The sequence below is a fragment of the Nicotiana tabacum genome, chromosome 6 (assembly GCF_000715075.1).
Source record: "Nicotiana tabacum cultivar K326 chromosome 6, ASM71507v2, whole genome shotgun sequence".
NCBI classification, from domain to species: domain Eukaryota; kingdom Viridiplantae; phylum Streptophyta; class Magnoliopsida; order Solanales; family Solanaceae; genus Nicotiana; species Nicotiana tabacum.
Window position 1 is genome coordinate 199597407 of NC_134085.1, and position 72089 is coordinate 199669495.

The following is a 72089-nucleotide window of genomic DNA, read 5'->3' on the forward strand; positions in this document are numbered from 1 at the left end:
GTGTGTCCTTGTGTTAAACTAACCAGGACACCATTTCCTATCAGTAGCATCAAAAGTACTAATGCATTTGATCTCATTCATGTAGATGTTTGGGGACCTTATAAAACTGCAACCTTTGATGGTTATAGATATTTTCTCAAAGTGGTTGATGACTTCACTAGAATGACTTGGGGTTTCTTAATGAAACTGAAATCTGATGTGTGTTTTGTATTACCACAGTTCATTGACTTTGTTCAAACACAGTTCAATAAAACAATAAAAATGGTGAGATCTGACAATGGTACTGAATTTCTAAATTCAGTATGTAAAATTGTGTTCAATAACCTTGGAATCCTTCATCAAACCACATGTGCCTACACTCCTCAGCAGAATAGGGTAGTTGAGAGAAAGCACAGACATCTCCTAGAAATCACCAGAGCTCTGAGGTTTCAAGCTAATATTCCAATCAAGTTCTGGGGTCATTGTGTTATTACTGCAGCATACTTGATCAACAGACTGTCATCATCAGCATTGAAGGGGTGTTCACCTTATGAGCTGTTGTACAATAGGAAGCCTCAGCTAGGACATCTTAGAACTCTGGGCTACTTGTGTTTTGCAAAGCAAGTACAGGAGACAGATAAGCTCATGCCTAGGGCCAAGCCTGCTGTGCTCATGGGATTCTCAAGCACTCAAAAAGGTTATATTCTCTTAGATATTGCTACACAACACTTCTTTGTCAATAGAGATGTTATTTTCAGAGAGGATGTATTTCCATTAAAGGACTCTCTGTCTGTCTCTCCTCTTATATTCAAGCCACGTCCTTCACCTTCTAACTGTGAAGAACTGCCCACAGATATATGTCCCTCTCCTCACATTAATTCATCTACCTCATCATATGATGATCACTTGTCCCCAACCTTATCAAAAGGTAGGCATAGCTCTTTGTCTACTGCTCCTGAGCCTTGTCCTACACTGAGGAGATCTCTCAGAACTAAACATCCCCCCACTATGGCTCAAGGACTTTGTCACTCAGCCTTCTAACATTATTACTCCATATTCCATGGCCAACTATGTCTACTATGACAGTCTTTCTCCCTCTTACCTGTCTTATATTGCAGCCTTATCCACTGTTGTGGAGACCTCCTCTTATGAAGAGGTCGTTTAATACCCAAGGTAGATGAAGGCTATGAAATCAGAAATAGTAGCCTTGGAGGTTAATCACACTTGGGAAGTTATCTCACTTCCTCCAAGAAAGGTGCATGTTGGTTGCAAGTGGATGTTTAAAGTGAAATATAAAGCTACATGGGAGGTTGAAAGATTAAAGCTAGGATGGTGGCCAAAGGGTTCAGTCAGCAGGAAGGGATTGATTATCAAGAAACTTTCAGTCCAGTTGTTAAGATGGATACTGTTAGAACCATCCTTTCTATTGCAGCTTCAGAACATTGGCATATCCATCAAATGGATGTGTACAATGTTTTCCAATAGGATGATTTGCCTAATGAAATCTATATGACTCCTCCTCATGGTTTTCAGAGTCAAGGGGAGAGTAAGCCAGCTTGCAGCTTCCATGTATAGTCTCAAACAAGCACCCAGGCAGTGGAATGCAAAGTTATCAGAGGCATTGATTAGTTTTGGCTTCATACAAAGTCAACATGATCACTCTTTGCATGTACAAGGGACTGGGAGCTACATTGTGGTTATACTATTCTATGTGGATGATATACTCTTCACTGGACCAGACTTGAGGCTAGTAGAAAAGACCAAAGCAACACTACAGAAGACCTTTAAGAAGAAGGACCTAGGAGAGTTAAAATACCTCCTTGGGATAGAGCTTGCAGGATCATCACAGGGTATTCTAATGCATCAAAGAAAGTATGCATTAGAACTTGTTTCTGAACTTGGCTTAGGTGCTGCAAAGTTTGCTACTACACCCCTTGACGTAAATGTGAAACTCACTACGCATGAGTATGATGAATACACATGCACAATCAACAACTTGGATGATGCATTATTACCAGATGTTACTAGCTATCAAAGGCTACTGGGAAAACTCCTATATATGACAGTAACAAAACCAGACATTGCATTTATTGTTCAAACTCTCAGCCAGTTCATGCAAAAGCATAAGAAATCTCATATGGAGGCAACACTCAGGGTGATCAAGTATGTTAAGAATCACCCTGGGCAAGGTATGGTTCTGTCTAGTCAAAAGAGAGGTGTAATCTCAGCCTTCTATGATACTAATTACGCAGCATGTCCCTTGACTAGGAAGTCTGTGTCTGGTTTCTTCATAAAGTATGGGAATTCACTGATATCATGGAAGTCAAAGAAGTAAAGTGCTATTTCTAGAAGCTCTGCAGAATCAGAGTATAGAAGTATTCCAATAACAGTAGCTGAACTAGTTTAGATATTTGGATTACTTAAGGACATTAAACTGGTGTTTGAATTGCCAGCTACCATCTACACTGACAATAAAACGGCCATACAAATAGCTACCAACCCTGTCTTTCATGAAAGGACCAAACACATGGAGATTGATTGCTATTTTATAAGACAAAAAATTCAGCAGGGGCTAATCAAGATAGAGTATGTGGGAACCAAAGAATAGTTGGCAGATGTGCTAACTAAAGGACTGCATGGAGCTCAATATGAGTACTTAGTGTCCAAGCTAGGTTTATTTGATATTTTCATACACCTAGCTTGATGGGGAGTTGATAATAGGCTATATAGTTGACATTTACACCTTAAGATGACCATACTTTGTTGTTGTTTTATAGATAAATTGTCATCTAAATAGTGTTCTTTTGTACCACAGGGAATATTATATGAGAGGAAGCAACATGGAGTGTTTTGGAGGCGATAATATGAAGAAAACACCCACTCGAGAAGTACCCGAGCACAAAGAAGCAAAAAATATCCTGGGAAAGAAGGCCACCGCGACCGCGGTGGACCGCGGCAGGTTAATGAAGTGAGGCAGAAAGGTCAGCTTTCACCGCGGTTGGCCGCGACCGCGGTGCACTGTTCACGTAGCTGGAAGTTTGAGGACCAAAGTGTAATTTCGGGAAAACTTTTGTAAAACCCTTATAAGCTTTAGAAACTCGCCCAACTTGATTCTAAGCTAATTTTAGACTACTTTTGGAGGCAAGAACAAGAGTGAGAAGATCAACCAAACATTAGAGTTTTTCTTTCTCCTTTTAATTCTTGCAATTTTACATTATGAACAATTTAGTAGTTTCTCTTATTTTGTTATGAGTAGCTAAACACTTATCTAGGGTTGGTGGAACCAATTGTTGGTTGAAGTTTTGACTCAAGTTGTTATAATCGAACCGAATTTATGATATGATTGTTCAACTACGTTTTGTATGGTGATTAATTGAATGGGCCCTTGATTAATCATGTCTAATTACCTTATATTGCTTGAGAAAGAATATTAGATTAGATAGCTGTTGAACAACACGACTTTTGGCTAATTAAAGAGATTCATTACTTGAACTTAAAAGTGGGTTTAGAGATAATAAAACTTTGGTGGGATAATTTAGAGTTGCATAACTATTGTCAGCTAGAGTAGTTCGAGAGAATGATCTAGTAAATTATTGTAGTTGATCGAGAGATAATTACGATAACCCATAACTCTTAATCCTCATAAAGTATTACAGCGAGATTATAGCGGAAGAGTCAAGACCTAAACTAGCAATTGGGGAAATCACTGCTCTAGACCTTTTTACCATTAAATTATCTTTGTTTTAGCTTACTGTTGTTTTTAGTAGTAGTTTAAGTAGTTAAACAAAAACCCAATCTTTATTGATCAAATATTTTGCATCTAGAGATTGATTGAGTTGATAATAACATTGTCGAAGAGTGTAATAGATAGGTTAGTTCCCTGAGGATTCGATTCCGGACTTAAAATCGGATTATATTTGCAGCGACCGTTTTGTCCTTTAAAAGGCATAGTTGGGCATTATCAGGAGTGTAGAAGCAGAAAGAGTAACGTAATAGAGAGTAAGGGAATCAGTTAGTTAGTTAGTTAAGGTACAGATACTACAAAAGGTTATTAGGAGTACTGTAGAGACCACTAATCTGTTAGGGAGTTGATAATTAAGTGTACATGTATAAATACTTTGTACTGTTACATTAAAGAATATAGAAGATATATTTCTCTCATTTTATTCTTCCTCAATTCATTCTCTATCTGCACATCTTCTTCCATTTCTAGGGTTCTTCAGCTCAAGGATTCTCTGAAATCTAACACCAACATATTTGTGTTGGTTCAATTAAGGTTCTGATTTATGTTTCGTTATTTACTTTCAAGTACTTTAGTCAGAGGCGGATCCAGAATTTTAGTAGGAGGGGGGCGCACTGTCTTTAAATATGCCAATTACTAGTGAAATTTTTTGGCAAACTTAACGATTATGATAATTTATCAACAAAGTACAAGTTCTCAATCGTCGTTGCCGGAATCGATAGATGCTGCTACTTTGTCAAAATGATTGTTGACGAGAGAGAAGGGTTTGTAATTTTTTTTTATTTGCAAAGATAGGTGTTTGGAGCTTTTGATTTTGAGGGAGAGACTTGAAAAAAAATAACATTAATTAAGTTGTATATTATGTACAAGTGTTAAATGATAATTGAATTTTAAAAAAATAAATTAAAAAAAGAATCAATTGACTACTAAGTAAAGTAATCTTTGAAATCATTAAAGGGAAAGGAAAACCTAAGAAGTGGAAGTTGGGGCTCAATCCTAAGACAACAAGCAGGGGCAGGCGGCTTCAGCACTACACTCAACCAACTCTACCACGGGGCCTTCTGAGATTTTGGGGGCACCAGTAAAATATTTAACGGGTTCTTGATGTGTGTGTATATATATTGTGTATATACATTTATATATATATATATATATATATATATATATATATATATATATATATATATATATATATATATATATATATAGTGATTTCATCAACTATTTTCTAACCCTCTACCAGTGGAGGATCGAGGATTTTAAACTAATGAATGTTCGCCAATTAAAATTCCAAAAGAAGAGGGGAAAAAAGTTTAGTTATAGATGCTTACTCAATATTTATCTAAATATTTTTATTATAGCCAATGCAAATTTATTAAATATGATCAAAGGTAATGGGTACTTAAGCATCCACAAGTGCCTATCTAGATCCGTCACTGCCCTACCCACGACTTAGGTCCGCCCCTGACTTTAGTATTTGGCATTAGTATTTCTCGTCACTTTGGCTAATTCCGTTGCTTTTATTGTTGTTCGTTTTCCTTTTACATGAATGCTCTTTTATGTGGCGCAATTTATTTCCCGAATTTGAACTTTGGTGTTTAATTGTGGCATTTTTGGTTTGGCTGAATTAAGCAAAATATATACAGTATCTTGTTCTCATTTAGAATTTTGTAATAAACACAAAATGTGGCAGTGCGGCTATAACTTTTCCATATGATTTTGATATTACTTCCCTATTTAAAAAACAATTAATAATATATGGAAAAATTAATATATGGAAAGTAGATGCAGTTTTAGCCAAAAAAAAAAAGAAAAAGAAAAAGGAAAGTATGAAAATTAAGCTTGGACAATGGGTTACTTTTACTTGGGCCCTAATTTTCAATTTTCCGAATTACTTTTGGTAGAATTATTAGTTATTGCTTTCTCAAAAAAAATTTAGAATAAATTACTCTCTCTATCACTTGGGCCTTAGTGGTAAATCTCTCTCTATTTATATATTTACACATAAGTTCTTGGAAAAATATCACTAAATTAATTTGACTAGATTTACGGTTTGCCTTGTTTCAGCTTCCACGCCATGGCTGAACTCTGCATGTCTCAAAAAGTTGAAGATATTCTTAATGTACCTACAATGTCTTGTACTGATCCAACGTTGCAATTACCGGATCATCTTCTCCGATCTGTTCAATCTTTTGCTACCTTAATTTTCTAGACCTAGTTCATGTCCGCCTTGTTTCCAAGAGATGGCATCGTAACACACCATCATATTGTGCTTTCAACTTTGACGAGTCCCTTTTCTTTGAAAATACCCGCTTGGTTGGACCACTTCCCACCCAAGAAGCAGATAACAAGTTCTCGGACTGGATCTTTGACTCTCTCGAGACCTCGAAAAGTAGGTTAATTAAGGCTGAGAAACGGATTGTACATGTTAAATTTGATTATATTATTTACGGTAAGAATATTGTTAATAACAATCTGATGCCATTGATAAACAGAAACGATTTTCATGAGGTGTATTTGAGATTTGAGAATGGTTTGTACTACTCATTGCCATGTATTTTTCAGTCAACATGCCTTACCGTTTTTCATCTAACTTAGGAGTGACAAACGGGCGGGTCGGGTCGGATATGGTTCGGGTTGAAAACGGGTAATGAAAAGGCGGATCGATTATCCGATCCGACCCATATTTAATACGGATAAAAAACGGGTTAATCGGCGGATAATATGGGTTACCCATATTATCCAAAACTTCTTGTATATGATCACTTTTGGGAGAATTCTTAGTCTCCCTAACTTGATGAATCCCCAATTTGAAGCTTTACAAATGTAAAAATTAGACCCATGGTTATCCATTGGTTACCCATTGATTATCCATTTTCTAAGTGGATAATATGGTTCTTATCCATATTTGACCCGTTTTTATAAAGTTCATTATCCAACCTATTTTTTAGCGGATAATATGGATGGTTAATATATTTTTGGCTCTCGAATGAGATGGACCCATAATAATTAATACTCCTCGTACAATAAATTTAATTTTGTTTTCGTCGATACTGCATGTAGTATTTGTAAGGCTGAAATTTCGGTTGCCTTAATATTAGAGAATTGAGTTTCGTGAACTGCGAGAGAGAATGGGGATACTACGGGAAATTCAATGTTTATTGTATTGCCTAAATCAGACAGTTTGAAGAAGCTTTATGTGAAGCATACCTCTGGTAATAATTCTATTAGCAAAGTAGAAGTTATTGCCCCAAGTTTACAAGTTTTTCATTTTCTTTACTCTGGCTTTTGCAAAAATGCAGCTTACATGGATATATTCGTGCTTGTAGAATGTTACGAGAATTTCACTTGAATCGTGTGAGATTTCCTGTTGGTCTTGATAAAGACTTATGTTCCAATTTACCTCATCTTGAAACTTTGTTTCTTAGTTGTGAGATACGAAAGCATGTCAAAATTCGAGTCAATCACTCAAAACCTTGATCTTATCCGTTACACATCCAAAACCTCGTCCAATTTCCACTCCGAATTTATGTTCTTTCAAATACATAGGTACAACATGTATGCCATATATAGCTCCAAGTGATACTTCAAAGCTCTTAAGGATTGAACTATCTATTGATATGCCAAATATCAATAGAGCTTGGTTCCTGAAATTAACAAGTCATCTACAAAATTTTAGCAACAGCATGGTACTGTCCTTGTGCATTTATGATGAGGTACGTACATGTGCATGAAAAATTAAGTGTTATTATTAATCAGCTTTATTTCTCTTTATATATTTTCATCATACATAGTTACATACTAACGAGTCATCTTCTTACTATGCATGAATGAGGAAGACAAGGTTTTGGATGTGTAACAGAGCCGCTACATCATATTGAACACTTAGAGCTAGACATCAGGCCCACATTCCCAGAGGAATACGATGAATATTTGATGAAATATATTATTGACATCTTACTCTGGATGTCTCGTCCAAAGACATTTACTCTATCAATATCGTCTAGTTTTAGTGCACAGGCACATGTAATGTTCTCAAGCATTTATATTTATGGCCTGATTGGCCAAGCTTCAAAAATCAGTTTATTAAGAAGTGTTTTTTTTCAAAAGTATTTTTGGTGAAAAGCAGTTGTGTTTGGTTAATTAATTTAAAAAACACTTTTGAACATCAATTAGTGTTTGCCCGAGCTTTTAAAAAGTGTTTCTAAATGTATTTTTCTTAAAAGTGTTTTCAAAAAAGTGCTTTTGAAGAGAATTAAGTTACTTTTTTACTTCTCCAAAACTAATTCTGCTTCTATTCAAAATCACTTTTTTTCCTTCTAAAGTTTGACTAAACGCTTCAACTTTGAAAAAATATATTTTTTTATAGAAAAAAATATTTTTGGCTTTAGAGAAACTTGGCCAAACATGCTATTAATTTCTTTTTTCTTATATTTTCTCTTCGAGAATTTAATTTAATATTCCTCTTACCATTTGCATAGGGAGTCTGCAAAGAATTGGAAGGCAGAAGAGAAGGCAATTGTTGCTCAGGTTCTCGGAATAAGTGTTGGCGCCATTTCCTTAATGATGTCAAGGTTAATGAGCAAATTATTAAAGAAAAAGACCAGCTGAAGCTTGTTTTCATATTTACTTGGTAGTGATTATTTACTTGCGCCACTCCCTTTTCTTTTTGTCAATGAATTGTATTTTCTTGTTTTTATTTTGTTTTACTATTTTAAGATGAACCTAGGGAAGGTAAGTAAGAATAGGGAGATATTTTAGGTGTTCTATTTCCAATTCGTCTCAGGTTACATATTTTATAATCATAGATAGTGGAGTATAACTTTTTTGAGTTTGTTTGTTATCACTAATTTTGTCCTCTTTTCTGTAATTGTCTCTTATAATAAACTTCTATTGCAAGTACGAAGATATGATTCTTCTTTCTTCTAAAAGGGGAAAAGGAAATTGATCAAAATAGTGGTTTATTTATTAGACAAAAAGATTGACATACACACATGCACATATTTATTTAGCATACAACTGCCATAGATTTATTTCTGTTTAGTTTTCGAATGGTATGTGAATTTGTACTACTGTATCATTTAAGCCAAAGAGAAGTGACGAAGATAATTGTAAGGCAGTACAATAATTTTCGATGATTATGTGTATTATGTATATTTCCTCCATTGTGGGGTTCATTGTTGGAAAGGCAAAAAGTTTGCAAGTCCTCAATAGAATTAGAACTAACGCCAATTCCAATCATCAATTCCAGCAAATAAAGCTATTAAGCTTCTTTTTGAAGAAAAAAAAAATTATGGACGTGAAAGCTATTATTAAGCATTTCTTTTTACAGCGAATTCAGCGCTCAACTGTTTGATTTTGGACTTGAAAAGAGCTATTAATGACACATTTTAGGTACATAATATAAGCTCTTCCTTTCATTAATTTCCTCAATTAATAACCTATTCATAAACTAAAAGTAAACAAAATAAAATAAAAAATGTTAAGCAACCTTCAAATGGGATAACTCCGAAATCCAAAATTTGTTAATGTGGACATGCTTAATTAAGAGGTACTATCGCTTTTTCTATGAGAAAGAAAACACTCGCAAACGACGTAGGTTTAGAGTTAATTCACATCATTATAATTATTTTTTGCGCCACATACACACCAATATATTGGCTTGATATTATATATATATAGACCTGCTTAAGAGTACATTTTATGGACTACTTCGACCCTACCTCTAACATAAGGACCCGTTTTGTTATTTTCTCTCAAATCAAATGGACAATACCCAGTTCCTTCCACCTTAAAGCCTCCGGCAAAAGAAGTCATCTGAAACTCACGGATTAATCCTCGATGCCGGTGAGTACTGTTTAAACTCGCGCTTCACACACACACAGAGAGAGTACATATTTGGACAGTGGAAAAAAGAGAAGAAATGGCTGAAGAATCAGAGAAGCGATTTCAAGATGCCATGGACAAGCTCTTTCGGGTTCCCCCTAAATCCAAGCCCAATTCCACCAGGTTCTCTTCTTTCCCTATCTTCTTAATTTCTTAAATTTTTTTGTTCGGCGACTGAATTTGTACACTTCTAATGGCTATGATGTTTAATTGTGTCATTTTTGGTTTGGCTGCACTAGTGCATCTGGAGTTCAATTGTCAAGAGGCAAGAAGCGCCCGGATATGTCATCTGCGTTTTCGTCACTGGATCCAAAATTAAGAGGCAAAGCAGTTAACAAGCACAATTTACTAGCTACTAACAGTTTAGGGGAAGCTCCGCCGTGTAGACCATGGGACCGAGATGATTTATTTACAAGAATAGCCACTTTTAAGGCTATGACCTGGTTTGCTAAACCAAAGGTTTGATTTTTAGTGCCTCTTCTTTATAGTGCCCCTCTTATATTTAATCCTTACAGTAAATAGTACTTGGGCAACCCGTTATGCCTAACTAGTAACATATAATGCTAACAAATTTTCTTTCTATGCTTCTAAACCATATGCTTTTTCTCAGTTGTTCTAGTAATAGAGAAGTATAATTATTTATGACTCCAAAGTTAACTGTTCTAGCTGATTGCTTGAGCTTATACAGGCTTTTACCCTTATCCTAGAAGATTCTTTCAGAAATAGTCTTAGAATTTCTAAATGTTTAATTTGTTTCTAAGTTCTTAATTCTTCCTTTAGAAAGTATCTATCTTTTCTAAATTCCTATTGTCCACTTTTTTCGTCTTTATGTTCTTGCAAAGGTTAGCTCTACATCTTTTCTTAGAAAAAAGAATCTTTCCTTCTGTATTATCTGTTTGTACAGAAACTGTTTCCACTCTGGCATATTCTAAATCTTAGAACACAATGCATTTGTTCCTTGGCAGGCAATCAGTGCTGTTAACTGTGCTAGAAGAGGTTGGATTAATGTAGATATGGATACCATTGCATGTGAAGCATGTGGATCACGTATGCTTTTCTCTACTCCGCCATCTTGGTCACAACAGCAAAGTATGTTGCACATCTTTTCCATGTTTGTGGCATCTGATGTATTACTATTATTCTTAAAACAGAAGCAATTGGTCATAGTTACCTCGTTCTCATTCATACTGAATTTGTGCTTCTGGTTTCATGGTTCTCCCATTTGCGGGCATCAGTTGAAAAAGCGGCCTTGGTATTCAGCTTGAAGCTGGATAGTGGACACAAGCTACTTTGCCCTTGGATTGACAATGTTTGTGATGAAAAACTAGCAGATTTTCCACCTACAGCTACTGCTATGCTAGTTGATCAGTATAAAATACGGCATTCTATTCTATCACAGCTTGCTGCTCTTCCTGTGATTTCACCTAAGGCTGTCGCTAGCTTGAGAAGGTCTCAGTTGGAACAATTTCTACGAGAATCTTTAACTGTGGAACGTGATGAGCCCGAGTTCGCACGAACTCCCCAAAATGAAGACACCAGAAATGAACGCACTTCAATTTCTTCTCTCACATATTATCAGGTATGAAAAGAAAATGTGAACATGAGCCAGCAAATATTGCTCTTAGTTACTCATTGCAGGAGAATGTTGACGAGTACAAAACTGCTGCTATCCCTTACTCAACTTGATTTCTCTGATTTAATTAGTACGATGGCAAGAGCTAGTGCCTAACTGCATATCTGCTATCAAACAAAACGTGTCTCATCCATTGCCCAGTTGATCACTATGCTGTTTATTTTTGGACTGCATATCTATATGTCTTCACTGTTTGAGGAGGGGTTGGGCGGGAGCAATCTTAGAATTGTCACGAAATTTTATCGTTCTTCTTTTTTGGGAGGGAGGGACTGGTGGGGGAGGTGATCAGGGCTTTATTTCGAGCTATAAATTTAATTTTCTTAGGTTAGACTTACTCTAAAAAATTGTATGGGCTAATTTTTAATGTAATTTCTTTTGTTAGATGAAGTAATTGTGTTTGTCAATTTGTGGGGTTTTGGTATTGATATATTGAATCATGTTTAGGCACAAAAGCTCATTAGTTTATGCGGCTGGGAACTTCGAAGACTGCCATATTTAGTTGACTCCAAGGATCAGCTGCATCAATCTAGTAAGGATGCCAATCTCTCGGATAAGTCTCTTTTGAGCGGGAAGAATCAGACTATTACTGTCTACAGTTCATGTACCGATAAGACTTCTGAGAGCAAGACAGATGATGAAAGTCAAGCTTCTGACGACGCAATAATCAATCCAAATACTGTTGTTCTCGACTGTAGGCTTTGTGGGGCTTGTATTGGTCTATGGGATTTTTCCATGGTTCCTCGACCTTTGGAATTTCTACGAGTAAGTGGATACACACAGGTGAGTGATGACCATGTCAGTCTCAACGATGGCGGTAAAAACCTTCTTTCCAGCAATAGTGATCGTGATGAGAGTAGAGAGCACATAGGACAGGTTGCAACTTCTGGTAACACCATGTTAGATAGAAGACCGCCAAGTTTAAACTTAACGATTGCAGGTGGTCCTCCTCCAGCAACGCATAATTTCAGGGCAAAAATATCTCTGCCAATCATTGGGCGGAATTTGAGAGCATGGTTTATTGCTGAATCTGAGCTTAAGGATGATTTAGTAACCAAGAATGCATCTAGGAATTGCAAAACCCAAGAGTTGCCTGCAGGAGAAAATACAACGTCCACATCAGAAGTGATTGCAGAAGCTCAACTGGAAAACAACAAGGCTGCTCCACAAGGTTCTGGCAACACCAATGAAATGGCTGATAATGCAGAAAGTTTGGACAAGGTTGATCCAACAGTCACAGATCATTGTATGGACAAGGTTGGAAATGATTTTCGGTCAAGTAGCAAGGATACAACTCATGTAGGGGAAAGTGACGAGAGCAGAGTGATGGTTGAAGGCAACAATGTTACACAAGGAAGGGAACAAGGCAATAGGCATGATGTTATAATGGCTGGAGTGCGTCCTCTTATCCATGACATTTCACCTAGTCGAGGTAATTCAGTTTGTTTAGGAATGCTTTCTTTGATCAAGCTTGCCCATTTGCATTAGCATGGTTGCAAACTTTTCCATGAAATTGATTTATATTGGCTATAGGAGGTTGAACCAATTTTGTTAGCAACATAGATCCAGTTTCATAAAATAGTCCAAGTTTGGTATACTTGCGTTGAATTGCAGTTTTGACCTGCATTACTGTCCAAGTACTGTTCAGTCTCTTCTTATTTTGCATATCTTTCAGAATGACCATATGAATTGCTCGGCTTCTTCCTCCTTTTGGCATTCTGCTGTCTATCCAAAGACCTCACCTCATTGACCCAAGGTTTTCATTCTTCTCTACCTTCAAGTCTAGGAAGGCCCCTTCCCTTTTCTGTGATACTCATTTTGAATTGCACCGCATTGCCTCTTTAGTATTTCTGTCTGCTTTGCTGATATCTCAGACATATACGCTTGGAAAACAGATTCTTTTCAACCAATTTATAATTTCACAAAAGTATCATTTTCATGCAGAAATTCTTATGATGAACAATAGAAAAGAAAAAGGAAGGTACTTTTTTTATGTGCATTCTATGCTCTATTTATGTTGCGTGTACAAGTGTAACTGACAGATTATGTCATCCTTTCAGGAAAAGCTATGGAGTTTGATCCATTCAGGCTGCACAGATATTTTTGCCCCTGGATTGCATCTAATAGTGGCTCTCCACCAGGGTGGGAACAAACACTATCTGCTTTAGAGCGTCATGAAGAATCTTCTTCTTCTTTGTCCAGATATCCTCCATCTTCCTTGATTAAGGTAAGGAAGAAGTAAACTGATAAATAAAATAGCAAGTTAGTTTGACTAACAAGGATAAAGACATTGTTAGCTGTAGTAGTAATTTTCTTGATTGATGCTGTTAGCTGTAGTAGTAATTAGGCTAGCTTATTACGAAACAGATAACATCAGTAGCTAATTAGAGCAGCCTAATTAACATGTAAACTCACATTTTGTTTGGTGTTTAGCAGATCTATTGATGAAATGATGCTCCTTTCATTCGTTTAACAACAATCTATTTCTTCATGGCCTTGACTTGGAGAAATACAGTTTGGGCTTACTGTTCGGATATGATAACTTGAGAACTTAAGGCAAGATTGTTCACATTAAACTAATGATGTTAATAATTCCATTTGGACAAAAAAGAAAAAAAAATCCATTTGGATGCTGCATTATTTACCTCAGAGAATTGAATGCATATTTAGACCAAGCATAATTCTGAGAGAAAATATATAGTACTATCTTCTGTTGGAAAGAAGATTTATCTTTCTGGGGTCCAGATTTCGATTTTGAACTCCACATTCCTTTTACCCTGTCTACTTATGCTTTTAGTCAACTTATATGAACATGACAACTTCAATATCCATTTAATTTTTCTTAGTAAATCACAAAAAAAGGAGTAAATGAGATCATTAGTCGAAGATGAACGGTGATGTTGCATGCCCTTATAACACTGCTGAGGCATCCTCATACGTCCAAGTCAAAATTGAGAATCAGTGTAACAGGCTTAGGGATGTTACTTACCAGGCTCTATTGTCAGTATCATCCTTTTGTTTGCTGATACTTGAAGACGATTTATCACTTGAGCTTCTGATTGGTAGCTCATTTAATTTGTCGAAATTTTGCTTGGTCGCAACTGTTTATTTGAATTTAATGGGTAGGAAATGGTGGGTTTAGTACTTCCAAAAAAAGGTGTTTTTAGCCTCCAAGAAGCTTGGCCAAACATGCTATAAGACAGAAAAGCACAAGCTTCCTTTGATCTCTTGATACCAGATGGTCTGAGTAATGGGATGAGTGCTACTTATTCTGTGCTTAGATCTGCCACTGTACTTGTTTACATTTACTTGTATAGTCTTACTATCAGGAAAAGGGATTATCTATTCGCCTTCTATCCTTGTTTACATTACTTGTATAGTTTGACTGCCAGAAAAAGGATTAATCTTACTTTATATGTACTTTTATTTTATAAAAGTTCTATCATCAGAAAGTAAATGATTTATCTTGTGTTGCTCCTGTGCAGGGGGATGATCCTGTTGCTTCAGTGCAAAAGCTTTTTACATCTCCTCCATCCAAGCGAAAGAAGCTTGTTCGACCAAGTTAAATCAGCAAAGCTAACCACGTGCTTGAATATAGCCCCCATGGTCCCCGAGGAAATTCACCAGACAGACTGGGCCGTAAGATTACCTTCCCCGTGGAGAAAAGTTTTTGCATCTTATTACCGGTATTTTACCTGGATGTCACAAGTGTGAGCTTGTGTAGTGGATAATTAATTTGTAAGACGCTTTTGAGATAATTTCTCCAAAGTGAGAGCAATAGATGTATTTTGTGAATGATATTGTTAATTACTTGGAGAGAGTTGCAATCTGCTTTTTTGGACAGAGAAAGTAAAACACTATAATGTTGCCATTGATATAAACTTTCAGAGGAGAGGGAAAATTGCATCATGAATTTGTTTGGAACATAATTGTTGTACACTTTCACTTTGAGCAGTTCTTCCTCTTAAAAGAATCTAAAGGACAAAATCTCTCAACCGCATCTTGATCAATCCATCAAGCCGCAATTTGTTATTATCACCTTTGAGTAAGGTCTGTTGAAGCCTCTCTCTGCAACTACAGCCCTTTTATCTCCTATCAACTTAGCCACCCTGTTGATAATACCAAAATATTAATGCATCTGTATGGTTCACTTAGTTGAATGATTTTGCATGGGTTAGTTTATTGTGTAATTGTATGCTATTATTATCCTAATAGGTAACTGTTATGTTTTATCTATACTGTGACATTTCTGATGGGAAACTGTTTTGTCTTCCTATTAGTTGTTGAACATGCCAGATTGTCTGTTATATGAGTTCATATTTGGTGTCAATTTTCATTAAAAGCCACCAGATCAGCTTAGGTGATTGGGAGATGGCAGTACCTGAAATAAGGAGAACTGGTATTCTCTTTCACAGTTTTGACCTGGCCAATTCTCTCCACAACATCCATACCATCCAAGACTCTCCCAATGACTAAGGCAGAGGCATCTAACTCAGGTGAGTCTTTAACTGCAATAGTAAACTCTGTCCCATTTACATCTTTTCCCAGTTCTTCTTGGTCGATTTCCAGCTTTCCTTTTCGAGCAACCAGCTTCATCTTCGGAGGTGGTTTTGAGGGGTCCCTCACAATAATGCTGACACTTCTTGCTACATTCTTGGTTCCTTGACACCCTTCACTCTGTTTCTCCCACTCGTCCACAAGGTTATCTATTGTCATAGTTCTTCCAGTGTTCTTTGCAAGTTCAGCATCCACACCAAATGATCTCAACCCACCATGTTGCACATAATTTGGCATTATCCTTGCGAATTCTTTTCTTCTGTAACTAACTCCAGCTGCTCCACTAACAAGTTTATTAAACCTTGCTGAGCCAACAGGGGTACCATCACCGTATAGCCCGATAACAATTCTTCCTATAGGTTCACCATCAACTGATACTTCAAGAAATGCTCGATTTGTCACATTCTGATCTGAACAATAATCGACTTTTCTTGAAGGCTCTTCTGGTTCTGGTTCTGGTTCTAGTTCGGGTTCTGGTTCTATTTTATCAGGGCTATCGGGAAGTTCATCTGCCCTTGCCCTTGACAAATTCAATGGCTCAATTGCTTGGGAGCCTAAGAGTAGAAGCAAGGATGAACTAGTGCCAATGGCAAGTTCTCTGCGCGAAAATTTGCAGCATTGGTTGGGAATTGAAAGAGTTTTAGTTGTAGATGTGCCTTGAATTTGCTTTGGAGGAAGGGGATAAGCTGAAGGCTGGAGAAACTGAGGTGAAGACTGCATAATTTTATGATTTGGTCCCTCTTAAGAGAACTTCTAAAGTCTGCCTCTCTAATTGTTTCTCAACTTTCTCTTCATTTTCTATGGGTGTAAGAAGTCTGCTTTTTCCCTTCAATACAGAATGATTTTTGTGGATAGGAACAGCACAAGGCAATCTCCTCATATCTAATACAATCTTTCTACTGGTTTATAAAGACTTGACTGGGCCATCCTTTACTTTAGCTCATTTGAGCAGCATCAAACTTCAATAATATATACTTCCTCCGTTCACTTTTACTTGTTCACTATTCTAAAAATAAATTTTTAATTTTACTTGTCCACTTTCGCATATCAAGAGAAAAATTTCTTTTTCTTGTTTTGCCCTTAGCATTAATTATTCATTCCAAATCATTTTTCAAATCCATTAAGACTACACACCAATTAATACGGTATCATGGTAAATTATGCACTTTATTTATTATTTCTTAAGGGTTTGCAAAGTCAATAGTGGACAAGTAAAAGTGAACGGAGGGAGTAATATATTTGATATGTGTATATAAATATATATATATATATATATATATATATATAATATTTTTTTATTATTTTAAGAGTGATTATACAGTGTCATTTTTCCTAAAGAATTTAGGGTTGGGGCATGACATTACTCTATATTATTATAATTGTGGTCGAGTATTTTGTACGGATAATATTTCCAAACAAGAATTTCTTTAGATGGCACACCATTTAATGATGTGTTTTCTGCTGACAAAATAATACCAATAGCACTGTAAACGTGCTCGTGGTGAAAACAAATTGAAAAATAAAAATAAAAAGTATTAAATGTAATACATGAAAGGAATTACGGGGTTTTGTTTATTTAACACAAGATACTACAATAAGATGGAAAATATATAACAATGGGATAAACTTGTAATCCATGTTGTCACTTATATTTTATTATTGCCATTCCCGATCCACACAGTGATGAGTGTTCATTAATGTTAGTAATAAGTAGTGAATTGGGAATAAGATTATAAATTAGGGAACGGCAATTATATAAAATCAAAATACGATTTTTTTTATTTGTAGGTCAGCTTCTATTTTCATATTCTAATTAAAGATGTAGATTTTGATGGGTAATTGACACTACAGACATTTTCGTGTTGCATTTTAATGGATGAGAATGCTATGATAAGAATCTACGTAATTCAAAAAGTAATCATATATTGCTTATTCAAAGATAATTAATTTGTAAGAAAAAGAATTCAAAAACTGACACCATTATATCCCGAAGAATGATATATATCGTCTAAAAGGGAAGAGTATTATTTGTTAATACTTGACCACAGCTAAAAATAACATGTAAAATAATATGAATATAATTATTCGAACTATAAAATATGAATTAAAATTCACTATTTTCTAAACACTTGTTTTTTTTAAAAAAGGTATGTTAGAAGATCACTTTACCTTACAAGCTTTTCAATTTTCATTATGATAACATATACTATCGTCAGATATTGCCAAAAATAATTCGACAATTCATTTCTGAATTACCTTTTAAATTTGTACTACTGTCACACCTCCTTTTTGCGCGCCTACCCTGAAGGATAAATGCGTGAGGGAGTTTTTCCATTTTTAAGTGGCAATATTCGAAATGGGATTATTTATTTAATTCAGACTCGCCACTTGGGAAAGGTTTGGCTTTTGGTGTCCCAAGTCACCGGTTTATTTTGAATCCCAAATCGAGAAAATTTTCGACTTTCCAAATGAAGTCTGCGAACCAGAAATTCTAAGTAAGGAATTCTGTTGACCCGAGGGAAGGTGTTAGGCACCCACGGATCCCGTGGTTCTCGCACGGTCGCTTAAATTGTTATAATGGCTAAATATCTGACTTTAATATATGTTATGACTTGTGTGCTTTTATTAAGTTTAAACCGCTTTTATTATCATTATTTTTTAATAGAATTGCAACGTCGTGAAAACGTATCTCGAACCTCGTCACAATCAATGTACTCGTGGTCATAGACACGTTTCGACTCCGTTGAGATTTGGATTTAGGTCACATAAATGCGCACCCAAGTTTAGGAAAGTAATATTATTAAAAACGTGTCTAAAGAGACTAACACGTTATTATTTTTGGGGAGGGCCGTGAAATTCGCTAAACGACTCATCCCAAATTCTAAGTATTTAATATATACATTTATGAGGGACTCGCGGTTTGTGCGTTTTATTCGGCGAGGCTCGTCTCATTTATTTTAAAAGGATAGTCTTAAAATGACTACATTGTCTATTTTTGTTCGTCTCAAAAATGAAAGAAGAAAATATATGCTAATTAAATTACATGCTTGGCAAGTTCGGGCCTTTTATCAATTATTAGATTACAAAAGATGCTAACGCAAAATTGCGATAGAATTTGCTCAAAAGAAAATTATTTCGTGTCTTATTCTATAATTGAATATTACCAAAAGAAAAAATGAAATTATAAATAAAATATGGAATTGACAAACAATATTATCAAAACAAACAAATTATTCTTTAACTAATTTAGACTTCACATTATTAGATGAATTGAACCATTGGAACTAATTATTTTTTTTTAACTATTTGAAACTGAACCAACCTTGACTACCAATGCATACGAAAGTTGTTAAAACTTAATCGACACTTTGAAAATCTATTACATTTAAAGGAACTCTAACAAGCCTTGTTCGAAATCAACTCATGCCTATTAAGTTAATGACCTTAGCCTTACTACATCAAATCAAACTTCAAATACGGCAGACCTACTGATTCTGCGAAATTATTGGCTTAATATCCTACTTTACTAATTTGAGTCAACATTTAACATGCTTATTTCAGATTACTACTACGGGGTATGACATTCATAAGCTATCTACATAATTTAACATTCTGTCACAAAAATCTACACACCTAAAACAGTTCCAATTATACAACCACGTTTCTATTATTCGTACAGAATATAAAAACAGAGATAATATTGGATAAATCTACTTCATTTAACATCTATAGAATTAAAGACGACAAATAACATCCAAATGTACAGGTTTGCTGCATAATTCCGTTTCAACTTCAATTCAAGTTACATAAAGGTGATTCGAAATATGTACCTGGAATTCAATGTTCAAAGGAAGAAGAAGAAAAAGTCAGCAGGAGTAGTAGCAACAACACAGCAACAACAGTAATGCGACAGCCCAGGTAACAGATTAAAAACCAGCAGAAAAATTCCAGCTATAACCAATGGAAACAGTAACAAATAACCCCAGCAAACTCAGGAGCAACCAATTGAAAACCTAGAAATACCAAAAGCAACTGAGTGAACCAATATAGCAAATTCAACTCCAAAACGAATCAGTGAACCAAACAGAAAACAGAGATTGGCTCACAACACTACCAACACAAGTCAAATGAATTCGAAAAATGCACTAGAGTTACTTAGGATCAGTGTTAATGTTGGATCAGGAAAATGAAATCAATGAAGCAATCGGGTTTTCAACTCTCAAATTCTTTCTTTCTTAATTCTGACCTCTTAGATTTAAAAAAAAACGGTCCCCTCTTATTTTCAGAATCCTAATCTTCTCTCTCCCTTTTACTGCCTATCAATGGCTCTAGATATATGCAAAGACCGACCCTGCCAGCTCTTAAGAGCACTCAAAAAACCAAATTCAGAAAACCCATTCTGCCCCATCATCCTCCTTCTTTTGCCCACTATTGTATGTTTGTTCTCCACTATTGTATGTCCCTTTCTATTTTTAAATTCAAAGGTTATGGGCACATATTTATTTAATCACTCCCTAACAAACCTCCCCCATACCATTATCTTTTGTTCCCAACTTTTATTTAAACAAATATATTAGATTAATGGTACATTGGTAATTCCTGACAGTCCACTCAAGTTAACCCTCTTTTTTCAAGTTTTGAAATCCCCAAATTACCCCTTAAACCCCTGTGATTCACTGTCTTACCCCAAACCCCTTAAGTGCTGGATACAAACTTTCGATCAACAACCTATTCAAACCTACCCATTCACTAAACTGAATCCAACTAGTTACAATAGCTACAACCAATTCAAATCAGCTAGTAATTCAAGATACTAAATCAGATGACATTTAGAATGAAACCTAAAGGTTCAGGGCAGCACATATTGAACTAACTATAAATGGAAAAACAATCATATTTAAACTCAACAAAACAGATGGACTGAGATCAACCTGACCATCATATGCCCTAATCAGATTTGGAATGCAAAAGTAAGGAACAACCAGCAGGGTTTCAAGGTGGTTGACTAATTTAGGCTAACAAACGAACCATAAATTCAGCTCAATGAACTTAAGACACCTACAGGATCAATTCTAAACTCAAATATTACCCACGAGCCCATTTTAACACAACATTCAGAACACAAACGAGGCAGGAGGGGTCACAGCCAAGAATGAACCAAACATCAAACTAATTATCACGCTACTCTATCATTCAAACATATCAGACTAATTGACAACACATTACAGCATACAACAAATGACAATAAGCAGAAATGATAATAAAATTGGACCCAATAAAAAGGTCTGATGGGGCAAGATGGAATCAATCAAACGAAGCTAAATTATAACCACCTAAACACAATTAAACGTAACACAAAGAACAAGAGAGGAGGAAAGAGGTACTTTAAACAAAGACAAGACTAGACGAACCCAGGTCGAACACTTGACTCGAATCTTTTGAGGTCGAAGGGACCTTAATCGAGTGTTCTCAACTGAGAACACTTCGACTAAGGTCCATTGGACACCCAAATTTCTCCGCTTCGGACTGATTCCAGCTTTTGTTTTTCTAGGGTTCTTGGTTCGGTTTTAGGGTTCGAACGGTTCTAACCAGGTTTGAAAGGAACCCAGTGTGTCTCAGGTATGAGGGAGGTCAGGGGATGCCAGGGTGTGAGTTTAGGGCGGATTGGGGTAGGTCTGGGTTTTGCTCGAATCTTCAAACAAAGATTTGAGAAGCTCAAGGATGATTCGATGCAAACGGGTACTGGTGTTGGATTGGGGGTGGTTAGATGATCTAAGGGTATTAATTTGGGGGTCATCGGGTGAACTAAGGTCCTTAACTGATTTTTCGATCTGATATTCGAAGCATACTACTGGGATTCGAGGACAATAGAAGGTAGATTCAGAAAGAGGAGGGTGAGGGGGTTCTATAGTGTGAAGATGGGGTTGTTTGGACCACCGGAACCGCCTTGAGGCAATTTCCGGTGGGCGGTGCACGGTGGTTGAAGGCGGCAGGTGTTTGGGACCTGTCTCTAGGTCAGAGACGAAGGTGAAGCGGGGAAGGCTTTGGGGGGGCTGGGTAGGTTTTTTAGGAATATATACGAGGGGTGTGTTTTGATCCTGGCCATTGGATCAATTAAGATCAACGGCTAGGATCAAAGAGCTAATCAAAACGGTGTCGTTTGGTTTAGTGTTGGGGTCGGGGTCGATCTGGGTAACGGGTCGGGTATGGGGTTACGGGTGAGGGTGAAGTGATCTGGACCGTTGATCCAGTGAGATCAACGACCCAGATTGAGGGTGACAAAAACGACGTCGTTTGGACGGTCGTGTTGCCAGCCTAATTGGACCGGGTAAAAGGGTATTCGGACTGGGCTGTAAGGGATTATTTTGGTTTGAGCCTGGTCTATTTAATTCAAACTGGCCCAATCCGACTTTCTCTTTATTTCTTCCCCTTTTTTTTCTTTCTATTTTCTCTTTTTTTTAGTTCCTAATTACCCACTAAAAAAAATCCTAATTATAAAATTAACAATTAGCTAAAATATTAACTCTTAATAATAGCTATCACATGAAATTAAATATGAAATCACACAATTTGGACATTTAAATGCAAAGTACATATTTTTTGGTGATTTTTCATTTTTGTAAAACAAACCTGTTTAATTAATTCCTAAATTGTAAAATTAAATCCTAAATGCGCATGCAACACATGTTTTTTTTTGTATTTTTCTTAATTAAAGTAGAAATAAACATGCACAGACAAAATACAAATAAATCACAACCATTTTGTTTTGAATTTTTGTGGGAGTAGCTCTTGTAGGGCAAAAATCACGTGCTCACAACTACAACATATTTCCTAAAGAGAAAGAAATGAAAAAAGAAAAAATGCTAAGATCCATGTGAAAAGCCATACTATATAAAAACACATTCATGCTTAAAGGAATTTTATCGGTGAAAAAATGAGAAAAATAAAGGAAATTACTATTTCTTAGTAAATAAACAAGTCTTAACATAGTAGAATGGTACATCTATAATTTCCTTATAATTTGGTATTAGAGATTGTTATAATATAACTTTATGAACCATTTATTGATTCAAATGCACCATTCAAATATTAATATACTAACTTAAATGTCCAGTTGAATATATGTGTTTCCTATTAAGTACGTTCGAATCGTCCTTTATAAGGATCAGAGACTAGTGAATTTATTGATCCATATAATTGTTCACGTACCAAAAGAAGATTTGGTAGCTACCGCGCCCTTTACTTCTTCAAGTGGAACTCCAGGTTGAGGAGTTAATCGGAATGCTGCCAGTATATTGGGATCCTTGATTTGGTACTTACGAGTATAATTAATTATTTTGTATCAATGTTGTGAAGAGCGTGTAGCGATGAAAAGCGACAAGCCCATTTTCGCTTAAAGCGTAAAACGAGAAGCGAAGCGCTCGCTTTTTTGAAGTGAAACGGAATTTAAAAAAAAATATAATAAATAATACATAGACAACACATGTAACTCCAATCAAATGTTCAATACTTTTGGCAGTAAGAACAAAAGATGAAAAACTGAAGAAAAAAATTTTTTGGCAGCATTTTCAATTTTAAGGACTGAAACGAAAAAAAAAAAAGAATAAGAGAACGAGAAAAAGAAGAGCTGAAGGGGAAAAAAAATTGGCAGAATTTCGCTGCTATTTTAAGCACGGAATAAGAAAAACAATGAGAAAAAGATGAAAAATTGAAGAGGAATTTTTTTTTTGACAGCATTTCGCTGCAATTTTAAGCATTGAAATAAAAAAAAGAAAAAGAAGGAGGAGGAAGAAGAAGAAAACTTACCTGGGCTTCAACTTGAAGAAGAAGAGTGCTGAAAATTAAAGAAGAAGACAAAAGCGAGCGCTTCAGTCGCTTCACGCTTCACTAGTGCTTCGTGCATTTTGATAGAAGTGGCCGCTTCCAAACACCTATTACGCTTCATCCAACAAAAGTGAAACACTGCCCGCTGCTGAAGCGAGCGCTTTCCACAATACTGTTTTGTACATTTTAACATCAGCTTTGAATCTAATACTTGCCTTAGTCTCGGTTTGTTACCAAAAATAGATGAATACTAGTTTAAATTGGTTGTATTTTTAAGTTCTTTAAATTCATATAGGCAGGGTGATTGAGTGTGTGCTTCACAAGCATTTTTAGTTCCTTTACACAATAAAACAAAATATAGACTAATGTATTCAACTTCTTGTGCCATATGATATCTTTCTATGTTCTATAAGCTATATTATGTTCATTCATACCATATAAGGAATCTTTCGAAATTAGACTTCTTTGTTTAAATTTTTTTTGGAGCTCGAACGCGAGGTATGAATATTAAGTATGGATCAGTTCAAATATTTTTTTAATTTATTTTGTACTCCAAATATTAGAATAAATATCTAACTCAAATTTATTATCGAATATTGTTCAGCAAAATATGTTAATATGGAATTACTTATGGCAAAACAATACAATCTCATTTTTCACATCAAAACGATAGATAAAACTGCCATAAAATAATTGATATGCAAAATGTACTTCTATAAGTATAGCCAGACATCTCTATAATAGTATCGCTATATAAGAATCATTCTCTATAAAAGCAAAATTCCCTTTGGTCGCTACGTAATAATTATTCTCTAAAAAAGCCAAGTTCCCTTTAGAACCAATTTTCATGCTATGTTATAATATATATTTGTATAATATTATAAAATATTTTATATTTTGCTATGTTATAATATATAAAAAAATATGTAACAAACGAGACTGTTACAGAGAGATTTGACTGTAATAGGAACTCGAATAGAGAGATTAGGTATACTTTCTTGTCTATGTCCTATCTCATGGAGTAATAGATTAATAGTCAAGGTCCTTAAAAAAGGGAAAAATTCAAAAATAGCTAGATTTACAATTGGTCGTTCAAAAATAGCACAGTTTCAAAAGTAATCGAAATTTAGCCATTTTTCATGTAAAGATAAATCTGAGCGAAAACACTGTTCAAAACCCGGAAAATACGCCAGTATAGTATACTGGAGTTCCAGCATAAGTATGCTTGAACTCCAGCATATTATACTGGAGTTCCAGGATAAGTATGTTAGAACTCCAGCATAATATGATGGAGTTCCAGCATAAGTACACAAGAACTCCAGCATAATATACTGGAGTTCCAGCAAGTATAATTGTCCAATATAATATACTGGAGTTTGGAGCACCGATGCTCCAGTCTCCAGTATATTATACTGGAGTCAGTAAAGTATACTGGTCCAGCATAATATGCTAGAGTTCATACACAGGTGCACCGAACTCCAGTATATTATGCTGGACCGGTCTCTGTTGCAGCAAAATAGTGATTATTTTTCATTGACTTCGTAAAAGCTGGCTATTTTTGAATGACCAGTCCGAAAACTGGTTATACCGTGCTATTTTTACTAAAAAAATCTTTGAAAAGAAAAAAAAGTATATCCAATTCCTACGTGGGAATGGACCCCTTTTTGTGCACTAGAATACAGAAAAAAGGAATAAACTAAAAGAAAAAAAATAATAAAAAAAAGAGGAACTATTAAATGGAGAGGGAAAAACAGTTCAGTGCATTGGCAGAAGGCAGAAAACAGCTTCGTTCCTCGCTATTGACAAGTAACACCTAAAACAAAAAACGGGAAGCGGTTTCATCTGGATTCTTCTTCCTCATTCCGATTCTTGTAATCTCTTCTCTTTTCCTCCGCTATAAATTCTTCGCTAACTATCCCTTAGGGTTTCACACAACTCGAACAACAATGGCAGCGGCGACAGTGACCGCGGCCAAGACGGCCGACTCCTACATTGGGAGTCTCATTTGTTTGGTTTCAAAATCCGATATTCGTTATGAAGGTTTTCTTTTCCATCTCGACTCTCACGATTCAACCATTGGTCTTCGTAACGGTATACTACTTTTTGCTCTCCTTCTCTTACTCTGATACTGATTTTTGTTCTTTTTTTTTTTTGGTTGTATCTGTGTCTTTTTTAACGTTGCGTTTGTTATCTATGCCAATTCTTAGCGTTTTTGTGGGTTTCTTGTCTCCATTTTAAAAATAAAGAGAAAGAATCATTCTCTTGTTAATTTGGAATTCTGTAGTGATTTTAGTGTGCATGTGTGTTATGTGAGTTCTGGTGATCAGCATTAATAAATTGAATCTTTTACTTATAGCTAGTATTACTGTTGTTATCAGTTATCATATTTGTTTCTGTTATAATTGAAGTTCTGTTCGGGAGGATATCGAAAGAAGGAAAAAAGATGTTAATTTTCCAAGAAAAGAAAAATCAAGATTAGAACTTTTGAAATTATATGAGTAAATATTCAATCACATGGACTGTTCCAAAATAAAATCAATCACATGGACTGTTCCAAAAGAAAATCAATCACATGGTTTTCAAGATTGGTGATGTAAGTCATCTAGTGTTAGGGAGGGAAAAGATAGGAAAATTGTATGAAGTGGAAAATGGAAATCAGATACTCCGTAGCATTTAATCAAGGGGGAGAGAGAATAGGAGGGAAAAGGTTTCTATGGATAGCGCTTCGCAAAAAAAGAAAAAAGAAAAAAAAAGGAAGATGAATTCAATGACAGTTCATTGCTCTTTTCTTTCTCAACTACTTTGTTAGGGCATATCCATGTATGGTACTTTGCAAAAAATAAGAGATTCAAGGGTGCAAGGATATAGAGAATGAGTCGTCGAAAGTTCCATAAAACTATTGTTTCTCATTACTTTGTTAGGGCATGTGTAAAACCTAACAGCACCAAGCAATATGATAGAGCTGCCACTTAAAACTAATTAAGAATCTTCAGAAGTTTAATGACACCGTAGGAATTCACCAAATGAGGAAGCAAAAATCTTAGTAGGATATTCAATTATACCTAATGCAGCGTTATTCAATACCGAGGGTAACTTTGAGATGCATACATGTAATTGGGATCATAGAGTCTACACCTGCATCTCCTTTTCGAGCAAGATTCGTCATGCTGCTAAGTTTTCTTCTGTCTTCTTCTTCCATTGCCGTCCACATCCTTGTTTTGCCTGTGATTTGTGAATTTGGAAGTGGAGGTTGTCACGTCGATCAGAAGATCATGTTTGACTTGAAAGAAAGTGACATCTATAATTATTTTGAAATAAAGCATCTATAATTATTACACAGTTGGTAAACTGGAAATTGTTAACTTTGTTTGAAGATATATTAGACCAGAATTTTGCACACCATTCTAGACCGGCTTGGTGAATGCTTCTTTCTTTCTATATATATATATATCTTTACAATTGATTTTCTTCTGTTGTAGGTCTACTTCCTGTGACAAATCTATTCTATTACTTCTATCGCATTTTGAATAACTGTTTTGAAGAGTCAAACATTTACCAAGACTTATTTCAGACTCATTTATTCTTTTAAACTCATTTTCTTTTTCAAAATATTCCAATTATTTAAGAGCCATGGTTTAAAGTATTCATTATTTAGCTCAATACTTGAACTTCCATTCTCAAATGATGAATGAATCAATGTCCATAATTTATTTTTATATTTGATTATTAGATCCTTTTATATTTCCTCAATACTCTGAATAACACCATTCATTCTGGAATGGAGGGAATAACACTTACTAGAGTACTGTTCCTAAATAAGCTCATCTTAATGTAAAGTGCTAGACAAGTTGGATTTTTGGTTACACTAAGCCTGGTATTTAAATGGAGAACAATAGAAGGGTGGGCCCATTATGCCCGGTTTCAAAGGCTGCAATTGGTCCCAAGGGTTGGCCCCAGGCAGATTTCTTGGTCATAAAAACGTTGAATTTTTGTTACTTCTATATATTTTTCAATATGTATATCGTGATTCATGGTTAACTGAGTATTTATAGTTATCTAAGTCCATATTTAGAAACTAACTATGCATTTTCTCCTGATCATTTGGAAAATCTAGGAAGTCTTATTAGCTGATTTTTGTTTGGAGAAAGGTTCTATGATATAATGTTTTTTTGGAAATTGGCAAAGACATTAATATAGTCATAAATGTTTGCATCTAAAGACTTGTTGTAACATACAACAGAAAAAAGAAGTGAATGAAATGGCATATGATGCTCTAATGCTGCTTATAATCATATGAAACATCTTATGGGACAAACCTCTCCATGATGTAAAACTAGGCCATCTACGTATTGGGTACTGGACGTGTTAGTATACCCTCATATTAGGTGAATTACTTCTTCATGAAATTCACCATTGAAGTTCCAAACTTCCAAGAAATTATTTTTTTCAAGATTCAACCATAAAAGGGTGGTGGTTTGGGTAGCATTGGTTTGGTCATGCAGATTAAATGAAGATCTTAAGGGTAACAATAGCATGGTCTAATGGTCAACAAAGTGGATGAAAACGGTGGAAACCGAGTTTCAAATCTCAGCAGAGACAAAAAATACTAGTAGGTGGTTTCACACATGCATAAGTCTTGTTTCGGTACGTGTACTGATGGAAGGCAGTAGGGACTTGGTGGAATAGTCGATGTGCTCTCAAGTCGACCCCAACACTGCTGTTATAACAAAAAAATATGGAAAGGCTTAAGGAACTTCTGTAGCCATCTGTGCATCTTTACACCCTAAATTCTGCATAATTCATGCATGCATAGGCGAATATGTACAAACATGCATGCCTGACCAAAATGATTTGCGTGGTAGGTAAATGCTATAATAAAAAATAGTCATAATGTATTTTTTCCAAAAATATTAGGCGTAATGCAAGATTTTGATTCCTGGTGACTGATTGGTCTGTCATTGAATCAATATCTAATTTGAGGTGTAATCCATACATGTAAATTGGAAAGTAGGCCCTTCTCGATTTTGTATCTCTGTCAGTCTCCTTAGTAAGCACGTAAAAGGAAGAATATCTGGATTCAGTTAATGAAGCTTCCAGTTGCTTTAAAGGCATGTTGACGAATTCAAAATAGAGTATTGGTTAGAAATGAATGATAACTTCTAGAACTACTATTTGGAAATAAAGCTCTCTCTCTTTGTGTAAAAGAAATTACAAATTGTTTACTACAGGCAACCAAAAAAGCCAATCTTTTACTTACTGATCTCCATTTTGTCAAGCAATATGATGATTTTGTATTTCCTGTATTTTGTTTCTTGCAGTTAGAGGAAACGTAAAAGAAAGAACACAAGATTTAACGTGGTTCGGATCAAAATAATCCTACGTCCACCAGAGAACAGTTGCCTTTTTATTATTAACAAAGGAAGGGGAGAGTTCCCAATTACACTTAAGAGAATTTCTCTCTTAACTCTCTACTCACTACAATGTATTGTATTATTTTTGGGATGGTTTCTACAAATGAAGGAGTGCATCTATTTATAGAGGTAAAGACCTCCTCTTGATGTCATGGGTGACATCAAACTACCTCCTCTTGATGTCATGGGTGACATCAAACTACCTCCTCTTGATGTCATGGGTGACATCAAAGGAGGAAGCTTCCTCCTAGCATCCACACCAACTCTTTCCACCAACTCTTCCAATTGGCATGCCATTGTTGACTAAACATACACTAACACTTTCAATCTCCACCTTGGTTTGCGTTTCGAGCGTGCGTGTGAACAACTCTGGCCAAAACTTCTAAGCTTACTGGGCAACCCTGTTGTAAGAAACAAGAAGAATCAAACCATTGTTGAACATATCACCTCCACCTAACAACTGTTCTCTTCGGAGTTGCATCAGTTGATGCACACCCCCGCCAAGTCCTTGCAGTGTGCAAACTTAGCGAGCGGGACTATCTTGGTCAACATGTCTACAGCATTATCGTCTGTGATATCCTTCACGACCTTGATAGTTCCCTCTTCAACGACATCTCGAATAAAATGAAATCTGACATCAATGTGTTAGTGCGCTCATGAAATCTATAATTTTTCATTAGATGAATAGCACTCTGACTATCACATCTAAGAGTTGATTCCAGCTTAACCAAACTCAATTCCGCTACTAAACCTTTCAACCAGATAGTTTCCTTCACCGCCTCCGCTGCTGCCATGTATTCTGCTTCTGTCGTAGACAAAGCGACAATCGACTGCAGAGTCGACTTCCAACTAACGACACTGCCAACGAGGGTAAAGATGTATCCAGTTGTGGACCTTCTTCTGTCAAGATCTCCTGCATAGTCAGAATCTACATAACCGAGAATTGAAATACCTCCACCACTTTTTCGAAAGGTCAGACCAACACCAGAAGCTCCTTTGAGATATCTCAATATCCACTTGACAGCTTCCCAATGCCTCTTTCCTGGGCTGGACATGTATCCACTTACCACACTTACAGATTGAGCAATATCTGGACGTGTGCATACCATAGCATACATAATGCTACCAACTGCACTGGCATAAGGAATCTTTGATATATGCTCCACCTCATCCTCGGACCGAGGCATTTGTAACTCTGAAAGTTTAAAATGAGGAGCTAATGGTGTACTTACAGGCTTGCACGTATGCATATTGAATCTCTCGAGAACCCTTTCAATATACCCAAACCTTTCGTGAGAAATCATCAATAAAAGTGAGAAGATACCTCTTTCTGCCCTTCGATGTTAGTTTAGAGGGACCTCATTAATCTGAATGGATGTAGTCTAGCACTCCTCTTGTCTTGTGTTTACCAGTGCTGAAGCTGACCTTCTTCTTCTTCCCTAGAATGCAGTGCTCACAGAAATCAAGTGTGCTGATCTTCTCACCTTCCAAAAGGTTACGATTGCTCAACATCTCCAGTCCACGTGCGCTCATATGGCCTAGTCTCATGTGTCATAGTCTTGCCTTGTCATCATTAGATAACTGCACTGTAGATGCATTTGCAGAGCCAACAATGGTGCTTCCGGCCAATGTGTAAAGGCCATTCTCCAGCTTGCCTTTCAGCATGACTAAAGAACCTTTAGTCACCTTTATAGTTCCTGCTTCGCTCATGTACCTGTAGCCTTGTTCATCCAGAGTACTCAGGGAGATCAAATTCTTCTTCAGATCAGGAACATGACGGACTTGTGTAATAGTCCTCACGACTCCATCATGGCAGCGAACCCGAACTGAGCCAATGCCAACTATTGCACAAGTTGCATTATTGCCCATTACTACGGTTCCTCCACTTTTCTCATAGCTGCTAAACCAGTCTTTTTGGAACGTCATATGCAGAGTACAAGCAGAGTCTAACACCCATTTGTTTCCATAACTACTATTATTATTACACGATGTTGTTAGTACATAATCATTATCAAAATCATGTACCTGTTCAACTGTAGATGCACTCGCCTTTTCCTTGGACTTTAACATTGGGCAATCTCGTTCAAAGTGCCCCTTCTTGCCACAACCCCAACACTCTGTATTCTTCTTGTTCACACGAGACTTTGATCTGTGCTTTGATTTGCTCTTTCCCTGTTGGCTAGTCCGGCCTCTCACAAAGAGCCCACTTGCCTGGTCATCTCTATCTCCTTCAATGTGCCTCCGCACATCACTAGAGTTAAGTGCCTTCCGCACTTGCTCAAGCTTGATAGGCTCCTTGCTATACATCATTGAATTCCCAATATCACGATATCCTGAAGTCAATGAAAATAGCAAAGCACATGCAAGCGTCTCCTCCTCCTTTTTAATTCCTGCAATCTATAAGTCCATGAAAGTTTATTGAATGCATTTAAATGATCTTGTAACGAAGTACCTGACCCCATCTTAAATGTGTGAAGACGCCGTTGTAACATCCTTGTTGTCACTGATCGGTCTTGGTATAACCCTTCTAGCTTTTCTCATAACTGTTTGGCCGTCTCTTCGGTACCCGTACTCACTTCACAAAGCACGTTAGGTGCAATGGATAGTTGGATTGCACTCAATGCATCCCCTTCAATCTTCTCCTTGTCGGGAGCTGATATATCCTTAGGATACTTTCCGTCAATAGCATGGATTGAACCTTCCCTCCGCAGTAACGCCATCATCTGGATCTTCCAGATATTGAAGTTGTTGCGTCCACTGAATCTATCAATTTCAAACATCATGGAACTCATCTTTGCTTGTTCTTCCTCCTTGGATCGTTAAAGAATCTTGTTGCTCTGATGCCAATTGTTAGCGGAAACGTAAAAGAAAGAACACAAGATTTAACGTGGTTCGGATCAAAATAATTCTACGTCCACCAGAGAACAATTGCCTTTTTATTATTAACAAAGGAAGGGGAGAGTTCTCAATTACACTTAAGAGAATTTCTCTCTTAACTCTCTACTCACTACAATGTGTTGTATTATTTTTGGGATGGTTTCTACAAATGAAGGAGTGCATCTATTTATAGAGGTAAAGACCTCCTCTTGATGTCATTGGTGACATCAAACTACCTCCTCTTGATGTCATGGGTGACATCAAAGGAGGAAGCTTCCTCCTAGCATCCACACCAACTCTTTCCACCAACTCTTCCAATTGGCATGCCATTGTTGACTAAACATAAACCAACACTTTCACTTGCCAATCTGTTATTGTGATATTTTAAATGTATCTAGTGTTATTCATATTGATAGCAATTCAGTTGTTTGGCCAGCTTTATGTATCAGTATGGATTGGTTCTGGAGGTATAGAACATTGTTCTCATGTCAAACTTTTTGCTTCATATCATGTACACTTTTGACGCTTAAATAATCTATATCTGGCTGCAGTGAAATCTTTTGGAACAGAAGGACGAAGAACAGATGGACCTCAGGTCTCTCCTAGTGACAAAATCTATGAGTTCATATTCTTCCGAGGTAGTGATATAAAGGTGAGCTCTACTTACATTTTACCTTTCTTACTTGTCGACTAGGGTTTTTGAGGTGAATGGATTGTGTTCAAACAATTTAGGATGTTGTGAAGCTGTTCTGATTACTTCTTATGATTCAGATTGGCTCACTTGTTTTGTACCTTGTGCTTTCTATTACAATAAAAGACAGTTTTCCGCGTCCTCATCAGCCATTGATCATTCTATGAATAAAACTTGCTTTGAGGTGTTAAACATTGTTAGCTTTTTGTTCCGTGAGAGAGCTGCTTTTAATATTCACTTTGGTTTTTACTGGTTTTATTAATTTTGAAAGTTTGTCGGGTGATTAGCCAAAAACTATTTTGCTTTACGCCCTCAAAAAAAAAAAAAAAGTTGGTAATCTTATGATCCTGGTGATTTGAACCTCTTACTTTCAGTTTGCTTGGCTGACGTTCCTTCACCCTATGCTTAATATTTTTTCCCCCAGATAAGTCAAATAGTTTTAGATATATACACCAGGATGGTGTTAGCTATACAAAAAAGTTTAGTTCAAATTTGGTTTTCGAATGTGGAGAATAAAGAAGGTCTTGTCAAGCACTTGAAACTGCTGTTTTGTATGTTCATATATCTATCCTATTTTCTTCAAGTGCCACTTCCTGCATGCATGGTTGAGGACAATTATCAGGTTGTCTCTCTTCTTTTTTATTTGATAAGGAAAAATATAAGGATGCGACCATACCAGCACTAACGCACCGGATCCCATCAGGTTGTCTCTCTTCTTGTACCTTTGAGCTTGTCAAAAGACCACTGATTAGAAATACATGCAAGAATACCACCAGCTTGTATTAAGCCAAAACCACTAGTTTTCATCTAACTTTTTTTTCTTTTTTAATCTGAGTTATTCTAGATTACAAAGTGTGGTCACTATATGCAGTAGTAGTACCAGCTGCTGTTGAGATAAAAACACTAGCTTTCATTGGAAGATCTTGTGCTATCTTCGAAATTGTTAATTTAGTTGTGCAATAGTTAAAGGTATTCAAGAGAAACGTTGCATGACAGATCCTTACGTCCCTTTGTTATTTTCTTCTGCAGTTTTACATTCTCGTTCCAGTTACCAGTTTTTACTGGCGCTTTTCCAAATATCATGTTCATAGTTAACGATTTGACTGCTTCTGATACTTTTTAGCTATCGAACTAAGCCTACTGATTGCCCTTGTCACTTCATCAAATGCAACTCTTTTGAGAGGCATGAGACCTCTATAACCAGGGGTAGGGCAGGGTAGAGGGTATTGATGAAGTTGTGGTATATGCTATCCTTCTGAGAACTTTATGAGTTTGATTTAAAAATCATCACGTAGAAAGTTAAGCTACATGTTAATTTTGGGTTCAGAACTGTGTAATGTTTTGTGTCATTAGCTTTATGTATGCTCTCCAGTGAACAGCTTTTTAGGATGTTAACTGTAAGTTCTCATTTCTCAATAAAATTTATACTTCAGCTACACCTTAAAAGGTAGGTGTTTTAGGAGGCTATTATGAGATACTAAGGAGTACTGCTAGACAAAAGCATAACATTATGATAAGGAATGAGTTTTCCAGCATAAGAAATACACGAGGACCTACAGATAAAACTAACTAGCACTGGAAAAAAGGATTTGAGAGGTGGTTAACCAGAAAGAAAAAGATTATGCCATTATGGTTAGGAGAATAGGTATTAGAAGGTGATATGTGTTTCTCTTTTTTGGATGGGAAGCTCAAAATGTCAGAGACTGATATTGATAGCTCTGTTGTTGTCATATGCTTCTACGAATTGCCAGCTTGGAACTCCAATATTGGTCCTAAGCCCTTATATAGACTATATTCAGGAGTTCAGCAGTCGGTTAGCCTATGTTCAAGAATAGCTAGCTAAGTTGATGAGAATCCAGTATTGCTGAACATGTAACGATCTAATCCTCGTACATACAACATATACTTAACAACTTAAATGTATTCTTTTTAATATATATCTTGGAGACCCATAAGAGCAGCATGGTTCATGAAAGATTCCTCTTAATAAGCCCATTCTGTAGCAAAGGATTATATGCCTGAATTGGAAAAAGGGGAGGGCAAGTGCTCAGCTCTCTCTTCTTCTTTCCTTCTTTCATCTAAGCTGCATGGTAACATATGTTTCCATTCAGGGCTCCAATGGTAAGAAAAAAAGAGATCTTCCTGATTGTTACATCAGGTGGGTGCTGAAAGTGGTATTGAAAGGTAGGCATCGTGTGGGTGATATTCGGGTTTGTCATCCGTGTTGGTGAACATAACATCCTGTATATGTCGTTTTTTAATCTACCCACAATTTGGTTTTGTAAGAGGAAGACATGATAGAAAAGATATTATTTGCAATGTTTAAGTAAAACTTATGGCCCGGAATAGGGAAGAAGTCTCAAGGAGGAAAAAAGTGACTTCTCGTCTTCAGTTGGCTGAAATGAAAGTTGAATTCTATGGAAGAGCTGGAAGGTTTCATTGATGAAAGTTCAATTGAATTAACAATAGACATATTTATCTTTACTATAAAAGATATCCTTCTTTCTTCTGAAAACATGATCTCATTCTGAATCTCTCTTTTCCTTTTGTCTTGAGTTTCCCAGGATCTGCAGGTTATATCTTCTCCACCACCTCAAAGTACATCAGTTGTTCCCGACGATCCAGCGATAATACAGGTATATTCATCTCTATATGGATTAGTTGTTCTGATTACATCATGGAGACTTGTCTAACCTTGTGCATGTGAATTTTTTGCAGTCTCATTTTCCTCAACCCATACCTACAACTATGGCCTCGACATCTCCTGGTGCTGCAACAGTAGCAAATGTTAGTACCAGTGCACAACCCATTCTACCTGTTACACCTTTCCAGTTGAATCAGGCCCGTGACCCATTGACATCAGGTTCTAGCCTTCCGGGCTCATCGCTCCCTCCTCCACCTGTAAATATCAGTCGGCCTGCTGTGCCTAATTATTCGCCAACATTAATTGGGCCCTCAGGAGGTGTTTCTCATTTTCAACAGCACCGTTTTCCCCCGCCGCCACAGAGTTTGGTGGCATTGCTCCCCCCGGTTCAGCAGCAGGTGCAGTACCAAAATGTAAATGCATCTGCAGCTGGAGGATCCAGCTCTTCTGGACACCATCATCCCTTGCTGCTGACTGGTACTACCAGCTCCCCAAATACACTGCCTCCCTTGCTGCCAACACCATCTGTTCAATCTAATCCGGGGCAGTTTGCTAAACTGGTGTCTAATTTGTCATCTATTCCAATGCCAAATAATAGATCTAGTGCTCTTTCAAGTGTAGCCGTGGATCCTGGCCCAAAAATGGCATCTCCTTTACCAGAAGTACTTAATGCTACTCCGCCTCCAGTAACTAGTGAACCAAGTTCAGTTGATATGACAATCTCTCAAATTGTAACATCTAGTGTAGAGACAACTGGTGTATCTTTCAGCAAGCAGTCAAAACTATCTCCCATGACAATTGAGGGACAGTCAGGACTGAAACAGTCCTCTTCGTCTCGGTCACTGCAGACCACACGTATCGATGCAAAGACTGCTCAAGCATCAGTAGTGGAACCTCTGCCATCAGATAGAACAGAAAAACCCATGGAGTCATTGCCGAAATCCACAACTAAAACTGTAAGTCCACTCTTTGTTCCCTCAGTTCCTGGTTAGTTCTCCCTCATATGATATGATGTGGGCACTTATAGTAGACAGATGAGCTGATATCATCCTTTTCCCTATTATTAAATTATGTTTCGTGTGTAAACCATATTTTGTTCCTTGTCAATAATCAGTTAAATCATAACTATTGCTAATCAGTAAACAACCAAGTTAACTGTTGTTGCTTGCAGTTTACTTGTAAACTACATTAAGGTTAAAAAAAATGAAAGCAGCAAATAATAACCAAAATTGTTCTTCGATGCTATGAAACTCAACATGTAAGCATCTTCCGCCTTGACTTGCTTCATACTTTAACACTTCAAAAAAGTTAGACCCTTAGGTAGTGCATATAATAAGCCATAAGCTGACTCCTTTCATGGAGATTCTATTATTTGTTTGTGTTTGAAAACTCTCCCTTTTCTCTTTCTTCGCCCTCTTTCCGTCTTCTAATTGCTTCGATTACTTTGTCTCGAAATAACACTAGTCAATATTCTTCTACTTTTTTCGGTGCTTGACAACACCCTCTTTATTTTTATTTTCTCCCTTCTCCTTCTAGTTGCATGGATCTACTTCATCTCATCATTATAAAGGCCAGTCTGCTCGGGGAAGAGATCAGGTAACTCTCTCTTTTGTTTCCATTTTCATTTAACACATATCACATATCTCTATTAGTGATATGTGTCTTATGGGACATTTTTATGCATTCAGGCGCATCGAGACCCTGCATCCACTAATATGAGTTATAGAGGCCGTGCACGAGGAAGGGGATATGTGGTAACTTACCAAACTTGTTTGACTTCTTTGAATTGCTAGTTTAAACTGGTGTTTTGGCCTGTTTTTAATAGAGATGCCAACCTGCGGGTGGTAGACAAACTCCATTTGTGTCTCACTTTCCTTGGTGCCAAGCCAAAAAGAGAGTTCAAGTTTTTCTATAGTCGGAAGTGAATTTTGCTCTTTCTTGTAATTCGTTTCAGGCAAATGGAGTTGCTTTATCCATACATCAAAGCTCAAGGAACCAGGCGGTTGGAAGAGGAAATGAGGTAAAGTTTATTAGGTTTAGAACATGTCTGTTTTTTTCATTACTGCCATACTTTACATGCATTTTGGCTAACTAGTAGTGAACCATCTGACGACTTACTCTTAATTGTAAAGTAATTAACATAAATGATTATTAATTTTCCCCCTCCCAGCTTGTTGGGGCTGCTTTACTTCCTCATCAGAGTAGAGGAAGAGGGTCAGTCCAGTTGGATATGTTTCTTTCTTCTCCTTGTTTATTTTCTTATCCCATTTCTTCAGAAAAAAATGCCTCTTTCTTTTAGGTTTTTCCTTTTTGATTGTCAAAGTTCTCTACTTGTATTCTCTTGTGTGGCCTATTTCTGTTTTCTTTTTAAAATTTCAGAGTTGTCTACTTGTCTTCTTATTATTATGCATATGACATCCTCCTTTTTCCCCTTTCCACAGTTCCACCTAAATGGTGTTCCGTTGCGCAATCATGGTGATGCGGGAAGTCATTTTCGGGGACGTGGAGCTAAGGTGACCATTGTTTGAGGAATTCATCTCATTGAGTATTCTTGACTAGACCTTTTATTAAAGAAAAATATTGAGTAGACATGCTATCCTTGAGGAGTCCTGGTAGCGATACTTTCTGGACTTCATTTTTAAGTTTTACTGCATGGAACAACTTAAGCCTTATGTAGTTCTGTTATGTCAAATTTCCTTATTTTGATGTACCTGCCTGTTTTATTCACTTCTCTTATTCCAAAATTGCATTCTTGTCTCACGTGTACATTTTCTATTTTCTACCATGGTTACGTTCAAAGTATCACTATAGATTCTTGTCACATATGATAATTAATTGTGTCTAGTTTTATGATTTCCCATCTTCCATATATTGTTATTGTGAAACACTTGTTTGCTCGCTCCTTTTCAAATCTATTTGCTTTCCTTATAAACAAGACATAGCTTATTTGGATGCATATCCCGTTTCTTCTTAAAGCCTACAGTTCCCCCATCCCTCTCCTTAGTGGAGATTCCTTTTTTCTTTCAAATCTTTTGCAAATAGGGAAACGTGAGCGTTTAGTATTGCGCTCTTCCTTGATTATATTCTTGTTGGTTTGTAAAACAATATAGTTTCACATCTTTACCCAGTATAACTTTTGTTTTTCAGACTCCGAATTCCCGTGTCAAAACAAGATTTAAGGAGGATTTTGATTTTGAGGCGATGAATGAGAAGTTCAATAAGGAAGAGGTGTGGGACTTACTCGGCAAAAATAACAAAGCTGAATCAGATGACGGAAATGAGGATGACAAAGAGATGGATGGTGTTAAGGGTGAAGCCAGAGAAGTACATGTAAGAGATGATAGCAAGGTAAGCTGGTGGAAATTCACACAAGTTGATTTATAAGCTGTCTAAGGTTTCTTTTTTTTTTTTGATTTGCACCGGGTGTCCGAGTCTCTTCGAGCCCCGACTATTCCCGGGGGTGCACAGGCCCTCGGAAAGGAATTTCCCGCAAGTGCACCACGGTTAATTCAGGTTTTACCCAGTCCGATGGCCCTCAGAAATTGTTTGCACCCAGTGGGTTTCGAACTTGAGACCTAGCTGTCTAAGGTTTCTTATCTATGCATGCTCTGTGCACGTGGCCTTTCTGTCTGGTTATTTATTAACTTCCTATTTGTTCTGCAGCCCGTTTACTGTAAGGATGATTTCTTTGATTCTCTTTCTTGTGATGCACTTGATCATGATTCTGGGAAAGTGAAGCTCTCTGAACAAAGGAAAAAAGATGCTGAGGTAATGGCCTCATTTTTTGCCCCACATGATTATAGATGCTTATCATTTTTCATTCCATTAAGAAACTTGTTGATGTGTTCCAGACATTTGGAGAGATCCCAAAACCTCAACGAGGTCATGGACAGGGACCACGCTGGGCTGGCGTATCTCAAGGCTCATATCGTGGCCGAGGACATGGCACTACACGAGGTGGTCGTGGTAAAGCAGTTTGGGGCCGTGTCAGTTAACATGAGCTTCCATGTTGATGCTGCAGGTGGCTGGTCTTCAGATGTAAAACCACCCTGCAATACCTAGTTGTGCGACAACTTCTGGTCGCGTTTAATTCAATATTATGGTTTAGTAAAATAAATATGGTCGAAAGATAGACTTCTATTCGACAGACTTTTATCTATGATGGTAAGAACTATTTAAAGCTGTAGGACTCTGGTAATCATAGAAGTATATGATCAGCGGTAAATGGTCAGCTGATACCACAACTTCTTGAGAAGAGGAAGACACAGCTGTGCTTCTACCCTTTTTACGAATAAAAGGGGAAAATAAGTAAGCAGTTAGAGCTGCTTCCAATAATATATTTACAAACTTTTTCAGCAGTATCCAATAGACATTGGAGGCGTTTTTAGTAGTTATAGCTGCTTTGAATAAATATTCAACGAACATTGTTGACAGTGTTGGATGGATATTGGTAGTGTTTTAGTATTTCTTGGAAGTGCTAAAAATGGATATTGGTTGTATTTAGTATTTCCTTGAAGTGCTAAAAAATGGATTGTTATGAGCTAGGTGCAACAACTAGCAGAATTCAGTGTGTTCAACAAGGTGCTGGATGTATTGGTATTAGACCTGAGAATAATAATGTGATAAACCAGGGGAGGCCAGATGGCAACGGTACTTTAAAGCGCGATGTTTACATAGGTCTGTCAAACAAGGGGTATTATTACTTCTAGCCCGCATCAGAAACTATTTATTTGGTAGTCGAAAAAGTATATAAAAATTGAATAATTTTTATATATAACATATATATACACATAAAATAGTACTATATTTTTTCGGTTATTATTTTGAGAGCGGTTATATAGTGTCATTTTCCCGTCAAACAACCTTTCTCTACCATTGAACCAATCTTGGAATGTTGCTTAAATAAAATGCAGAAGTTCATTTTCTTGTTTAATAACACATCTTGAGCTATTCAGGGTTTTAAATCTCATTAATTTGATATCGGACTATCAAGGTTTGTCCATGGCTCCATGCACTTAAAAAGTGACATTTGAAAGTGACTGGTGATTGGTTGTTGCATGAGGAGGGAGAGAGGGAAGTGCACGGTTAGCCACTAATAACACATGTATTTACTTTTAAGCCACTATTTAAAATGTCTTTAATCTTTAGCCACTGCTTTAATAAACTTTAACTGCCTGGACGAAAATACCCTTCTGCTCATGTCCTTAATTTTTGAATTTAACTTCAGGACATCAGGACTACATGTCCTTAACTTTTGAACTTGTAACTTTAAGTTCAGGACTAAGTGTCATAAACTTTTGAGCTTGTTCGTCTAAGTTCAGGACATATTGTCCTTAACTTTTGGGCTTCTTAGCCTAAGTTCATGACCCATTGTCCTTAACTTTTGAGCTTGTTAGTCTAAGTTCAGGACTTCAAGACCTACTGTCCTTAACTTTTGAACTTGTAACTGTAAGTTCAGGACCTATTGTCCTTAACTTTTGAGCTTGTACCAATAGATCCTTCTTATTTGATTGATTCACATTTTCATCGTCATCGTTGTCATCCTCATCAAAAGGCCTTATGAAATATACAGTAAATCTTAGAGCTCTTCTTGTTGAGGAACTCGTTATCCATTGTATCTGGCTTCCAGGAAACACTCTTCTTCTATTTCAGTTTCAGAGTTAGGGTTTCTGTTGTATGTTGTTGCTGCTGTTCGGACGACGATGAGGAGGAGGATTCCGATGAGTTTTTTAGGGTTAGGGTTATTGTTGTTGTTATTGTTGTTGTTGTTCCGGTGGTCGCCGGTAATGGTGATTGTCTTGCGCTTCTTGCCATTGTCGGGGCTCCGATTCTATGGAAGAAAGGGTAAAAATGTTTTTTCATATTAATTTAATAGAGTAGTGGCTATTTTTGCTCAACATTAGAATTGTTGGATAAAAAAGAAATACCACCTTAAATAGCGGCTATCCCACGCCATTTCATGGAGGGAGACCTAGTTGGACTTTGGCTACTTAATTATAATAAATTAGAAAGATGTTAGCATAACAATTTGCTTCCAGATACTGGATGTGACTATATTTCTTTCTTTTAGCGGAACTTTACAGATTTGTCTATAATTTACTTCAAAAGAAATAACTCTAATTTTGTTTGGAGAAAAACAGCTCAAGAAGTCTAATTTAATTTGTTTGCCTAGCTCAACAAAGTTTTCAAAAACTCAAAAACTGATCATATTCTATGAACAAATAATATTGTCAAAAAAAATTCAAAACAAGCCGCCAAAATTTATCGCCAAACAGGTCTTCAATATATATCCTGTGCAGACAAGAACTTTAAAGAGCCATTTCCTCTCTAACATGTTCCTTCGAACTTGGCAAGTTAGAGAGCTTATGGCCAGATAGTAGGGATTTGTGAAGATTGGTTTGCTTTCTTCTGGACAATGGTCACTTTTAATTAGCTTTTTCCCTTTTAAACAGAAAAAGCAGTTCATATTATATTAATAAGATCCACGTAGAATATAAAAACTAGTGTATGTTCTTTTTGTTTCTTCTTGGTGGATTAGAATATAGGAGAAAGCATAACTATTATAATATGATTGTGTCGGCTTAATATACACGAACGTCACTCTCTCCCTCTCAAGCATCTTTTTTCCACTGATGAAAAATTACTATATGCAGAAAAGCTTATAATCAAATCAAAGAGACAAGTCGATCGGACAACATTTAATTAAAAGGATTGTCTAAATTAGTGAAGACAAACAGCATTTACTACAGCAAATGGCTTGTACCCTTTGTACTCAAAGATCTTTAGGTTAATTTTTCGACAAAAAAACTATCCAAATGCATCATATTTAAAGCTGAAGTCCCGTGATTAAAGAACAATAAATGAAATTATGCAAATCAGGTTTTACTACAAAAATGTTGAATGGAGATAAATTCTACTACAGTTGAGAAAGACAAGCCATGGTATGTAGGTCACTCTCAATTTTACAAAACTCTCATAAGAAGTTAAACATACAGCAGATAAAATTCTTAGATCCATCGCAAAAGACAAGCCACTTTATTATCTAAGGTCATTTTCATTAGTCACCTCCTCCTCAAAGTGAGTGTTTTCATAAGAATAATAACAACTGTACGAGTATTTAAAAAGTTTTTCTTTATGTCTAAATAAATGGCGAGCCTGGAACCAAGGAAAAAAGAAATGGTGAAAGAGGACAAAGGAGTAAGAACCAAAAACACACAACCACAGTTTACTGACGATGTTGCTGTTTTTCTCTCGTCACTCCACTTGTTTTTATAAGGACAAGAGTGATGCGTGATGCGCAGGGGCGTACGCAGGAATTTTTGTAAGTGGTGTCGAAATTTATAAAAGAACTGGAATGTTACTTTGATTATCATACTTTTAGACAAGAAATAACCTTAGTTTATTGGTTTTGTTGAGTCTTAAGTTAAAAAAGATTTTGAATTCAATTCTACTTCATCACAATTTTTAACTACAAAGGCTCTCTCAAATATTTACAAAAGAAAAATGTGCTAGTTGAGGTTTGAACCTTTGACCTCTTAGAGCAAACAAGCACAAAACCAACATACTAAGTCACAATTTATGTCAAGTGGTGTCATTTTTTCTTACTTATCCGTTTCTGTACAGTATTAATACATATATTTAGTAAAATTTTCCGACGAAGCAGGAAGCGTGCATCCGCCCCTAGTGATGCGCATATGACGCTCCCCTACTCCCCACCACACTCCAACCGGCCTCGCCTCTCGTCGTTGATATGATAAAAATTTATTCGCATCAAACATTCATATCAAAATCTATCGTAATAAATTTTCAATTTGATTTGTATCTTAAAGTTGAATTATTTGATTTAGTATAGACATCGAGTTTCATGAAATATTTTTTGCGAATAAGTTTAAATTGTAGTCATTGACCTATAAAAAAACATTTGCGCAGTCAAAATGAAGTACATGCAAATGTCCAAGCCACAATAGGTCAAAATTTTAGCAAAGGGGGTGTGCAATCCAGTTACATTGAACTCGTCACAACATTTTACACTTAAATGCAGTACTTCTAATACTTTCCTCTCATCCATTAAATGGCAAATTGTCCTAACGTCATAGATAGTACTATTGACATTGTCGTGTATCTTTTTACTACAAACTTCATTTATTTCCTTTAAAGCAAATGTTGCATGATTAATGTAGAACACCATTTTCATGTATAATGTATTGACCGGCTGAGAGCCTCTTAAAAGCTACTACCATGATATCTACATGAGTAAATGCTTTCTGTTCACGTTAAATCCCATGTTATATCCGAGTCTATCAAATCTCTAGTTATCTTTTTCACCTTAAATGGTAAAAGTACACATACACACACAAATATTAGTTTGGGCACAGAACATAAGTTTGGTGCATAAATTGGACTAAATTAAAGCTATTAAACCCAGTAATTATGGTGACCTTTACAAATAGCGTAGTGTTTTTCTATTTGTAGAATTAGAACATATTGTGTTATAACAACTAGAACTTTCCTTTTTCATATATGTAAGAAAAAAGACACATGAGGTTATCAATTACTCCATCCGTCTCATATTATTCGTGGTTACTAAAAATAATTGTCTCAAATTATTTGTCATTTTAAAATTTTTCTAACTACAGTTCTTAGGATGTCTACCCTAAATACATCATTTGCAAACATTAGAGGAACCGCCAGCATGGTAGTTCTTCTCAAAAAAATTAAATTTAAAGCACATACCGACCAACTTTGGTCGGTAATATATTTTAATAATTTAATTTTACCGACCAAAGTTGGTCGGTATATTTAAATTACGTTATTTTATTAATTATTAAAATTTAAAATTAGCGATCAAAGTTGGTCGGTAAAATAAAATATATTATTTTTAAAAAAAATTAAAATTTAACCATACCGACCAACTTTAAAATCTGGGTTGTCCTTGTTCATTAACCGACTAACTTTGGTTGGTAATTTTTAATTTTTAATTTTTTTTAAACTTAAGCGACCAGCCTTGGTCGCTAATCAGTAGAAAATTATTTTTTTAATTAGAAACCGACCAACTTTGGTCGGTTTTCTGGATTTTAATTTTGGCATAAAATGCATGTTTTGGCAGCTACACCACCTGTCAGCATACCAAAATCCCTAAACAACAACAACAACAACAATCACAATTCAATAAATACATTAAAACTAACAAATTGAAGTTCAATAGAACTAAAAAATTCCAAACCAAGTTAAAACTTATTACAACTAGTTCAAAACCGGTTCTATTTGTCTAGTTCAAAGTATATAAAAGTCAAGGAGTGTTTTGTACAGCATCACCTCACCGTATGATGAACCTTCATCTACAAGACGGTACAGAGAAGGGTCTTGTCGAGGACGGGAAGAACGATCACGGGGAGGACAGGAGGAACGATCACGTGCAGGTCGAGCCTCCAGCGATGACTCACGAGACCGGGGCAATGGAAAAGCTCTAGTAGATAGGAGAGTTCTGATCTGAGCTTGCATACCAAGGAATTGAGCATCTCTAACCCTTTCTCTTTCCTTGGCCGCTTCTAACTCGGATGTGAGCTTTGTCACAGTCTCCCGAATAGCGGAGAGGCTCTCCCCATTAAGTTGCTCGCCTTGCGAGTAAGTCCCTATTCCTTGCATTTCACACTTATAGCGATGGATTTCTTAGTAGGAAGACCGTATACCTTCCCCCATTTTGGACCGCCAGCAGACTCCATCCATATTCTTTCAGCATTCTCGTCCGAAGGTTGGGTTGGCTCGCCCGACTCATTAGGTGGCTCAGTTTGGATGAATTCCTCCACTTTAGTTTGGTAGCGACCCTATACGAAAATTTACATTGAATTAGTATTTCAAATTTTTTATATAAGTAAATTAAAATACTTAAAGAAAAGTGAAAGCTTACATATACAGTCGAGGACCGGTCCTCGACCCACCTTTCATGATCCGTCTCTTTATTCTTCTTTACAATATGTGTCTCCTTGAATAGCTCGTCATGGTTCATTGGACACCCCAACTTCTTTTCCTGAAAATAAATTAATTTAGTTAATAAACAGAAGAGACATACTTTGAAAATTAAAATAATTTAAGCAATTACGTACCAATCTTCTTTTTTATTATCCCTAGGCTGATCGCACTTCCAGTGTACAAGGAGCCTCCCTTCTTAGATGCACGAGCTTTCTTTCCTTTTTCGCTCTCTAAGAACTTTGCGGTAAGCCATTGCCTTTTCAAATCATCCCATAAATTTTGAAGTAATAAGTCAGGCTTCTTGTTCTTCTTTCTAGCTTCAGAGAAAGTATGCGACAATCGCTTGCGAGCTTTGTGATGAAACTTTGCAACCACTTCCACGCTATAGCGGTGTTCCCATACACACTTGCTCTGTATTTCAAAAGTTAAATATTATATGGAAATATCATAAATATAAATTATTAAACTGCTTAAAAGAACATTTATACCTTAAATTAATTAAAAATTTGCTCCTTTAGCGAGAATGGGAAATCAGTCCAAGTCACATAGGGGTCATCATAAAGCTTTCTGATGGCTTTGATGATTATCCTCGTAGTCTTATTACTCGGGATGAACCTGTAATTTAACAATAAAAACACATTAATATCTTAGTAAAAACTTTACAAAATAATAAACGCAAAAATAACAAATAAATCTGACTCATCACCCTCAGTGACTATGATGATCCTGCCATATTGATCATAATGCACCTCCTCGTCATCATCAACATCATTATCTGAAGCATGTATATCAGAGGCATGTGTGGACGGTGTAGGGGGGTCAGAGCTACTACCTCACAGGCGAAGGCCTGAAATAGATGGAGTCGCTGATGAAGATGGTTGTGATCCCTGTGACTGCGACATAGCTGGATGGACCCCAAGTGGTCGTGATACTGATGGTTGTGACCCGTGTGGCTGTGATCCATATAGTTGTGACATGGATGGATGCGATCCATGCGATGTAGATGGCTGTGATTTACGTGGTTGTGAGGCAGCTGAACTGTATGTCCTACGACCCTCTGATGAAAGACCTGGTGTCTGCATGAAGGTGTAGGGCTCGTGATGCTATGGCAGCTCAGTATAGCCGTGGGGTAGAGGATAAGACATAGGCATAGGCATCTCTGAAGAGGGTAGAAAAGATGGAGTATTATTTTCTACCCTCCTCGTTCCCTTCCTAGCCTTTTCTCGACCCCGAGAACCAGTAGGGTCATTGTTACCTTGACCCTTGCCCGCCATCTGCATAATATAATACATATTTAGATTGAAACATATAAGAAACTAGCTATAAAACGAGAGTTATTTTAAAAACTAACTTTTTAAAGCTCATCAACGTATTGTTCCCCGTCCGAGAATTCTTCGTCCTCATTTGCTTGAGCTTCATCAGTTGATTCTTTGTTCTCATTTTCTATAATTGTTACTTTATTTATATCAACTTCTTCCAATATGTGTTCAGGATGTTCCAAATTATTTTCTAGTTGATTGTCCACTATTTGGTGAACAGTAGAGATATCGTTTTGATATGCAACATCTAACACATTCTCGACTTCGACCCTACCTACAGGCTTAGTTTTTATTACAACGCACCAATCGGACTTATTCCGCCGCAATGGATAAGGAGCATAATACGCTTGACTAACATTATGTGCAATTATGAAAGGATCATAGCGATCATACTCTCTCGTATGATTAACCTAAATTATGCTGTATTGGTTGTGTACTCCTGTACCTCTTGTTGGATTTGGGTCAAACCACTTGCATCTAAAGAGTATTAATTTCTTATATGGCTAACATGTATATTCTAATTCTATTATTTCTTTGAGCATACCATAATAATCAATATCTCAACTTGGTTTCCATCACCACCTTGAGCTCATACCCCGCTGTTATTGTTATTTTTATTTTTAGAGCAATCCTCTATATGGAACTTATAACCATTCACTACGTACTTAGACATTGTTGTGACCTGAAGCCCAGGTCCCCAAGATATATCTATCAAAAATTGATTTACACCATTATTTGAATCATTTATCAAAATAGTGTTAAAAAAATTCATAAGTTAGCATAACTTACAAATATTAATTACCTACATAGTGTTATAACATTATCAGGATAAAGTTACAAATTATTTGAACCACATATCAAATCTTGTATATACAGCATCATGGCCAAATTGACCCGCGAAGTGACTGTGACACATTAAATATTTTTAGTAGTTGCATCGAGATGTAATCACAGTAAATTTTATATTTTGATAATTAATAAATCAATACTTACTTGAGAAATGGTACAACTTTGAGATAATTTAGCAATACATGAAGTGTAGTTAACTTGTACTCCATATCACTCAAACTTCTCTTTCTAACATTCTTAAAACATCGGGCTGGTTGATTGAATATGGATATTGGCGGATATAATGGATCATTCACACATTCGACTGTGTGCCTATTAGGCCTATTCCTAGAACATGGCATGTTACTTTCAAAATAATAAGAACAAAAATGAGCAGTTTCCTTTGCAAGATAAGCTTCACATATAGATCCTTCAATCATATTCCTCTGCTTAACAAATTGTTTGCATTTGCCAATTGTCCTACATAATGTCATGTTAGCCAAGAACATTCAAATAAATTAGAAAATTACATCAAACTTATAATATTAACTCTCAAAGGGATACATTTATCCGTATTGAACGGACCCTCCAAGTTGTGCCTCGTGTACAAGGTGGATTCGAAAGTGTTCCATCACATCAAAAAAATACACGGAAATATCTTTTCCATCTTACTAGAAGTTACACGAATGTTCTGATCCATCCAGAGTAGGTTTTCTTCCCTTAGTGTGGTAGAACACAAGTCTTTGAAAAATAAACTAATCTCTGTGATGGGTTTCCAGATTCTTTCAGGCAAACTACAAAATGCAATAGGCACTAAGGTCTCCATGAAAACATGACAGTCATGACTTTTCAAATGGCTCAACTTCCCTACTTCCATATCAACTTTGTTTTCAAGATTCGACGCATAACCCCCAGGCATCTTCAATTTCGTAACCCAATCACAAATTTGTCGTCTTTCCTCCAAAGTGAATGTGTAACTTGCTTTGGGCTTGAATATCTTACCATTGTTTGCTGTCTGCAAGTATAATTCAGGTCGTCTGCAATATTCTTGTAAGTCCATTCTAGCCTTCGGGTTATCATTTGTCTTACCTTTAACATCCATCACTCTGTTGAACAAATTGTCAAAATAATTCTTCTCAATATGCATGACATCAAGGTTCTTGTCAAGACCCCAAAATCCCTCCAAAGGAGTCATGATGGCACCTAGTCTCTAAACTAAGTAAGCCTAAAATTTTCTGTAATAATGGGTATTTACTAACTTTAAATTAAATTACTATGAACAAATTACAATCCCCAAAACTGGTGGTACAAGTCACAAGCCTTTCTTAAAGTAGTTATACAAGATAAATACATCACTGCTCCAAAATAAAAGGAACAAATGGAATTAAGTACAAATGAAGGTGACTCTGAGGCCTGCGAACACTGTAGCAGGTTTACCTTGAGTCTCCACCGCAACGACCCACACAGCTACTACCGATCAAATACCTGGATCTGTACACAAAAATGTATAGAAGTGTAGTATGAGCACACCACGGCAGTGCCCAGTCAGTATCAAGACTAACCTCAGTGGGGTAGCGACGAGGAACAATCAAGACACCTACTGGTCAAATGAAATGAACATGATATGATAATAAAATATCGAGATAAAGATGACATGGTAATACCAACAGCGGAGAGAAATCAAAATACAAACAATGGGAGCAATAAAGGGAGAACACGGGTAGTAACGAACGATAACTAAGTAAATCAGGTAACCAAATAAATCAGATAACCAAGTAAATCAACACTGACATAACAGGAACAGGGACAAGTAAGAATGTATCCAAATAAAGAAGGCAATGTCAACTAAATCAATCTCATCACGCCTAGTACACAATATTGACTATCTCAACCCTCGATTTCTCATATCATAATCTCAACTTCTGAACCTTCAGCACACATGGCACCTTGTTCCCCCATATTTCATTTTCTATTTCACTTTTAACAACAAAATCCACATGTTATACAATACATAACGTCCGTACAATGAGCTCAATATGTCCAAGAAGTCTCATTTACCTAATATAAGTAAAATTATAATTTCTAAGCTAATTAGGAAATCCAGCGAGAAAAGATGAAGTTGTTTATTTGTAAATCCTTTGAGTAAAGAAGGTACCCCTTTTAATTTAAAATACAACATCGAATGGATTATTGCCTTAACATGAGAGTTATAACTTAAAACTTAGTAGAAATTCCTTTTTAAGAAAAATACAACCTCAGACGGTTTAAGGGGATATAATTGAGAAACTAATTGAACTAAGGATGTAACAATTATTGAAGTTTGAAGTATGTGTGTGTGTGTGTGTGTATATATATATATATATATATATATATATATATATATATATATATATATATATATATATATATATATATATATGAGGTATTGAAAACATTGTGGGTTTTATCACAAAGGATCACAACAATAAAGGAATTAAACAGTTTAAACATTTGAATTGATAACAACAAATAAACACAGCAGCAGAAAGTGTACGGTATCACCCTTCGTGCTTTTACTCTCGTTCTCACCATAAGAATCAATATTCACTTTTATTCTTTCTTGTTGCAGCGTGCAACCCGATCCCAATCATATAGTATTGTTGCGGCGTGCAACCCGATCCAAATCATATAGTGATGTTGCGGAGTGCAACCCGATCCAAATTATTTAATATTGTTGCGCGCGTGCAACCTGATCTAAATCATATAATATTGTTGCGGCGTGCAACCCGATCCCATATAATATTGTTACGGCGTGCAACCCGATCCAAATCATATAATATTGTTGCGGCATACAACCCGTTCCCATATAATATTATTGCGGCATGCAACCCAATCCCATATACAAATCAACACCAATCACAAAAGAATCCTGGTAAGGGAATAATAAGGAAACAACAATATTCCGGCAAGGGAGTCAATAACAAGAATCAACACGTCTCAGCAAGAGAACCAACAGTAAGAATTAAATATGTCCCGGCAAGGGAATCAGCTATAACCAAACTTCTACCAACAATTAACTTTACAATGAAGCCTCAACTAAACAACAAGACATAATAAGCACATAATAATTACACCTGTAACCACAACAATTGGACATGTAACCTATTTGCACGAAGTCATAGAGGAACTCACAATCAAAAAGTATCAAAATGATAAGGAAGGCAATTAAGGGTCAACGCAACACGTAAGAATTAGAGGAAAGCTAACAACTTCATATGGAGCATATAGATGCAATTTAAGCAACTAGGAAACCCAATCATAACGGGATACTTTCCACATAAGGACCTAAGAACCATAGAGGCAAATTTCCAACAAATAAGCCCGAGCACACACTCGTCACCTCGCATGCATGGACTACAATTAGCATAGAAGACTCAATTCCTAAGGGGAAGTCTCATACACAAGGTTAGGCAAGATACTTACCTCAATCCGGCCAATTCAATACTCAATTTAGCTTTTCTTTTACCAATTCATCAACGCTCGGCTCAATCTAGCCAAAAACGACTTGAATACATCAAACAATGCAAGAGAAAACAATTTCAATTGACAAAACTATAATTCTTATACAATTTGCAAAAAGTCAACAAAAGTCAACTCCCCGGGCCCGCATCTCGGAACCCGACAAAATTTACAAAAATCGAACACACATTCTGATGCGAGTTCATCCATACGAAAATTATCTAATTCCGATACCATTTGGTCATTCAAATCATCATTTTATATTTTTGAAAGATTTCACAATTTTCCCCAAATTTTCCTTTATATTCTCATGAATTTGATGTTAAATCTAAGATATAATCACAAAATATAGTTCAAAATTGATTAGAGACACTTACCCAATGATTTGGAGAAGTTTGGGTCCTTGAAAAATCGTCCATGGAGGTTTAGGGTTTGAGAAAATTAAAAAATGGGTGAAAATCTCGTCAAAAACCTCGCAATTATGAACAACACAGGGCTGGTAGAAGTCGCATTTGTGACAAAATCTCGCATTTGCGAACTGGACAATGCAAATGCGATAAAAAGTTTGCATTTGCGACCACACCAGAACCAACAATTTTTCCTGACATGAAAATGAGCATAACTTCCTCATACGATGTCCAAATTCGATGATTCATTTTTTCTATGGCTCCGTAATTTCGATACGGATCTAACAGTTCAAACAAAACTGAATTTGGATCTCAATTTCTCAATATGGTATTATTTTTGCTTGAAGAAACGACGATGAAGCATCCAAAAAACAAGCGCAACATAGCCTAAACCTATCCGAAACTCACCCAAGCCCTCGGGGCTCCAAAAAAAACATGCACGCAAGTCTAAAAACATCATACAGACTTGCTCGTGCAATCAAATCATCAAAATAACATCAAAAACTATGAATTTAACCTCAAAACTCATGATTTTCTAACTTTTCAACCGGACGTCCAAATCACGTCAAATCTATTCTGGTTTTCACCAAATTTTACAGATAGGACTTAAATATCATGACAAACTTGTATCGGGCTCTGGAACCAAAATACGGGCCCGATACCAACAATTTCAAATATTAATTCATTTCTTTATTTCCTTTAAAAATCAGCACAACAATTTTCTTCAAAAATTGTTTTCTAAGGCTAGGGACCTCGGAATTCAATTCCCGGCATACACCCAAGTCCCATATTTTATCGCGGACCTTCCGGGATCATCGGAACATAGATTCGGGTCCGTTTACCAGAAATATTGACCAAAGTCAACTAAAAACCAAATTTTAACTCTGAAAATTACTATTTTTTTTCTTCATATTTTCACATAAAAGCTTTCCAGTTTCACGCCCGGACTATGCACGTAAGGCGATACACATAATATGAAGTTACTCGTGACCTCAAACATCCAAACCGGACGAAATTGCTCAAAACGATCAGTCAGGTCGTTACAGTTGTGATAGAGAAGATTATCCTTCCAATAAGGCAACTCCCAAAATATACTCTGTTTCGTCCAATTATGAGTAACACCGAATCCAGAGAATCTATAAGGTGGAGCTTCAGTAACTTTACTGAAGTTCTGGACCCTCTCCCAAATTTCCTCACCTGAAAGTATCAGAGGTGGAGAATCATATTCCATTTTATTCTTTTTGAATGCATTTTTCATCATTCTAAACTCATGATCATGAGGCAAGAATTGACTATGACAATCAAACCATGATTGCTTTCGGACATGTTTCAAAGTAAACGCTTTACTATTTTCCATGCAGTAAGGATAAGCTAGTTTTCCAGCAGTCATCCACCTCGACAACATTCCATACGCAGGAAAATCGTTAATAGTCCACATTAAATTAGCACACATATTGAAATTCTGCTTGGTTGATATGTCATATGTTTCAACACCATCATACCATAATTGTTTAACTCATCTATCAAAGGTTGCAAATATACATCAATCAAATTTTTGGATTACGTGGACCGGGGATAATACAATTTAAGAATATATAGACTAGTCATGCACAACTCGGGTGGTAGATTATAAAGTGTAAGAAAGACAGACCAACATGAATATGGTGTCGTAGATACAGAAAAAGGCGTGAAGCCATCCGCACACAGACCTAACCGAATATTCCTTGGTTCACTAGCAAAATCTGGATATGTCCTATCAAAGTGCTTCCAAGTTTCTCCATCTGAAGGATGACACATAACACACCAGGTGGTCTTCTATTTTCAAAGTGTCATGTCATATGAGGAGCAGAACTCATCGACGCATATAACCTCTTTAACCTAGGTATAAGAGGTAAATAATGCATCGCCTTGATAACGACCATATTCCCACTGGAAAGCCTCTTGAAACGAGGCTTTTTGCAAAATTTATAACTGTCTAAAGTTGCATCATCTTTATAATATAACATGCAACCATCTTCACAACAATCAATTCTCATTGACGAAAGTCCTAACTTAGAAATCAATCTCTTTGCCTTATAGAAATCACCAGGTAAGTTGATATTAGGGTCAACTAGTTCACTCATAAGGTCAATGAAAGAGTCCAAGGCTTCTTGAGAAATATTCCAATTAAATTTTATACTTAGTAATTTAACTGCAACAGACAGCTCAGAGTGCGGACTTCCTTCACGTAGTGGATAACTAGCTTCCTCTAACTGTTCATAAAAATGTTTTGCGTCATCATTAAGAGTTTGTTCAACATTTTCATTGGGCTCACCCCTAAAGTGCATCCCAAAAGCATCCGTAACCATATCATGAATTCTAAAATCACGATTTGTATTCTCCACCGACCTACTACTTTCACCAACAACCATGTTATGAAATATCCCACGGCTACCATCGATCTCTCCATGATTAGTCAACACAAAGTAATTCTCTATAAACCCCTTCCTATAAAGATGAAGCTTAACTTCCTCCGGTTTTTCAAACTTTATACAGTCGCACCTAACACAAGGGCACCTAATTACTCATTCACTTTGGTTTGGTGGAAGTGACATTGCATGTCTAATAAAGTTATCAACCCCTTCTACAAAATCCTCCCGCAATTCCCGCTAATTAGGATAATTCCTATTGTACATCCAAGTATGATGTTCCATCTATACAAATAAAACAAGAACAAATTAATTTAGTTAATTCATATCACAATCATTTTTTAGTTAATTCACATCCTAAAGTTCCAATTCATATCCTAAAAATTTAATTCATACCCTAAATTTTTAATTTATAAACTAAAAGTTCAATTTATAAACTAAAAGTTCAATTTATAAACTAAAAGTCCAATTGATATCCTAAAAGTTCAATCCATATCCTAAAAGTTTAATTCATATCCTAAAATTTTAATTTATAAACTAAAAGCTCAATTCATAAACTAAAAGTTTAATTTATATCCAAAAGGTTCAATTCATAAACTAAAAATTCAATTCATATCTAAAAGGTCCAATACATAAACTAAAAAATTTAACTACAAATCCTAAAAGCTCAATTCATATCCTAAAATTTTAATTTATAAACTAAAGTCCAATTCATATCCTAAAAGTTCAATTCATATCCTAAAAGTTCAATTCATATCCTAAAATTTCAATTTATAAACTAAAAGTTCAATTCATAAACTAAAAGTTCAATTTATATCCTAAAAGTCCAATTCATATCCTAAAAATTCAATTCATATCCTAAAAGCTCAATTCATATCCTAAAATTTCAATTTATAAACTAAAAGTTCAATTTATAAACTAAAAGTCCAATTCATATCCTAAAAATTTAATTCATATCCTAAAATTTTAATTTATAAACTAAAAGTTCAATTCATATCCAAAAAGTTCAATTCATAAGCTAAAAATTCAATTCATATCCAAAAGGTCCAATTCATAAACTAAAAGTTCAACTACAAATCCTAAAAGTTCAATTCATATCCTAAAATTTCAATTTATAAACTAAAAGTCCAATTCATATCCTAAAAGTTCAATTTATAAACTAAAAGTTCAATTCATAAACTAAAAGTTCAATTCATATCCAAAAAGTTCAATTCATAAACTAAAAATTCAATTCTTATCCAAAAGATCCAATTCATACACTTGTGAAGATCCTAATTAGTATATATAATTTATCATCAAATATATCTATTTGTAAATTGAGTCATCGACTTATAACTTATTTAGATGCATCGTTGAATATTAAAAACAAAACGTTTGACCTATATCTATATCTATATAGATAATGGTCGGGTTCTTTTAGGGATTGATAGACTTGTGAAGATCCTAATTAGTATATATAATTTATCATCAAATATATCTGTTTGTAAATTGATTCATCGACTTATAACTTACTTAGATGCATCGTTGAATATTAAAAATAAAACGCCTGGACCCATATATATATATATATTAAAAACAAAACGTCTCACCTATACCTATATATATATATAACACGCTTCGTTGTACTACTTTAACTACATATATAGCATGTTATAGTATATGTTAGTGTATTCATCCCTTGTATTATAAAAGTGTTAACGGATTACATTTATATTATTTAGATAGTAAATATAAAAGTGATTTTTAATTTTGACCAACGTTGACCTAATAACCGACCAACTTTGGTCGGTTATTTTCCAGAAATTAAAGTATAGCGACCAAAGTTGGTCGGTAAATGCTTCCCGTGTATTAACCGATCAACTTTGGTCGGTAATTTTAAATAAGATTTTTTCATATTTTATAAAACATTTTAAATAATAATATAACTATTAAAATTTTATAACTGGGTCCCATATTACCGACCAAAGTTGGTCGGTAATGTGAAATTTTCTTTGACTAAACAAGTCTGACCAGCTCGGTCAACTTGTTGACCACTTTACCGGCTAACTTTGGTCGGTAATTTATTTAAAATAAATATAAAATATTTTTCTCCCCGTTTCCGACCAACTTTGATCGCAAAATTTTGGTCGCTAATTACCGAATTTCTAGTAGTGTTTGTAGCAATTGCTAGAGGAACCCATCCATTTTGTTCAGCAATTTGGAGGCCCTTTAGCAAGGCTTTTAATTCTGCCATAATGTTGATAGTGTGTAGTATATTCTCTATATACCCCATAATCCAATCCTCATTATGATTCCTTTTGTAAAAGACACATGAAAAAGGATTATGTAAGAGAAAAGACACACATGAGATTATCAATTAGTAACCACCCAAAGTGAAAAGAGGGAGAATTAGGGGTCATTTGGTACGCGAGATAAGGTGGGATAAGGTACGAGATTAAATTTATACCATATTTAGTTGACAGTATAAATTTATCCCGGATAAATTTATACTGTCAACCAAACATGGTATAAATTAATCCCAGTCTTAATACATGGTATTCCACCTTATCCCATCAAACTTGGGATTATATTATTTCACCTCCCAAGTGAAATAAATTAGTCCAAAAATTATAATTCTAGGATTATAATCTCAGGATAATATAGTTCGTGTACCAAACTAAATGTATAACTTTATGAGTTATAACATGTTATTACTCGAATCTTTTATGAGACCGGCTTGCGATAAAAAGTTACTTATTGTTGGAGTCGACTAAGCTTGATGATGAAAAAAAAATTTACACTGCCAGCACACATAATTTATAAACTTTGTGAAAATTCCAAAAGGACAAAAACTTAAAAAATAAAAAAATAAAAAGAGATAACATTATATAAATCCGTACTATGGAGTGATCTAAATTTCTTTTTAGTATCAATGTACATAAGTTAAACTCAATTAAATATATTTAAAAATAAGTTTAAGCTCTATAAATTAAAGGTGTAAAAATATTTCCGCAATCAAACTTTTTTAAAAGTTAATTAAAAGTAATTCTAATAAATATCATTAATTGGTATCCTTATACAAATTAAATTATAGTAGTATTAATTAAGTAAGAAATTCATTATACTATCTGGTCATATAACTTTAATCCAGGAAAATAGTTCCCTCTCTAACCGGCTTCTAAGTCTTTGCGGTCCAATCTGGCGTACGCGCACAACCTGCAGAGACAGACCCCATTTTATTACTCCCTACTTTTCTATGTTTGTCCATTTTTTGTGTATTACTACTTTTTTTTTTCTCCAACCAATCTCAATCGTGCAGGCAAACTTCCATTTTGATAAATTAACATAAGCAGACACAGTCTTATGTTTATGTTTTGTTTGTTGCATCAAACTGGAGCTCTGTGTACCTCTTAAAACCACCTCTGCTTAAACCAAGAAATTGTGGAGTTTCTGAGGTTAAGGGGGAAATGAATATGGATGTGAGGAAAATAGTTGTAATTGTGGAAGATTTGGAAGTATCAAGAACAGCTCTTCAATGGGCTCTTCATAATTTCTTACTTTATGGGGATTTAGTGATACTTCTCCACGTTTTCCCAAATTTAAAACCCAGAAGCAACAATAAGAAGCTCAGGAATCTCCGCCTCAAAGGTTTTCAATTGGCTCTGACTTTTCAAGATCTCTGCAACAATTATCCCAACGTAAGAGACTCTGTCTTTTTGATCCCATGTTGTTCTGTTTTGGATGTTGTTAGTTTAGTTTATCTTGTAATGTTATCTGATACAGAAGACATAGCTCTGGGGTTGATCTGTTACAGACCAAGACTGAGATTGTGGTCACTGAAGGGGACTCAGATGGAGGAAAGATTGCTGCTGTGGTTAGAGAGATTGGAGCTTCTGCTCTTGTTGTTGGACTTCATGATCATAGCTTCCTTTACAAGTAAGTTTCAAATTAATCACTCTTCTCTTTCTTTCCCAGAATGAAGCTTTTTCTTGTTTTTGACTTCTCAATCTCATGTTGATCTGAAGTTTTCTTTGGTTGGGAAATAAGTTATACTAGGAATAATTATTTCGGGATTAGTTATTTCAGAATTGTTATTTCAGGATTGGCATAAAAATAAAAATAACATTACAATCCCGAAATAACTCATCTCAAATATAATCTCGAGATTAATTATCATTTATCTCTTCTATCACACGAGCCCATATTAATTAAATGATTAGGATTGTGTGTACTGAATTATTTCAGTATAGATAGAGAATGGATAGATAAAGAATGGTTGCATTAAAGGCCTACAACCATGGGTTGGTCAACTCTCCACACCTTTTTTTTTTGCCCCTTTTGGATTTAGCTATGATTAATGTTGAGCCCTCTTTCAGTTGAAATTTGCACTAGCCCATTGGCCGGCCGTTTCATGCAACAGTGTGCTCATTATTTGACTGCTTAATTTTTGATCTCCACTTCCAACTAAAAAATTGTGAGTTCCAGTCTCCCCAAGAGCAAGGTAGAAAGTTCTTGGAGGGAAGGATGTCAAAGGTATATTTGGAAACAGCCTCTCTATCCTAGGGTAGGGGTAAGGTCTGCGTACACACTATCCTCCGTAGATCCCACTAAGTGAGATTATACTGGATTATTGTTGTTGTGTACCAGATGATCCTCATAATAACATATCCTTAAAATTTGTTTTGGTCTCTCAGATTCTTGTGCACATGGATAGTTGATCACTGAAAGACACACAATTACTGCTATGAAATTAGAAACCTAGCCAGACTTTCATATCCTATCTGCTAACATATCTGACCACAAATGGGCTGGAACTATGAAGCAAGAACCACTTGTATTGTATGGCGGGAACTCTGACGACACTAACCCATAGGTCATATAATTAGAAATATTTGGTTGTACCGGGCGGTGGCAAAATAGATAAAAGAAAACAGTTATTCATTTATATTATCTACTCCCTCTGTTCCAATTTATGTGAACCTATTTGACTAGACACGAAGTTTAAGAAAAATGAAGACTTTTGGAATTTGTGGTCCTAAACAAGTCAAAAGGGGGTCCATAGTATTTGTGTGGTTACAAAAGCTTCTCATTAAGGACAGAATTGTAAGTTTAAGCTAAATTGTTTTCAAATTTAGAAAGGAGTCATTATTTTTGGAACGGACCAAAAAGGAAATAGGTTCACATAAACTGAAATGGAGGGAGTATTAAAAATGGGCTGGATAATGAAAATTTTAAAAACGGGTCAAATATGAATAGGAAGTAAAAATAGGACGGTATAGCCAGTTTTCGGACTGGTCATTCAAAAATAGCCAGCGTTTACGAAGTCAATGAAAAATAGCCACTATTTTGCTGCAACAGAGATCGGTCCAGCATAATATACTGGAGTTCGGTGCACCTGTGTATGAACTCCAGCATATTATGCTGGACCGGTATACTTTGCTGACTCCAGTATATTATACTGGACAATTATACTTGCTGGAACTCCAGTATATTATGCTGGAGTTCTAGTGTACTTATGCTGGAACTCCATCATATTATGCTGGAGTTCCAGCATACTTATCCTGGAACTCCAGTATAATATGCTGGAGTTCAAGCATACTTATGCTGGAACTCCAGTATAATATACTGACGTATTTTTCGGGTTTTGAACAGTGTTTTCGCTCAGATTTATCTTTACATGAAAAGTGGCTAAATTTCGATTACTTTTGAAACTGGGCTATTTTTGAACGACCAGTTGTAAATCTGGTTATTTTTGAATTTCTCCCGAATAGGAACCATATTATCTACAAGCAATCGATAACTAATGGGTTTAACTTTTACATTTGCAAATCCTTAGCTTTTTGAATATGATCACTTTTGAAAAATTCTTATTTTCTATCTGTATTAAGTATGAGTCGAATTGGATAATTTATTCGTATTTGTGTTACCTGTTTCGACTCGCCTATATCTTATTCAAGCCGCCCATTTGCCACCCCTAGTTGCACCTAATTCTATAGTTAAGAGAGCTAGAAAATAATGCTAGACGACGGCAAATTTTTTTTTCCACCTATAATAACTTAACAACGATGAATTCACGGTAATCGTTACGCTCTGTGCGGACCACTTCATCTGCAATGATATATTATCTTAGAAATATTCAATAGTGGAACTAAAACTAGATACTTTATTTATTTATTTCTTGCATAGGATGGCCATGGCCGAGAACAATATAGCAAGCAATTTGAATTGCAAAGTGCTAGCTATCAAGCAACCAACGTCATTGACCACTACAAGGAAAAGGACTATATCTTTACCTGACAGTTCAACCAACATGGACTTCTCACAGATTGAAATATCTTCACTGAGGTAAGAATATCATTCCTAATCTCATGCATTTCCTTTTCTTACTTTGATCCAATTCAGTTACCTGCTCCATATACTATAATCTGTGATCCAGACTCTTGTATATAATCGCACTAAAAAATTAAAGTGATAAGGTTCCCTATCTTCTTCTATTTTGTTTATGGAACTATTAGCTTAAAGTGGTAAACAAAATTGTACTATATTTTACTAAGTGAAGTTGTGTGTGAAAAGGACTAAATAAAGCAATATGATATAGCTGGAGACAATAGAAATGAAGGACAGGTTTCCAGTACAAGCAAAAAGCTATCAAGAAATAAATGAGTTTGTTACCTGTCATCTTGACAGCTCATGTTGGAAGACATCCATTTGTTATGGTCATGCAGCTTTTAGGAAAATTACTTATATATATCCCGTCGAACCACGGACCAGGAGGTCACATGTTCGAGTCGTGAAAACAGTCACTTACAAAAATATAGGATAAGACTGCTTGTGATCTCGCCCCGCGCATAACGGGAACTTAGTGCACCAGGCTATCTTTTTTTTGTTGTTGTTTACTCTCTCCATTTCATATTAGATGAGGTATTTTCCTTTTTAGTCTGTTCCAAAATAAATGACACATTTCTAAATTTGGAAATAATTCAACTTTAAACTCTTTCATTTTATCTATTTACCCTTAATGAGATATTTTTATAGCCACACAAATATCATGGCCCCACAAACCTTTTACCCCTTAAGCTTTCAAGACCACAAAGTTTTAAAAGTCTTCTTTTTTCTTAAATTCTGTGTCGAGTCAAACTATCTCATCTAATATGAAATGGAGAGAGTAATTTCTACGACAAATTATATTAATTAGTCATAGTTAAGTAATGAATTGATATGAAAATACTACGGTTAAGTGATAAACTTGTATTCAAAAGGCACATGTTACGTACTTATTGAATTGGTATAATCATCTGAGACGAATAATTATTTCCGTTCTTTCAAGAAGTCAAAGAGTGTTTCTTACATACTTTTCTAAAATTATGAAAATTGAAATTTTTATCTTTTGTAATCTAAAATTAAGATAATGTATACATCAATCTATTATTAGGGCTGAGAGGATACATAATTTTAGCAATATTTGGAGGATTATGGATAAATCATCCATGAAATGACCCCAAAGAAGATAAACAAAGAAGATTTGTGGCCCACGAACTATTGATAATTGAATTGGTATAATGCGTGCAGTGTCCCTGAAGTTGGCCCACCAAGAATTCCATACCAAGTTTGTCCAGACCCTCATGCTATTATTTGGAGAACAGGGAGATCCAGAAGATGGACAATAAGAGATTAAATCCAAGAAATATTTTCCATTTCAACGAGGAATTATGTATATCTGTTGTTATTAATTTTTTGATGGCAACAGTGGTTCTTGAATTTGATAGTTTGACCCACACAGCACAGAACAAAGGGAAAAAAAAGGTTTACGAAATTCATTGAGTTGATGGTAATCTGGTAAATGAAGATTCATATTCATGCAATTTTAGCAAAAATAGCGAATGATTGGCAAGGTTACAATACATATGACTTCAGAAGAGCCAATTTTAACACTACATATTTTGGACTTTGAACCAATGGGTGAAGGTGAATGATAGAAATAGGATACTTGTGTGCTACTATTGATTTTTTGACCATGTTTGTCACATTGGCGGCACTTTAAGTTTAGTAAGTATTATTTTTAATGAAGATTTGAGAGCTTCAATGAAGACGACAATGGCGGAAACAGAAGAGAATGTTTTAGAGAAAATTTTCTATTTGAGAGAAAAACTAGCTTGTATTATTGAAGCTCTATCTTTACAATGAGCTGATACTATATATATATATATATATATATATATATATATATATATACCCCTCTCATTGCATATAATCTACAGACATTACATCGCCTAAACTAACCAATCCCATAATTAGTTATACTTCTTAACCGACTTAACTACACTCACGTGATTGGCACGTGACTACTCATATCTTCAACACTCCCCCTCAAGCTAGATGGTGCAAACAAGTTCAGCACCCCTAGCTTGCCTATCAAGTAATCACGTTGCGATCTTCCTAGGGCCTTTGTGAACAAGTCTGCTTCTTGATCTCTAGACATTACATATTTTGTTTTGACAATTCCTTGTTGGATTTTTTCTCTGATAAAGTGCAAGTCTATTTCTATATGCTTCGTTCGTTCGTGGAATATAGGATTTGCAGCAATTTGGATTGCTGCCTTGCTATCACAATGCAACTCCACTGGAAATTCAACCTTAGCACCCAGTTCCTTACATAATCCTGTCGACCATAGAATTTCTAAGACTGCAGCAGCCATGCTCCTGTACTCAGCTTCTGCTGAGCTTCTTGATATCGTGCATTGCTTCTTTGACTTTCAAGATACCAAAGAGTCTCCTAGTTTCATCACATACCCTCTCACGAACTTTCTGGACACTGGACATGATGCCCAGTCAGCATCACAAAATGCTGTGAGTTTTGGGCACTGCTTTGAGATCATCAGCAGACCAAAACTTGGTGCCCCTTTTATGTACCTTACAACTCTTATTGCTGCCTCCATGTGTGACTTCTTTGGACATTGCATAAATTGGCTCAACACATGAACTGCATAACAAATGTCTGGTCTTGTCATAGTGAGGTACACCAGCTTCCCAACCAATCTTTGGTATGGCCCTGCATCTGGCAGCTTCTCATCGTGTTTCAGCTCCAAGTGTTGATCATATTCTACTGTCGTGAATCTCTGATTACATTCCATTGGAGTGGCTACTGGTTTTGATCCTGCCATTCCAAGATCAGTGATCAATTCCATTGAAAATTTTCATTGATTCATCAGTATTCCTTCTCTCGATCTTGCTATCTCAATTCCCAAAAAAGAATTCAGCTCCACTAAGTCTTTGATCTTGAAGTTTCTTTGCAATATAGGCTTTGCTTCTGAAATTAAGCAATGATCATTCCAGGAGATCATCCATATATACTAGAATGATCGTCAGACTTATCCCTTGCCTCTTTGTAAACAAGGAATAATCAAATCGACTCTACACAAATCTTGAATTGATCAAGGCCTCGGTCAGTTTCAATTCCACTATCTCCATAGAGGAATTTATGCAGCCTACATACTTTCTCCCCCTAGTTGTGAAATCCCTGGGGCAAGCAAACATACACTTCTTCTGTGAGATCACCCTGAAGGAAGGCATTGTATACGTCCATCTCATGCAGATTCCAATTGTGTGTTGCTGCTAAGGCAAGAACTACTCTGACTGTCACTATTTTGACTACATGAGAGAAAGTCTCTTGGCAGTCGAGGCCTTCAATCTGGTTATACTCTTTTGCAACCAAACGAGCTTTGTATCTTTCAACTTACCCATTTACTCTATATTTTATCTTGAATACTCATTTGCAACCAATGAGAACTTTCCCTGTTGGCAAATCTACCAAGGACCATGTCTCATTTTCTTTGAGGGCATTTAACTCTTGTCTCATAGCTTCTACCCATTTAGGATTTGTTGTTGCTTCTTCATAGCTTCTAGGTTCCTTCAAGCTAGTTATCTTGGAAAGATAAGATTTTTACTTGACTGAAATACCATCATGGCTCAAAAAGTCTTGCATTGGATACTTGCAAGATGATTGTGAAGTTGAGCTTGTAAATGAACTATTACACACATAGTCCTGCATCCAGGCAGGTTCTTTCACAATCCTGCTTGATTTTCTGGGATGATTGTCTGAGTGGGAAGGATGTACTTCTTCTGAGAGTATTCTTTCTAGCTGTTGTGGCTGTTATGTGTCTTCAAAAACGGGTGAAGGCAAAAATGGTAATTCTGCAACAGGTACTATCTTATGTTGGGATGCATCTGCAGAAGGAGGACTTGCAGCTTCATGTGGAGGATCTGTATCTGTAGATGAAAGATATGGTATGGTTGTGTCATTGCTGGTAACAAATTCTATTACTCCATTGGGAAAGACCTGCAACCTTCCTTCCTTTAAAAGTTGTAAAGGAAATATGTCCCCCATGAACTTTACATCCCTGCTTACAAAAAAGAAGTTAGTCAAGAGATTATATAGTCTATATCCTTTCTGAGATGAACAATATCCCATGTGAACAGCTCCAATGGCTCTTGATGCAAACTTATGTCCTCCCACTAGAATTTTGGCAAAGCACAGACATCCTATGATCCTCATATGCTGTAAAGATGGTGCTCTCCCATGCATCATCTCAAATGAGGACTTCCGTGATAGCACTGACTGGGGAAGTCTATTAATGATATAAATTGATGCATGCATACATTCACCCCAAAACTTGATAGGCAAATGACCTTGCAGTCTAATTGCACTAGTCACTTCTAGTATATGTCTATATTTCCTTTCCAGTACCCCATTCTGTTGTGGGGTATGAACACAGAAACTTTGATGAATCATTCCATACAATTTGAACAAGTTGTTGCATTCAGAATTGAGAAATTCAGTCCCATTATCACTTCTTAGAATTCTGATTATTCCTCCAAATTGAGTTTTTATTAAAGCAAAAAACTATTTCAAGCATACAATCACATCACTCTTAAGTCTCAATAAGTACACCCATATCATTCTACTGTAATCATCTACTATAATAAGAAATGATTTGTATCCATTATGACTTGCCACTCTATATGGACCTCATACATCTACATGAATCATCTCAAAAGGTTTATTTGATCTACTTGTACTCTTTGGAAATGGTAATCTTCCTTGTCTAGCTAGAGGGCAGATTGTGCAATCTCTTATTCCATCATTGTTGAACTTAAACTTTATGTTTGGGATTTGTTTCACCACTTTATCAGGTGCATGTCCAAGTCTCACATGCTAGACCTCTAGATACTCTTCTTCTTTGGAATTATCATGTGTTCGTACAGTTGCAGCCTTAGCTTTGTCCTGTTGATGCTGTAGATTATACAAACCTTCAAGCTCTTTACCAATTCCCTTCACTTTCCCATTGTAAAGGTCCTGCATGATCCAGAAGTCAGGATAGAAAGATAAAAAACATTAAATCCCTTGTAAGCTTAGAGACTGATAACAAATTGTATTTAAAATCTGGAATGTATAATACATTCCTAAAAACACCACATTCACCAATACTACTTTCTCCAGTACAAGCAATATCTAGTGAGGTACCATCAGGTAAATGAACCTTAAACCCAGACTTTAGGCTATTTGTATTAATCTTGTCAAGTAATTCTCTGGTGTGAACCATGTGATTGGTTGCACCAGAGTCGACTATCCAGTTTTCATTCTTTGTTTTGTTAGGTATTGTAGCGACCTTAGTCATACCTGCAAAATGCTTTGAATTGTCACATGTATCTTTGTTAATCAACTTTAAAATTTGATCATATTGTTCCTGAGTGAACATGATTGGTTGAGGCAGTATAGGTGTTGAGTTTCCAACTGGTGAGTTCAACATTCGTTGTCCCTCTTGAGATACTGCATTTGTTGTTGCTTTGCCCATGTAATGTTGTCCCTCATGTGTTGTGGTGTTAACCATTTGGTCTTTGTGGAAAATTGTGGGTTTATCTCCTCATTTTGATATCATTTGAATAGCCATGTATTTTGTAACATGTTTCTCTTGTGTGGCCTTTATAGTTACAGTAATCGCAAAATAGATTGTTTCTTCTAGGCTTATAAGTGTTTCCTATAATCATGCCTCCTTTATTAGTGAATAATGTTGCACTGTCTCCCATATCTAATGTATGTGTAAATTTTCCCAAATTTCTTTGACTTTCTTCAGAAACTACCATGGAATACGCCTTGTTGACAGAAGGTACTGGGCTCATCATCAAAATTTGACTCCTAGGTTGTGTATATGTCTCATTTAGGCCCATCAGAAACTGCAACAACCTTTGATATTCAAAATGCTCTGAATAGCTCTTAGATTCTAGACAATCATATCCAGGACATGGCATCATATTCTTCCCATAAATCTGTCAACCTTGAAAAATAGGCTGACACAATAGAAATGTCTTGTGACAAAGTTGAAATTTATTTATGTAGAAAAGAAATGCGAGATCCATCCACTTTATCATATTTATCCTTCAAATTTGTCCAAACTTTATGTGCCTTTGATTTGTACACAATTCCACTGAGCAATTTATTGCTCACAACATTCATAATCTAAGATAAAACTATTGCATTACACTTCTCCCAAAGTTCATGCAACGACTGATTGAACTTATCCTTAGTGCATCGTCCATCAACAAACCCTAATTTACTCTTGCCTATCAATCCTATTTTCATAGATCTACTCCATAATGCATAACTCTCAGTTCCAGTTAGTTGAATTGAAATTAAAGAGCTACCTGGAGTGTCGCTAGGCTGTAAAAACAAAGGGTGATGATGATCGATGGTTATTACGGTTGTTCCTATGCTAGTTCCAGCTGAAACTTCTTTTCCAATTGCCATGATTATCAATTCAAGTAAACTAACTTTTTGAATTCCACAATTAACGGAGTTTTTAGTCGCAAATTGTAAAAATCTGTGTGCTCTAGCTTAATTGATTGCAAAAAATCACAATCGATCTAGAATAAAAATTTGTCGGAGAAAACGAGGAATGACAATTGCAGTGAACACGAATCTATCATCCCTGCTCTGATACCATAATGAAGATTTGAGAGCTTCAGTGAAGACAACAATGGCGAAAACAGAAGAGAAGATTCTAGAGAGAAATTTCTATTTGAGAGAAAAACTAGTTTGTATTATTGAAGCTCTATCTTTACAATGAGCTGATACTATGTATATATACACCTCTATAATTGCATATAATCTACAGACATTACATCGCCTAAACTAACCAATCCCATAATTAGTTATAACTAACTAATCCTTTTTAACCGACTTAACTACACTCATGTGATTGGCACGTGACTACTCCTATCTTCAATAATTTTATTTCCCCAACTTTTGACTTTTGACCTTAAAGGATTGACCATGCAAGCGGGGGGGGTCAAAAAATCGAGATCATCCATTTTAAAGGTTATTGGGGTGTAATTTCCTGAATGGCTGATAAAGGAGAGTTGGATTTCTGCGATGAAAATGCTTAAAGCCAAATGGGCCCGTGAGCGACATGGCCAAAAGTTTTAGAAACATAATTCAGCATGTCACTTTTTCAAAACTATTATTTTACTTTTTGATAGGTTATTTTGCTTCTTTTTTTTGCCAAGTCAAAGTTTGATAGCATATTAGATATCATTGTTACTTATAACATCAAGCTATAAACCCCAAAAGAAGTTGGAGGTGGGCATCGGTCGGTTCGGTTCAGTTTTGAACATTATCGGTTTTGCCTATCGGTTATCGGTTTACAAATATCATAACCCGATAATCAAACCGATAAGATATTGGTTATCGGTTATCGGTTAATCGGTTATATATCGTTATCGGTTCGGTTATCGGTTTACCCGATAAGATAAAACAACTAAATAATTTTGCAATATATAAAATAAAGAAATCAAACTGCCAGAACATGTAAACTGCCAACTTTTGTTGTTTCTTAACAAAAGCACGCTCCCACTTCTGTGCAGTATCTACTGATATCTGGCGGAGAACTGGTGGTGAGTCTTGCGTCTTGACTCTTGGGGGCTGCGACGGAAACAAGAATGAGAACTGAGAGACAAACGACTGAAGACTGAAGAGTGAAGAGGGTATTAGGAAAATAAATAACCCTAGTATATACTTAAAGGTAAATTAGTAAATTACATCATTCTTATTGGGTTATTGGTTTTTACCCAATAACAAAAATGCAAACCGAGCCCGAACCGATAACCCAATAAAAAAAAATTTAACCCGTTACCGAACCGTTAACCCAATAACCCAATATCGATAACCCAATAAAGAATTAACGGTTCGGGTTATCGGTTTTACCCGATATATGCCCACCCCTAAAAGAAGTAACAACAATGTATTTTTTTTTTAAAATCAACATAAAAGGTGTTTGTTTCCAATTATCACAAAATTACATAATAATGCACCCTATAAGTTGACCTTGCACTATTTTAGCCCAGTTATAAGTTTGCAAATGTGTAGCCAAATATCAATAAGATCTTTTCTTTTCTCACTCCCTCTAATTATAACCTCCTCATTTATTTTTTTCCATCACCTATCTACCCCTATTGTAGCTTCCTCCTCATTTTTACCCATAAATATTTAATTTAATTAATAAAAAAGAATCATATGCAAACAAAAATGAAAATAAAAATCAGTTCCCCATTTTTAGTGTAACACTCGGTCAACACTTATTTGTGCCTTATTCCATAATCATTACTCCTCCAATTTTTTTTTTGATGTTGTATATCTTCAGCTTAATACATACCTATCACAACCACAAAACGCAAAACAAATGCGAGAAACCTAAAATCTCATCTCCTTTAATACTAATCTTGTTAAATTTCAATTATGATTTTGTGAGAAATTTAGAGTGGGTGTTGTTTGAACTTAATAGAAATAGTCTAAGTAGGTTGTATACAAAGTTTGAAGTTATTTGTTGGATATTTGGACTAGTTTTATAAAAGAATTGCAAGTGAAAATCGTACAAAATTTTTGTGAGAGATGCTTATACACTTTTATACAATGTTATACACTTTTATACAAAAAGGTTCATTATGTATATAGTTGTATAAAAGTGTATAAAGATGTATAATAACAGAGTAAAAATATTCTGAAGAAGAAGAAAATGCGAGAAATTCACCAAATACTTGTAAATAATACATCAACCTTGTAACAATAGTGTATAAGAGGTGTTTATACACTATTATACATTATTTATGTATTATTATACATTATTATACAAATTAATCATATCAATGGAGCTTCACGTGTTCTTCTTCTTCCTTGGGCATCATCTGAAATTTAACTCAAATATAGCCTAAATCTACACCAAATCACTTGAAATTTAAGTTTTGAACTCATTTTGATGATTCCAATCAATTGGGACAACACTCATTCCAAACAACTAACAAATCGAAAAACTCAATTTCTGAAATCGAATCTTTGAACCACCTGTAATGGTGACTTTTACTTTTTAATCCTTAGTTAACTATTGGAATTCGGAAAAGAATTGAAACAGAATAACAATAGTATAGAAATTTTATGGTGCAAAGGCTAACACGGAAAGAAGAAGAACGAAGAGAAAAGGGGTGGGATAACTGGTGAAAAGTAATTTTCAGGTTATGTACAACCTGAGCTACACTGGATAAAGGCTTCAAACGTGGCCATTTTCCGATGGGTTGTTGGGCCAAGTGATAAGGGATGTAATTCTCCCTATAATTTATATATAATACGGGAGAATTAAAAAAAAGGCTAGATTTACAAGTGATCATTCAAAAATAGCCACAGTTTCAAAAGAGATAGAAATTTAGCCACTTTTTATATAAAGATAAATTTGAACGAAAACACCATTCAAAATTCAAAAAATACTCCAACATAATATACCGGAGTTTTAGCATAAGTATATTAGAACTCTAGCATATTATAATGGAGTTCCAGCATAAGTATACTGGAACTCCAGCATATTATAATGGAGTTCCCGCATAATTATACTGGAACTCCAATAAAATTCCACTAGTAGGGTCTGGGGAGGGTAGGATGTATGCAGACCTTACCCCTACCCCGAAAGGGTAGAGAGGCTATTTCCGGGAGACCCTCGGCTCAACAGGAGATATAATAATTTCAAAAAGACACGAAATGAGAGATAAGTAACAACAAAAAAGCAAGAGAAGTGATAATAATATCTTAAAATAGACCAAATAGGTGAAAGGGAGTGCAATAATATAATCATATGCAAAATAACAAAATAGTGTGAACATAACATATACCGCTAGCAGACCTAGGCATAACTCTATCAGACTACCCGGTACAAAGAGGGAACAACTATGAACTACCCCTAGCCTACAACCCTAATGCTCGACCTCCACGCTTTCCTATCAAGAGCCATGTCCTCAGAAATCTCGAGTCGCGCCATGTCTTGCCTGATCACCTCTCCCCAATTCTTCTTAGGACGCCCTCTACCTCTTTTCATACCTGCCAAAGCCAACTGCTCGCACCTCCTAACCGGGGAATCTATGGTTCTCCTCCGCACGTGTCCAAACCACCTAAGCCTCACTTCCCACATCTTGTCGTCCATAGGAGCAACGCCCACCTTCCCCCTAATAACTTCATTCCTTATCTTATCCAGTTTAGTATGCCCGCATATCCATCTCAACATTCTCATCTCGGCTACTTTCATCTTCTGTATATGTGAATTCTTAACTGGCCAATACCCAGCCCAATATATAACATAGCCGGCCTAACCACCGCTCTGTAGAACTTACCTTTGAGTTTCAATGGTACCCTCTTGTCACACAGGACTCCAGATGCTAACCGCCATTTCATCCACCCCACCCCAATGCGGTGCGTGACATTCCCGTCGATCTCCCCATCACCCTGGATAATAAACCCTAGGTACTTGAAACTTTCTCTCTTGGGGATGACTTGTGAGTCGAGCCTCACCACCCCGTCCGCTTCCCCCGACACACCGCTGAACTTACACTTCAGATATTCCGTCTTGGTCCTACTCAACTTGAAACCTTTGGACTCCAGAGCCTGCCTCCACACCTCCAATCTCTCATTAACACCACTATGCGACTCATCGATCAAAACTATATCATCAACGAACAACATACACCCTGGCATCTCCCCTTGAATATGGTGTGTCAAGGCATCCATCGTCAGAGCAAATAAGAAAGGGCTAAGCGCAGATCCTTAGTGTAACCCCATAATTACCGAAAAAAGCTCGGTGTCACCTCCCGCAGTCCTGACTTGAGTCTTAGCTCCATCATACATGTCCTTTATCGATTCAATGTATGCTACCGGCACCCCTTTCACTTCCAGGCATCGCCAAAGAACGTCCCTAGGGACCCTGTCATACGCCTTTTTTAGGTCAATAAACACCATGTGCAAATCCCTCTTCCTCTCCTTGTGTTTTTCCACCAAGCTCCTTATCAGGTGGATAGCTTCCGTAGTAGAACATCCCGGCATGAATCCGAACTGATTTTCAGAAATAGATACTGCCCTCCTCACTCTCCCTTCCACCACTCTCTCCCAAACTTTCATGGTATGACTTAACAACTTGATACCCCTATAATTGTTACAATTCTAGATATCGCCTTCGTTCTTAAATAGTGGAATCAACAAACTACACCTCCACTCATCTGACATCCTCTTCGTCTTGAAAATAACATTAAACAACCCAGTCAGCCATTCTAAGCCCGCTCTACCCACGTACCTCCAAAATTCTACTGGAATCTCGTCTGGTCCTGTCGCTTTGCCCCGACTCATCTTACCCACTGCTTTCACTACCTCCTCAACCTTGATACGCCTACAGTACCCAAAGTCACGATGACTCTCGGAGTGTCCCAACTCCCCTAGCACGATGCTACTATTCTCTTCTTCATTCAGAAGTTTATGAAAGTACGTCGGGCATATATCGGGTAAAACCGATAACCCGAACTGTTAATTCTTTATTGGGTTATCGGTATTGGGTTATTGGGTTAACGGTTCGGTAACGGGTTAATTTTTTTTTATTGGGTTGTCGGTTCGGGCTCGGTTTGCATTTTTGTTATTGGGTAAAAATCGATAACCCAATAAGAATGATGTAATTTACTAATTTACCCTTAAGTATATACTAGGGTTATTTATTTTCCTAATTCCCTCTTCACTCTTCAGTCTTCAGTCGTTTGTCTCTCAGTTCTCATTCTTGTTTCCGTCGCAGCCCCCAAGAGTCAAGACGCAAGACTCACCACCAGTTCTCCGCCAGATATCAGTAGATACTGCACAGAAGTGGGAGCGTGCTTTTGTTAAGAAACAACAAAAGTTGGCAGTTTACACGTTCTGGCAGTTTGATTTCTTTGTTTTATATATTGCAAATTTTTTTAGTTGTTTTATGTTATCGGGTAAACCGATAACCGAACCGATAACGATATATAACCGATTAACCGATAACCGATAACCAATATCTTATCGGTTTGGTTATCGGGTTATGATATTTGTAAACCGATAACCGATAGGCAAAA

The 72089-nt window shown here is 36.1% G+C and overlaps 5 protein-coding genes across 7 annotated transcripts; 3 read left to right on the forward strand and 2 right to left on the reverse strand.

Moving 5' to 3' along the window:
* Positions 1 to 9251: 9251 nt before the first annotated feature.
* Positions 9252 to 15163, forward strand: LOC107793231 (uncharacterized). The gene is made up of 7 exons (XM_016615535.2): positions 9252 to 9730; positions 9847 to 10066; positions 10573 to 10696; positions 10843 to 11186; positions 11685 to 12669; positions 13298 to 13464; positions 14723 to 15163. Exons 1-7 carry the CDS (start codon positions 9645 to 9647, stop codon positions 14801 to 14803), a joined length of 2007 nt encoding a protein of 668 aa, XP_016471021.2. The 5' UTR covers positions 9252 to 9644; the 3' UTR covers positions 14804 to 15163.
* Positions 15024 to 16677, reverse strand: LOC107793233 (peptidyl-prolyl cis-trans isomerase CYP26-2, chloroplastic). The gene is made up of 2 exons (XM_016615537.2): positions 15619 to 16677; positions 15024 to 15346 (listed from the first exon to the last, which is right to left on the reverse strand). The coding sequence occupies exons 1-2, from the start codon at positions 16512 to 16514 to the stop codon at positions 15244 to 15246; spliced, it is 999 nt and encodes a 332-aa protein (XP_016471023.1). The 5' UTR covers positions 16515 to 16677; the 3' UTR covers positions 15024 to 15243.
* An 8649-nt stretch (positions 16678 to 25326) lies between these two features.
* Positions 25327 to 39776, forward strand: LOC107802191 (protein decapping 5-like). Of its 2 annotated transcripts, none has more exons than XM_075256413.1 (11): positions 25327 to 25709; positions 32458 to 32558; positions 35162 to 35233; positions 35316 to 36197; positions 36778 to 36837; positions 36930 to 36995; positions 37196 to 37261; positions 37683 to 37754; positions 38389 to 38589; positions 38905 to 39009; positions 39093 to 39776. In XM_075256413.1, exons 1-11 carry the CDS (start codon positions 25565 to 25567, stop codon positions 39234 to 39236), a joined length of 1914 nt encoding a protein of 637 aa, XP_075112514.1. In that variant the 5' UTR covers positions 25327 to 25564; the 3' UTR covers positions 39237 to 39776. The 2 variants fall into 2 exon arrangements, with proteins under 2 accessions (XP_075112514.1, XP_016481130.2); XM_016625644.2 differs by lacking the exon at positions 25327 to 25709 and adding an exon at positions 31491 to 32373.
* Positions 39777 to 56826: 17050 nt separating this feature from the next.
* On the forward strand, positions 56827 to 61550 carry LOC107802190 (uncharacterized). Of its 2 annotated transcripts, none has more exons than XM_016625643.2 (4): positions 56827 to 57347; positions 57464 to 57585; positions 59836 to 59994; positions 61219 to 61550. In XM_016625643.2, the coding sequence occupies exons 1-4, from the start codon at positions 57117 to 57119 to the stop codon at positions 61322 to 61324; spliced, it is 618 nt and encodes a 205-aa protein (XP_016481129.1). In that variant the 5' UTR covers positions 56827 to 57116; the 3' UTR covers positions 61325 to 61550. The 2 variants fall into 2 exon arrangements, 1 of the variants encoding a protein (XP_016481129.1); XR_012711115.1 differs by having other exon boundaries at positions 56830 to 57347; positions 57433 to 57585.
* Positions 61551 to 62401: 851 nt separating this feature from the next.
* Positions 62402 to 62833, reverse strand: LOC142182278 (putative mitochondrial protein AtMg00240). Its single transcript, XM_075256459.1, has one exon. The coding sequence runs from the start codon at positions 62831 to 62833 to the stop codon at positions 62402 to 62404; it is 432 nt and encodes a 143-aa protein (XP_075112560.1).
* Between the last annotated feature and the right edge of the window lie 9256 nt (positions 62834 to 72089).

Excerpts from the sequence above, each read along its gene's own strand:
- LOC107793231 (XM_016615535.2), top strand. The coding sequence starts at position 9,645 with ATGGCTGAAGAATCAGAGAAGCGATTTCAAGATGCCATGGACAAGCTC. Across the intron at positions 9,731-9,846 it reads TCCAAGCCCAATTCCACCAG|TGCATCTGGAGTTCAATTGT; the intron begins GTTCTCTTCTTT and ends TGGCTGCACTAG. Across the intron at positions 13,465-14,722 it reads CTCCATCTTCCTTGATTAAG|GGGGATGATCCTGTTGCTTC; the intron begins GTAAGGAAGAAG and ends GCTCCTGTGCAG.
- LOC107793233 (XM_016615537.2), bottom strand. The coding sequence starts at position 16,514 with ATGCAGTCTTCACCTCAGTTTCTCCAGCCTTCAGCTTATCCCCTTCCT. Across the intron at positions 15,347-15,618 it reads ACCAGTTCTCCTTATTTCAG|GGTGGCTAAGTTGATAGGAG; the intron begins GTACTGCCATCT and ends TATTATCAACAG.
- LOC107802191 (XM_075256413.1), top strand. The coding sequence starts at position 25,565 with ATGGCAGCGGCGACAGTGACCGCGGCCAAGACGGCCGACTCCTACATT. Across the intron at positions 25,710-32,457 it reads AACCATTGGTCTTCGTAACG|TGAAATCTTTTGGAACAGAA; the intron begins GTATACTACTTT and ends ATCTGGCTGCAG. Across the intron at positions 36,198-36,777 it reads CGAAATCCACAACTAAAACT|TTGCATGGATCTACTTCATC; the intron begins GTAAGTCCACTC and ends TTCTCCTTCTAG.
- LOC107802190 (XM_016625643.2), top strand. The coding sequence starts at position 57,117 with ATGAATATGGATGTGAGGAAAATAGTTGTAATTGTGGAAGATTTGGAA. Across the intron at positions 57,348-57,463 it reads TCTGCAACAATTATCCCAAC|ACCAAGACTGAGATTGTGGT; the intron begins GTAAGAGACTCT and ends GATCTGTTACAG. Across the intron at positions 57,586-59,835 it reads GATCATAGCTTCCTTTACAA|GATGGCCATGGCCGAGAACA; the intron begins GTAAGTTTCAAA and ends TTTCTTGCATAG.
- LOC142182278 (XM_075256459.1), bottom strand. The coding sequence starts at position 62,833 with ATGGAATTGATCACTGATCTTGGAATGGCAGGATCAAAACCAGTAGCC.